The sequence below is a fragment of the Nicotiana tomentosiformis genome, chromosome 2 (assembly GCF_000390325.3).
Source record: "Nicotiana tomentosiformis chromosome 2, ASM39032v3, whole genome shotgun sequence".
Classification (NCBI taxonomy): domain Eukaryota; kingdom Viridiplantae; phylum Streptophyta; class Magnoliopsida; order Solanales; family Solanaceae; genus Nicotiana; species Nicotiana tomentosiformis.
The window spans coordinates 120,066,265-120,138,353 of NC_090813.1; the positions used below are offsets into that span (position 1 = coordinate 120,066,265).

Consider the following 72,089-nt stretch of genomic DNA (forward strand, 5'->3'; position numbering starts at 1 on the left):
TCTTTCTTCCGCACAAATAGTACCGGTGCACCCCAAGGTGAGGTACTGGGCCTAATGTAACCTTTCTCCAGCAAATCTTTTAACTGCTCCTTCAACTCCTTCAATTCGGCAGGTGCCATTCTATACGGAGGGACGGATATTGGTTGAGTTCCTGGAAGCAAATCGATGCTAAAATCAATCTCTCGCTCTGGAGGAATACCTGGAAGCTCATCTGGAAACACATCTGCATACTCTTTGACTATGGGAATAGACTGAAGTGTAGGTATCTCAGCATCTGCATCTCTAACTCGCACAATATGATAAATGCACCCTTTTGCGATCATTTTCCTCGCCTTCAGATAGGAAATAAACCTACCTCTGGGTGTTGGTGTATTACCTACCCATTCAAGGACTGGCTCACCCGGAAAATGAAATTTGGCTACCTTTGCTCGGCAATCAACTGTGGCATAGCAAGCTGCCAACCAGTCCATGCCCATGATAGCATCAAAGTCCATCATCTCTAGCTCAACTAGGTCAGCTGAGGTCTGACGACTACAAATTGTCACCGTACAACCTCGGTAAACCCGTCTAGCAATAATCGATTCTCCGACCGGTGTAGATACCGCAAAAGGATCACTTAGTATTTCAGGCACTATACCAAACTTCCTCGCGACAAATGGGGTAATATACGATAAAGTAGATCCTGGGTCTATCAAAGCATAAGCATCGTGAGAGAAAATGGTTAATATACCTGTCACAACGTCTGGTGAAGACTCCTGGTCCTGTCGACCCGCTAAAGCATAGATACGGTTCTGATTACCACTTGAACTGGAACCTCTACCTCTGCCTCGACCTCTACCAGCCAAAGACTGAGACTCACGCCTTGAAGGATGCACGGACATAGACGATCCTGTTGCTGAACTCGCTGGTTGTGCCATTCCCCCAGAATCTCTATTTGGGCAATCTCGCATCATATGCCCCGGACGCCCACATGTATAACAAGCGTCAGAACCTGCTCGGCATTGACCCAAGTGTCCTCTACCACAGATGTCACACCGCGGAGGAAATGACCATGTCTGCGCAGAACCTCGTTGTCGCTGCAAACCCGACGCCCGTGAGCTCTCACCTGGTCCTGACTTAGTATAGCGGTCAAACCCGTAACCCTGTAACTGAGGTGGCGGAGGCCTAGGTGGCCGTCCGAAGTACTGGGTCCTATAACTACCCTGAGATTGCTCCTGAGACCTGGGAAATCTCATCCTCTTACGTTGCCCTTGCTCAGCCCTCTCTGTACCCTGCTGCCGACGCCTACCCCTTTCTATATTCTGGGCGAATGCCTGAATCCGGGAGATATCCATACTATCCTGCAATGCAGCGGTGGCACATGCCTCGGTTAACTCTGGGGCTAACCCTGCTATAAACCTGTGAATCCTGTCCCGCATAGTAGAAACTATGGATGGTGCATATCTGGCCAATGAGTCAAAACGGAGACTATACTCTCGAACACTCATATTACCCTGCTTGAGGGCTAGAAACTGATCGACTCGAGCCTGTCGGATCTCCCGCGGTAAGTACTGGTCAAGGAAAGCATCTGAAAAATTCTCCCAAATAGCTGGAGGTGTATCACGTCCCCTGGACCTCTCCCATCCCTCATACCAAAGGATGGCTATATCTCGGAGTCGAAAAGCTGCTAGCTCAACTGCCTCTTTCTCCGTGGCATGCATAACACGAAAGATCCTGTGAAGCTGATCTATGAAATCCTGCGGGTCCTCCCTCTGATCTGTCCCCGTGAACTCTGGGGGACTCAAAGCAATAAACTCTCGGACCCTTGAACTCCCAGACCCCTCAGAAGTTCCTGCACTAGCTGATGCCCTAGCATGTTGCTGGGTAGCTACCAACTGTGTCAACAAATGCACCGCACTCCTTAAGTCCTGATCTGATGGAAGTGGAGGGGGAACTGGATGTGCGGTTTCCCTAGGAATCTCCGTAGTTGGTGGAGGAGCCGGTAATGGCTGAGTAGGGGTCTCCCCTTGAGCCTCAGACTGGGCCCCATCTACTGGGGGTACCCTGTTGGTCCCCTCACCTACTACTGTATCTCTCCTCTGGCTAGCCGTAGTCTTCCTAGTCACCGTCATCTGTGCATGCAAACACCAACACATAAGTTTAATTCAAATTTCCTATAACTCAGTTCTATAGCACGATTTAGATTTCAAAGAAGTGTAACCAACTCCTAAATGCCCTGTAGTTCCTTGCTTATATAATGTGGTGCACAACACATCTATAAACAAGACCCTACTAGACACGGCTTGTAGACTCCCTAGGACAGAACTGCTCTGATACCAAGTTTGTCACGCCCCGAACCTAGGAGCGAGACAAGCACCCCGTGCCTCACCTAACCTGGCGTACCAAATTGCGACTAAGGGACTCTGAACACATAATGTCATACTTTGGCCATGGGGCCACCTTGCAAGACAATTTGCGAAGCAAAATATAAAACTGAATGGAAACTAGCACTAACTAAATATCAATATAAAGCTAGGCCGACAAGGCCGTCATAGCTACTACAGCTGACAAACCACCAATTTATACAAACCCAACATACTACACTAACCAACAGGATATGCCTACAAGCCTCTACTGATAGATGTACTGTGATCGGAACAGGGCCCCGACCTACCCATAACATATATACAGATATACATAAGATGTACACAAAACTCTAGTCCTGGCAACTCCGAAAGACGTGGAGCTTACCGATCAGGCGGAACTCGGAAAACACCTACTGAGGAGGTCTACCCGTCTGTCTGTCTGAACCTGCACGCATGAAATGCAGCGCCCCCAAAAAGGGACGTCAGTACGAAATAATGTACCGAGTATGTAAGGCAATAAAATAACTGAAATCTGAAACTGAACTGATAATATGATAACTGAAATTAACTGGGAGTCAAAGATGATCTGGAGATATACTTACCTGCTGATACTGACTCAACTCCTTCAATATAGTAAGTAAAATAATTGTACGGCCTTATAAGGCTCGGTATATATAACTGCTCTGCCATAGTAGGCTCGCTTATAGGCGCTCGGCCATACTAGGCTATGTATCTCGACCATGCTGGGCTCGCTCATAGGCGCTCGGCCACAGTAGGCTCGGTATATAACTTTCCATCTGATCAGAGGTTGCCCAATAGGGGCCTGCCCATCGATTATAGCTCGATGGTAATGAAAATACTGTAATACTGTATATATAGGCTTGCTGCTCTCTTGACTGAAAGAAGACAATACTAAAATTGAATATAGAGTCTCGATAAGGAATAATATTGTAACTTATGAGACTAGAATAGTGTGAATAAATTCATGAATATGAACTTCTCTTTTTGTCTCATTACTAACACATGTAGCTACGAGATCATGCCAAAATGAAGGCTTAGCCTTAACATACCTTATCACAATCTTTTCAATCACCAAGTTGAACTCACCTCTTTGCACCTTAATCTACAAGAATGATAATAATACTATCGTTAAGTTACGAAAGGTACAACTATCGCACAACGAACGACAAACCTATTTTGTATTAAAACGGGCAGCATCTCCCCTATAATATGCCCTTCCTCCAACTTCAAGATAACACCAAAAATACAAGGACAGAACAATAACAACATATATACATCATTTTCCAGCCCTATATACACCATCAAATACTACAAAACAGCCCAACACACCCCAATCTCTTCGTACACAAAACGACCACCGTAGTAGTGTCAAACGACCCGAAAATGTTATGACGAACGACCAGCCAACCACCCTACATTTATATGGTGTTTATAAACCCCCTTCCTCCTCCAAAACTCCACAAAATAGTAATAAAACACGCAGCCCAACAGCAACACAAAACAGTCCACAAAACAGTCCGCTACAAGTGAATAACTCGAACTCACGGCTTCCGATCACCATCCCGTGAGTTCTTACAAGTATAGAACGACTTACCATGAATTTACAGCAGAAAAAATGGATGAAAGAGAGCAGTAAACTCACCTTATTTGTTGGATAACTCAGCTCCTATCTTGGTTCTTCAAACTCTAAGTTTTATCTCCAATTGGAACTTGAAAGGGAGAGAAAATCAATTAGGGTTTGTGGGAAATTTTTGGGAGGATTCTTTGCAGAGCTTATGTCTGGTTATTATGCTCTATTTTAAGTCTAATATATGAATAAAATAGGCCCTTAAAAGGCCTCTTTGGACGACCCGAAATGGCCCATTTTTGGGCTTTCATTTAAGCAAGTAGGTGACACACCTACTTGTCACCTAGCAGCTTGCGCAGTATCGCAAAAATGCACATATCTCTCTACTCCGATGTCGTATTGACAAATGGTTTAATGCGTTGGAAAATAGACTCATAGATCTTTAATTTGATGGGTGGAACACACCATAACTCTAAGTATATTGGGAGAAAATTGCAGTTACATTTGACCCAAAGTTTCAGTAAAACTTATGAATGTAACTTGTGATGACTTTCATCGACTTTTGTTCCACAACTCGCTTGACTTAAAAACATAACACACGGATGTAATACGACTAATATAAATCATAACATAATCTCTTTATCATGTTAATCACCCTAGTCTCACCCCAAAGGTACATGTTATAACATTCCCAACTTGTCGACTTTCGATGAAACATTGTTTTATTTAATTGCTTTAGCTTCTGAACTGTCCAACCCTCTTTGTACTTGTTGTTCATGATCTTCAATATTTGTAACCTCAGAGGTAACATGATTAACTTACTTTATATACTTTTAAATATTATCTCATTTTTTGTCCTACATTAGTTTGCTTACGACGCATTTTTACATACGAAAATATAGGGTGTAACAGAAGTAGATTCGTATACCTTGTTGACGAGTTCATACTCGGAAGGATTTAGCATTTGCATAGTGGTTGTGACCATGATAGGCGTAAGATGCAAGTTTGAGGCTAAGTATATGGGTTATCTCCTGCGGGATGTTAAGAGGTTATGTGATCTTTATGATGTTTATGTGAAGAGTCGTCTTTCTACCCGGTGGGAAGTGTGTGTGCTACACTTAGTGTTCGGATTGCTTGGGGGAGTTCGCACGACTGTCACAAGGATGTATATGTGCTTAGTAGATGATTTGGGGTACTTTATGATTAGTACTACATGAGTTTATGAAGGATTTAGTTGGATTACAATGTGAGATCATGGAGTCTATGGAGTAAGGGTATTGTGTGTTATTAGATGTTATGTTGTGTGGCTTCGAGCCAAGTGGGGGAGGCTTCTATCAATGATCAGATTGCATGGTCATGTGTTATATTAGTTTTGGACTAAGGCATACTTATGACTTGAAGAGGTTGATTTCGAGGATGAATCGGGTAAAAAATTCCTGGATGCATGATGTATTACACATTATGGGCATATGGAAATCTTAGAATGATTCGGATTTTTTATTCGTGATGGATGTAATGCGCAAGAAGAAGGGGTTCACTCAATTGCTTAAAGCTGGGGTTACCTTTTTAAGTGTTTTTATGCTAATCGAGCATAGGACGTTCGGCTCGTATTGGAGGTGCATTGGAGATTAGAGCAGAGTAGATGAATCTCGAGAAGGTTCTAATGAGTTCAAGATTCATATGTGGTATTTCAGGATTTCTCTGAATTACATATGGCTAAGATATGAGATTTTCATTGGATGGTGCCGAGACTTGAGGTATTTCTGTATCATTAGTGGTTTTACATTTTAGTATTAGAGAGGTTAGGGAAATAGCTTCAAAGTCACACAAGGTCTCTTCAGAGTAGGTATCTCGGTGGCGGTACTATTGGGAGTTTAAGAGGGAATGCAATGATTTATGGGCCTTAAGATAATGTGGTTTCATTCTAGGATTCTCTTATGGTAAGCTTTGGGTTAAGGATCATATTGTACTAGTAAGGAGAAGTGTTAAATTGAAGGCAAGTCGAGATGGACTCAAAGAAATAGGTCAGCTTGGTAGTGGTTTGGAGCAACATACTAATAGAAGTGATCGGTTCCTTTGGTGTGATGAAACTCTACAGGTGTTTTATGGAAATACTCTTGGGTTGGGCGATCTGTGTAACTTGGTTGAGTTAGAAAGATTCAGTTCTGATGGCTTGGTTAAGTGCAAATGGGTTTCAAAGAGTTCTCGATTGTGTCGACCATGACTAGAGGCGGATGTCTTCTACATATATAAAAGTATGTTGGGTGTTGTGATTTTTCTCCTAGATGGGGTCAAGTGGAAGGTTTATGGCTGATGAGTGTGTATCTTGCTTGTGATTCAGAATTGATAATGGGATCCTCATATTTCCATATGATGGCATGATAGAGTCGGTGCGACGTATGGGATTGAGAATTTGTATGTACAAGGTTGCGATTCAGTTTCGAAGAAAATGTCATGGGTTCTAGATGGCATTGATGGTTTCAGATGTTTAGAAGAATGCAACACTATCCGGTACCCCCCTAAGAATGGTGCGCATTTGAGAAGGTGCACTATATTTTGACTTGTAGATTCTTGACTTGTATTACAGTAATCGCCTGGTTTTTGACTGTTGATATTTCGATTTTTCTACGTGGTGCAGGTGATTTATGGGAGTACCTTCCATGAGATGATGGTGTATGATAGATAGTTAATTGAGTGGTGGAGTTGGGATCAGATATGGAGATTCTTGTATTTTAGGGATCTAGAGACTGGGAGTTCTCACAGGCAGAATTTTCCTTGGTTGCGGACTGTGAAGATATGGCCAGAGTTAGAAAACTGATAGTATGTGTTATGAATATGTTATTGCAAACTTTTGGAAGGATGGTATGTGAGCTCTATATCGGATCGAGTGTGTTTACTCTACACAGCTAGTGATGGGGGGTAGGGGTGGGCATTCGGTACTTCAGTTCGATTTTAAGAATTTTGGTTCGGTATTCAGTTTATCAATTGTGTATACCAAATAACGTGCCAAAATATTTTGGTACGGTTCAGTATTTATTACTTTGGTTCGGTACGGTTTCGATTTAAACCATTTTCTGCTTCATGGACCACAACAAAGGTTTGCTTAGCTGCAGAAGAGTAGTCAACTTTTAATTAGATTTTCATAGGAAAAAGAAGGAACTAGTCTATTGATTTAGTAAAACATAAAACATATTGATGACCGGGGAAAGAAAAAATTACGTACCTTGGTTAGTATGAGCAATTGAAACCTTTAAGGTTATGAAAATGAACAACAAACCAAGCATAAAAGTAGTTAAACTTAAGGACACCATTTTGACTCTTTCTTTTCGTTAAGGGTATATATGTTACTCTGCAATAAAGGAGAGGATGCACATGAAAGGAAAGTGGGACATTTATAGAAATCCCAAATTCCAAACCCAAGTCAAAGCTAGGGTTAGAACAACTAACTTTTTGTCATTGCTTAAAACAATGGTATACTGGGCAAAAAAAGTACCTGGGAAAACTCAACAGACTTACTACTAGAAAAGGAGCACTGAACAAAATAAAACAATTAAGAAGTGGAAGATGGTCTTTTCTTGGAAGATGGTCTTTTCTTCGTAAACTATTTTGGGATACCGAAATACCAAAATATCAAAAACCCAATACCGTATACCATACCGAATTATTGAAATACCGAAATTTTGGTACCGAAATACCAAAAAAACCGAAACCGAAATACCAAATTAATTTGATTCAGTTCGGAATTCGATTTTTTAGATTTTATGCCCTCCCCTAATTGGGGTGTCATCAGCTAGAGTTGATCTCATTTATGTTCTGATATGTCCCATGTTACTCTTCTATGCTACAATGGGTTATGAGGTTGTTGACTATTTACACATGTGTTGCAGTTCTGTTTGAGCCTAGTGGCAAAATTCGAGCGAGAAGGCTTCAGGGGTGCTGAATGTTTTATTGTGACTTGGTTATGATCTTCCTATCTGTGGATATGGTGTTATTAGTTTCTTCATGGTTATGGTTATGGTCATGCACTTCGCATGCTTGCTGTTGATATATTCGTGTTGGGAGAGTATGAGAATTTTGGCAATGGGTAATCCATGTGGACCGATATGTTTGGAACAGGTTACGCGCAACAGCGCAGTTAAGTTGGGGTACGATCCTTTGCTCTTATTTTGTGTGTTTTGTTTCTCCTTTGTGTGATGGGTTCATAACATTGCGCTTTGTGATGGCATATGTTGAGCTTGCGGGCGATTCTCTCATTTGAATCTCTTTCCATCATTAGGTACATTCGAGTTGCTGCTTGTTTGGTACACGAATTACATGATATGTGGATCGAGGTGGAGTTGGTGTGGAGTTTTGGTCGAGCAGTTTGTACTAGATGAGATGAGGTTATTGAACCTGTAATGAGTGCTATCGGGTTTAATTAAGGTATATTTGGAAGAATAACGTCACTAGTCAGTTTAGATTTTGTCTATGGTTCTTGTCGGGCCAGAGAGCTCCACTACTTATTGATCTGATTAGAGGTTATGAGTTTCTGCATATTTTTTTTATTATTGACAGTGTACGAAGGTTTAGAATAAGGTTTTATTTGATGGGGGATTTGTTACCGGTACCGAATTTGTTAGTGAGCGGTTATTGTGGTCGAAAGTCATTGCTATGAGTATCTATGTTATGCGGTATACATTTGATTATATCTTGGGATATAGTTATGGCTTGATACAACTTGTTTAGACTTATACAGTGTGTAGATGTAAGATTCAGGTCTTATGATGAATTTCAAATGTTGGGAATTGGGTTCTAAGGTTTATGGACTAAGGTTGAAGAAAGGATCTTTAGTTAGGTTATATTTTTAGGCTTATGTGGACTGGAGGTGACATGGGGTAACACGTGGGTATGTGTATGGTGAGGTTGTACAGTGATTTGATGGCTTTGGAATGACTCTTGGCACCTTCGAGGATGAACGTATATTTAAGTGGGGGAAAATATAATGACCCGATTGGTTGTTTTGAGAATTTGCCTTCCGTTCGGTGGTTTGAGGTCTTAGGATGCTTCATATGATGTATTATGACTTGCGTGTATGGTCAAGTTTGGTTTTCTAATGGTTCGGAATTGATTTGGATAGATGATTCTCAATTTGGAAGGTTTAAGTTGGAAGAGTTGATCAAGTTTGACTTTTTTGTATTGATATCAGATTGGAGTTTTGATGGTTCCAATAGGTTCTTATGGTGATTTTGGACTTGGGCGTATGTCCGGATTTGGATTTGGAGGTTCCTAGGTCGATACGGCTCTTTTTGGCGAAAGTTAGAAATTTGAAAGTTTGGAAAGTTCAAAGGTTTGACCGAGAGTTGACTTTGATGATATCGGGTTTGGATTATTGTTCCGAGAGTTGGAATATATTTTTTTATCATTTAGGGACTTTTTTGCAAAGTTTGGTCGGATTCCGGATTGGTTAGGCTTGAATCGGATGCTTTGTTCGACGTTTGAAGTTTATGAACTTAGGAGATTGATCGATGATTAGTGGTTTTGATGTTATTTTGTGTGATTTGAGGTCTCGAGTAGGTACATGTTATATTTTGGGACTTGTTGATATATTCGCACGGGGTCCCGAGGTGCTCGGGTGAGTTTCGAAGTTATTTCAGACCACTTTCTCTCATGTTTGATTGTCGATTTTTCTCTGATTTTCTGGTGTTGCCTACCTTCTTCGTGATCACAATAGGAAGACCACGATCTCGATGTGTAAGTTGGAGCTGGGTGATTTGTCCTCTTTGCGTTCCCGAATGGATGGTCGCGTTCGCGGAGGTTGAGGTGTTTGAGCATCGCGTTCAAAGAGATGGTTCGCGATCGCGCTTCAGTGTGGGAGCTGGGAAAGTTTGTCTTTGTGTTCGCATGGACAAGGAATTGTACGCGGAGTTCTGAGTCCAGTGGTCATCGTGTTCATAAGTGTACTAAGGCCAACGCATAGGGTATTTTCTCGCAATGTTCTTTTTGTGCTTCGTGATGGCAAAGTGGGTTCCACTACCACGAAGGGTTTACCTGGAGCAGTGGTATAAGTTATTATATTCGAGGGTTTTACTCATTTTACCATATTTTGAGATTGGGAGCTCGGATTTGGGCAATTTTGGAGGCGATTTTCACGATTTGGATTGGGGTAAGTACTTTTGACCCGGTTTTAATTATTATTCGTGATTCTATCATCGATTTTGGCATTTGATTGTTAAATCAAAAGGCTAAATTGGGGGTTTTAGTAAAAACAAAAATCTAAAGTGAATATTTGAGATTTGAACATCAATTCAGAGTCGGATTGATGTGAACTAGTATGGTTGGATTTGTATTCGAATAGGTTATCAGAATTTATGAGTTTTATCAGGTTTCGGGGGGCGAGCTCGGGTTGACTTTTTGGGTGACTTTGAGTATTTGATTAAAGATTCGACATTTATCATTTGGGTTCGATTTCCATGGCATTATTTGATATTTTGAGTTGCCTTTAGCTAGAGTCGAGTCGTTCGGAGGTCGATTCGTGCGGGATGGCGCTTCTAGAGCGTCGATTTGGCTTATTTGAGGTAAGTATCTTACCTAAACCTGGTTGAGGCACTAGTTTTCTAAGTTATTTGTGATAGCTACGTGCTATGGGTGGCGCACATGTGTGGGGTTGAGCTCATGTGTGTGCACCAGGGTATTATTCATGTTCGGGATAGTGTTTAGGCTATAATATGCCTTGGATTGATCGTTAAGCTTCATGTTGTGATGGTTCTTATATTTGTACTCATGTTGTGAGCTATTTGATCCATGTTGTTGCTTTTGTGATGTATTTGCCTGATTTGAGCTGTGATAGCACACTATGCACATGCATACACCTTAGCATGTCACTTATACCAGTCCAGGAGTATGAAATTTGATGTTCATTGATCATGTACATGTATTCTTGTATATCTTCTTTCTGTGTGAAATGGATTGGAATGGTAGCATGTGACCACACCATGCAGATTGTGACATTGAGCATGTGACCCACGCTGGGCGGATTATGTTATTGAGCATGGAATCTCGTCGGATGGATTGTGATATTGAGTCTGTGACCATGCCTGGCGGATTATGATATTGAGCATGTGACCACACCAGGTGGATTATGATATTGAGTCTGTGACCACGTCGGGCAGATTATGATATTGAGCATGTGACCATGCCGGGCGGATCCTGGTATTGAGTCTATGACAATGCCTGGCGGATAATGATATTGAGCCTGTGACCATGCCGGGTGGAATGTGATATTGAGCATGTGACCATGACGGATGGATCCTAATATTGAGCTTGTGACCACGTCGGGCGGATTATTATATTGAGCTTGTGATCACGTTGGGCAGATTGTGATATTAGTATGTGTGTTGTCCATACAGCGTGTGGATATGGATCCATCCCTTTAGGGTCACCCTCTCCTGTGCCTTCTTAATGGTGTATACACGGATTGTGAGAACCCGATGGGTTTCTGGTTGATTTGGACTTTGGAAAGCTAATCAGTGGTTTGGTTCGATTATGGTATCTCTGAGGAAGACTGGCCAGCGTTTGATTTGTTATTGCATTTCATCTTTATTTGCAATTTTCTTGGTTGTTTACCTGATTTATTTACATATCTTCTTTACTATGCTGGATTGTTGACTGAGAAGGGTACATTAAGTTATCTTGTGCACCAAGGTGGTTTTATTTGTGATTCACAAGTTGATCATATTATTGTTCTGTACTTGTTGAGATTATGAATTGTACCAATGATTAGCGAGTATCATTTATAATTCTTGCTTCTAATACCTCGCTGAGGTTAGTTATAATGCTTGTTGAGTACATGGGGTCGGTTACATCTTGCGTGCAAATCTTGGAGCTGAGTTGATGTGGATGGCGGAAGCCAGCATTGAAGATGTACCTGCTTTATGGATATAACTACCACGTGTCCTTGGTATCTTTAGATTTATAATGTGTTTATTATAATGTATTTATGTATATTCCAAACAGATGTTGTATTTATTTTTATACTAGCTTTGTAAATCTAAGTCTTAGTGGCTCGATCCTTTGTTTTTGGTTTCTATATATATAATAACTACTAAGTATCCTGCCTAGTAGTATATTTGCTACAAAAAAATCTTAGTGGCTCGTGACTTCTACTACCAATCCTTGGGTTATTGTATGAAAATTCATTTATTTCACTCATTGTTTCCTTATTATTTCATTAGGGTTGTGTTGACTGTTATTTGTCTTACCTAGAGGATTGGGTTAGGTGCTATCACGACATTTATTAGATTCGTGACATAGTCGCAAAAAAGCCCTTCCCTTCTAGGCTAGGAGTGAAATGCCCTCAATAGACTCGGGGCTAAAAGCCCTAATGAAGAAAACGAATTCTCCTAAGATTGCCTACTTAATCCGGTACTTTCTTCTCTCTCAAAAATAGGAAGGTTTTATCAGGATTTCTATCTTCAGTACTGCTTTTCATTTGATAAGAATGAATCTCAAGTTTCAAGGTTTGACCTGGGTTGTGGGCAATATAAGTCACATTGATTTTTGGCACTTCAAAAGGATCCCTCATACAAATTGCATTCTATCCATTATTTATGGTCCATTACACCATACAGAAACAATCTCAAAGTTGAGTTTATCTGCCAAAATAATAATTGAGATAGGTCGAAACTCTCTTACGGACTTTCTCAAGATATCAAAAATAATGTATACGGTCAAAATCGGTTAGTCTTTCGCACGAACTGGTCGAAATGGTAATACTTTGGATCGAAGAGCGTCTTCATAATATCATGTTGAGGTCCGAAGTCAGGTCATCGAGCTTCGAGCCCTAGGGACCGATCAATGTCGAGCTCATTATCATTATCGAGCTCGAATTCAAATCGAACTATGATGCAAAGTGGAGTTATCGAGCTTATGAGGCAGAGACCGACCAACACTGACCTCGAATCAATTTAAGGCTACGAGTCAGAATCGAGCTCGAGTCAAGATCGAGAGCTCGACTCGATATCAAGCTCGAGTCGATATCGAGCTCATAGACAAGAGTCGTTACAGCCGTACTAGAGGAGAGAATCATGGCAGGAATTATGGAAAAGCTGATTTATCATGGGTCTCCCACTATGTATTTTTAATTATATCTAAAGTAGGATCCCTCCACTATAAAGGGGATGGTTATTATTTTTGTAAAGGACCAAGTTTTGGCATACATTGTAACTGAGATATCATACACTCCTATATTGAAGAGTTATCCTTTTTTGGCTTCATAAATTGATTCATCTTGCTTAAATCCATAAATCATCTTCTTTTCAACTTTGCTTATTTTTCATTCTCTACAGATAACACTCAATACTTCTATTCATTCTTACGATTTGTGTCAAGTTATACCACATATCCTTAGAACTACTTGCAAATTTAACTCTATCTATTTTTCGGGTAAACAGTTTGGCGCCCACCGTGGGGCTAAGGATAACAGTGGTTATTTGATACGAATCCGCAAAACACACCATTTTACGCTTGTTTTCAGAAGTGTGTTTGATTTTAGATTAGCAACGATGAGCTATCAATTAAATGGCCTTACCTATCGACAACGAAGCTGGTCTTTAAGGTGAGAACAACAACTTGACGCCCAGGATCGAAAGGCAGCTTGTCGACGCCGTTGGAGCTCGAATCGAAGTGCCATTAGATGTTAATTCGCATGTGGCCATTGAGGCAAATCTACATTCTGGACCTGAAAATAGCATTCATGGTGACACTCGATCTTCAGCTCGAGATACTCATAACGTCGAGGAATACAGCATCAGCTTGCGTATGATTTTCGAAATGTTGCAAGCTCAACAAGCAGCAATAGCTCAGTTGCAGAGTCAAACCCAGATACCGAGCAGGCCAGAGCCCAGTCCACCCCAAGAAATCGCCCATAGAATGGAACCAGCTATAGTAAGGTCAAATGAACAAGAGTCGGGGACTAATCCCGAAATTGCTAAGATGTTCGAAGAACTGACCAAACAAATAGAATCAGGAGAAAGGAGGATCGAGCAAATGACAAAAAGGTGGAAACATATAACTCCAGGGTTGATCATGTCCTGGGGGCACCACCGATATTGAAGGGCTTAGATTCCAAAAAATTAGTACAAAAGCCTTCCCCCCCCCCCCAAGCGCGGCTCCCAAACCGATCCCAAAGAAATTTTGCATGCCCGAGATTCCTAAATATAATGGAACTACCGACCCCAACGAACATGTCACCTCTTACACATGTTCCATTAAAGGGAACAACCTAGAGGATGATGAAATCGAATCTATTTATTGAAGAAATTCGGCGAAATACTGTCAAAAGGAGCAATGATATGGTATCATAATTTACCATCTAATTCTATCAATTCTTTTTCTATGCTTGCAGATTCATTCGTAAAAGCACACGTCGGGGCCATAAAGGTCGAGACCAGGAAGTCGGGCATATTCAAAGTAAGACAAAGGGATAACGAGGTGCTAGGGGAGTTCATATCTCGTTTTCAAATGGAACGAATGGATCTTCCATCAGTCATAGATGATTGGGCTGTTCAGGCCTTCACTCAAGGTCTGAACGAACGAAGTTCGACGCTTTCATGGCAGTTGAAGCATAACTTGATCGAGTACCTAGCTATTATTTGGGCCAACGTGCACAATCGGTACCGGTCGAAAATTAGAGTCGAAGCAGACCAGTTGGGTTCTGAACCCGCTGCTAGAAGGGATGTCAATCCGATCAGGGACCGATACCGACCATATAGTAGAAACCACAGGATCAATGAATTGAGAGGTAACCCCGGACAAGGCAATAAAAGGAGTGATTGAGGTCAAGGGTCTCGGTGGCTGATGAACAGAAATAGGTTCGACAAGCCTACAGGACCTAAGGAAGCACCACGGTTATCAGAGTATAACTTCAGCATCGATGTATCCCCCATCGTGTCGACGATCGGACGCATCAAAGACAATAAATGGCCTCGACCCATGTAGACCGATCCTGCCTAGAGGAACCCCAGTCAAATGTGAGAATATCATGGCATCCATGGCCACAAAACGGAAGATTGTAGGCAACTAAGAGAGGAAGTAGCCCGGTTATTCAATAAAGGGCACCTTCGAGAATTTTTAAGCGACAGGGCCAAAAACCATTTCAGAAACAGGGATTTCGATAAACAAAACGAACAGGAAGAACCACAACACATTATCCACATGATCATCGATGGCGTCGAAACCCCTCAGGGCCGGTGCTTAAACGCACTAAGACGTCGGTTATGAGAGAAAAGTGACCTCGAACTCAGGATTACGCACCCATATGAACCTTGTCCTTTAATGATAAAGATGCAGAAGGAGTCATGCAACCTCACAACGATGCACTGGTAATATCCGTACTTATGAATAGAACTAAATTTAAGCGTGTGTTAATTGATCCAGGTAGCTCGGCCAACATTATTAGATCGAAGGTGGTAGAACAGCTCGGTCTGCAGGACCAGGTCGTACCCACGACCCTGGTTCTTAATGGATTCAATATGGCATGTGAAACCACCAAAGGCTAGATAATTTTGTCGATAAACGTGGCCGGGACCATCAAGGACACAAAGTTCCACGTAATCAAAGGCGACATGAGGTACAAAGCCCTTTTTGGAAGACCATGGATCCACAATATGAGAGCTATACCTTTGACCCTCCACCAGGTTCTTAAATTCCCAACATCGGAGGGAGTCAAAACAGTGTACGGAGAACAACCGGCCGCGAGAGAAATGTTTTCCGTCGAAGAAGCACTTCTGATATCCTCACTTTCGTCAACAAAGGGATCGAACTCAAAAGGGGAACGAGATTCCAAATAGCAATCACAGATGTCAGCTTCGACCCAACTAGAAAAGCAGAAGATTGATGAAGATGATGATCAAAGGATCCCTCGATCCTTCGTGGTCCTCGATGATTCCGATGCTACCCAATCAACGATTGAAGAGCTAGAGCAAGTCATACTAATCGAGCATTTGCCCGAACGAAAGGTATACCTGGGGACAGGATTAACCCTCGAACTCAGGAAAAGGCTTATTCAATCTCTTATCGATAACATAGATTGTTTTTCTTGGTCCCATTTAGATATAACAAGGATCCCAGTGGATATAACGATGCATCGGCTAAGCCTGGACCCTAGGTTCAAACCGGTGAAGCAAAAGAGAAGACCCCAGTCCGAGGTAAAGCACGCATTCATAAAGGACGAGGTAACTAAACTTCTTAAAATAGGGTCCATTCGGGAGGTGAAATACCCCGAATGGCTAGCCAATGTAGTTGTAGTCCCTAAAAAAGGGAACAAACTTAGAATGTGTGTAGATTACAAGGATCTAAAAAAGGTGTTCCCTAAAGATTCTTTTCCACTACCTAACATCGATCGCATGATCGATGCCACGGCCGGTCACGAGATCCTTACTTTTATCGATGCCTATTCTGGGTACAATCAAATCCAAATAAACCCGGAGGACCGAGAAAAGACTTTGTTTATCACCAAGTATGGAACCTATTGTTATAATGTAATGCCATTCGAGCTAAATAATGCTGGAGCTACTTACCAACGCCTAGTAAATAAAATGTTCGAGGAACAAATAGGTAAATCAATGGAAGTTTATATTGATGATATGCTAGTTAAGTCCCTGCGCGCAAAGGACCATTTGGCTCATTTGCAGGAAACATTCGAGATTTTAGAGAAATACAACATAAAGCTCAACCCCGAGAAATGTGCTTTCGGGTCGGTTCGGGAAAGTTTCTTGGCTTCATGGTATCGAATCGAGGGATCAAGATCAACTGCGATAAAATCAAGTTCATTGAAGACATCACCGTCGTGGACAGTGTAAAAGCCGTGCATAGGTTAACGGGACGGATTGCTGCCTTAGGCCGATTCATTTTAAGGTCATCGGATCGAAGTCATAGATTTTTCTCTCTGCTCAAAAAAAAGAATGATTTCACCTGGACCCCAGAATGCCAACAAGCATTAGAGGAATTGAAACGATACCTATCGAGCCCACTACTTCTACACACTCCAAAGGAAGACGAGAAACTTTGTTTGTACTTGGCAGTATCGGAAATCGCGGTAAGTAGTGTCCTAGTTCTAGAAGAGCAAGGTACGCAATTTCTCGTTTATTATGTAAGTCGAACCTTAGGGGAAGCAGAAACTAGATATCCACACTTATAGAAATTGGCACTAGAACCGATAAGCACCTCTAGAAATTTAAGACCATACTTTCAATGTCACCACATATGCGTATTAACCACTTACCACTTCGTAATATTTTACACAAGCCCGAACTATAAGGCCGATTGGCCAAATGGGCCGTCGAACTCAGTGGGCATGATATCGAATATCAACCCCGGACGGCCATCAAGTCTCAAAATTTAGCAGACTTTATGGCCGATTTCACGCCAACCCTTATACCCGAAGTCAAAAAAGAACTCTTGTTGAATCGGGTACATTATCGGGGGTATGGACCCTTTTCATTGACGGGGCTTCGAACCTAAAAGGGTCCGGGCTAGGCATCATTTTAAAGACGCCTATGGGTAGCACTATTAGGCAATCTATCAAAACTACTAGGTTGACTAACAACGAGGCCGAGTATGAGGCCATGATTGCAGGTCTCGAGTTAGCTAAAAGCTTGGGAGCAGTAGTCATTGAAGCCAATTGTGACTCTTTACTGGTGGTAAATCAAGTAAACAAAACCTTCAAAGTTCAAGAGGATAGAATGCAAAGGTATTTGGATAAACTACAGGTAACTTTGCACCGTTTCAAAGAATGGACTTTACATCATATACCTCGAGAATAAAACAGCGAGGCCGATGCACTTGCAAATTTGGGATCATCGGTCGAGGAAGATAAGATCAACTCAGGGACTGTCGTTCAAATCTCGAGGTCCGTGATCGAAGAAGGCCATGCTGAGATAAATTATACAAGCTTAACCTGGGATTGGAGGAATAACTATATTGAATACTTGGAGAACGGAAAACTCCCATCGGACCCTAAATATTCGAGGGCCTTGCGAACCAAATCTGCTCGATTCACATTGACTGTAGATGGAACATTATATCGAAGGACATTCGATGGACCATTGGCAGTATGTTTAGGTCCAGGAGACACCGACTACATCCTACGTGAGATTCACGAGGGTACTTGTGGAAATCATTCTGGTACCGATTTATTAGTCCGAAAAATAATCAGAGCAGGATATTATTGGATCGATATGGACAAAGATGCAAAGGAGTTTGTTCGAAAATATGATAAATGTCAAAGGTTTGCACCGATGATCTATCGGCCAGGAGAGCAACTTCACTTAGTCCTATCCCTATGGCCATCCATAAAATGGGGAATGGATATTGTCGGCCCTCTGCCATCGGCCCTAGTTAAAGCTAAGTTCATTTTATTTATGACTGACTATTTCTCTAAATAGGTTGAAGCACATGCGTTCGAGAAAGTAAGAGAGAAAGAGGTTATAGACTTCATCTGGGATCATATCATATGTCAATTTGGGATACCCACCGAAATAGTGTGTGACAATGGGAAACAATTTATCGACAGTAAAGTGACGAAATTCCTCGAAGACCACAAAAAAAAGGATATTATCGACACCGTATCACCCTACTGGGAATGGACAGGCCGAATCAACGAACAAGACTATCATTCAAAACCTAAAGAAAAGGTTGAACGATGCTAAGGGAAGATGGAGAGAAATCCTACCTGAAGTTCTTTGGGCATATCGAACAACATCAAAATCCAGTACGGGGGAAACCCCGTTCTCCTTAGTATATGGCTCTGAAGCCTTGATTCTAGTCGAAGTCGGGGAACCTAGTGCCAGGTATTGATATACAACAGAAGAGTCAAATCACGAGGCTATGAATACTAGCCTAGAATTGTTGGATAAAAAATGAGAAGCCGCTCTCGTCCAATTGGCCTCCCAAAAGCAGCGGATAAAAATATACTATAATCGAAGAACCAATCTTCGCCATTTTAAAATCGGGGACTTAGTGCTAAGGAAAGTCACCCTCAGCACCCAAAATCCAAACGAAGGAAAACTGGGTCCGAACTGGGAAGGACCGTATCAAGTACTCGAAAACGTCGGTAAAGGATCCTACAAACTCGGTATTATAAACAGCAAATAACTACCAAGCAATTAGAACATGTCACACCTAAAACGATACTACCTCTAAGGTATGACCCTCCCATTTTTGTTTATATTTCGAAACTAACCCTTGCAGGAGTTCAATCAAGAACAAGGATGGATCATTCAACACGAAGCCTTAGGTCTGAAAGCACGCGTTGCACTCTTTTTCCCTTAGACCGGTTTTATCCCAAATGGGTGTTTCGGCAAGGTTTTTAATGAGGCAACCATTGATCGTGCTAACTTAGAACAATTTAACAGTATCCGAGACCTCTTTACAATCAACCTCGAATACTGGTGGGGCATTACCCTCAAATATATCAAGTTCGATGCAAGAAAGTTACTTCATAACAATAGGGTTCCGATAGGAAAAATTGTAAGAGCCAAATGGTCAAAACGAACCATGCTCATGTAGATTGCTCGATCCCTGGTACAAAATATAAACACATGTATAGCGACATGAAAAGAAACTTCTTTGCCCATATCTCATGTCTTACAACCCATCCTCTATTTCATGATCTATTACGCAAACAGGCTCAAGGGCCGATGATTACCCCACAAATCAGGGACTGCCACTCGACCAATAAGCCTACGGGCTACATTACTTCGAGTTCGAATCAATCACCCGATCATTAAGCCTACGGGCTACATCACTTCGAGTTCAAGCAAGCACTCACTCGACTACTAAGCCTACGTGCTACTCTTATTTCAAGTTCGAGAAAATACTCACTCGACCATTAAGCCTACGGGCTACATTACTTCGAGTTCGAATCACTCACTCGATCATTAAGCCTACGGGCTACATTACTTTGAGTTCGAATCACTCACTCGACTAATAAAGCCTACGGGCTACATCACTTCAAGTTCGAGCAAGCACTCACTCGACTACTAAGCCTACGGGCTACTCTTATTTTGAGTTCGAGCAAATACTCACTCGACCATTAAGCCTACGGGCTACATTACTTCAAGTTCGAATCACTCACTCGATCATTAAGCCTATGAGCTATATTACTTCGAGTTCGAATCACTCACTCGGCTAATAAAGCCTACAGGCTACGTCACTTTGAGTTCGAGCAAGAACTCCGACTACTAAGCCTACAGGCTATATTACTTAGAGTTCGAATCACTCACTCGATCATTAAGCCTACGGGCTACATTACTTTGAGTTCGAATCACTCACTCGATCATTAAGCCTACATGCTACATTACTTCGAGTTCGAATCACTCACTCGACTAATAAAGCCTACGGGCTACATTACTTCGAGTTCGAGCAAGCATTCACTCGACTACTAAGCCTACGAGCTACTCTTATTTCGAGTTCGAGCAAATACTCACTCGACCATTAAGCCTATGGGCTACATTACTTCGAGTTCGAATCACTCACTCGATCATTAAGCCTATGGGCTATATTACTTCGAGTTCGAATCACTCACTCGGCTAATAAAGCCTACGGGCTACATCACTTTGAGTTCAAGTAAGCACTCACTTGACTACTAAGCCTACGGGCTACATTACTTCAAGTTTGAATAACTCACTCGATCATTAAGCCTACAGGCTATATTACTTCAAGTTCGAATCACTCACTCGACTAATTAGTCTACAGGCTATATTACTTCAAGTTCGAGTAATCACTCACTCGACTACTAAGCCTACGGTCTACCTTATTTTGAGTTCGAGAAAGCACTCACTCGGTTATAAAGGCTACAAGGTCCAAATACAATCAAATTGCCTAAATCCTTATGAAAATATTCATAAGGCATGAATAAAACAAAATCTTCACGAGGCAAAGAATAAAACAGAGGAAAGTCGGGAAAACAAAAGATCTTTATATATATATATATATATATATATATATATATATATATATATATATATATATATATTCATAAGGCATGAATAAAACAAAATCTTCATGAGGCAAAGAATAAAACAGAGGAAAGTCGGGAAAACAAAAGATCTTTATATATATATATATATATATACAAGAATGTTTACAATGTCCGAACAGGACCCTACACAAAAAACCAAAATGAAAAATAAGTGCTAAGTTCTTGGTTATCTACGGGGCAGTCTCTTCTCCATCGGTCTTCCCCCCCGGCTCCTCCCCGCTCTCGGACCCACTCTTGCTCCTATCATCACCATCATCATCAGCGTCACCATCATCATCATGGCAAGCCAAGGCTTCAGCATCAACTTCGAGCTCTTTTGCCCTTTTTATCTCTTCGGTGAGATTGAAACCTCGAGCATAGATCTCCTCGAGGGTCTCCCTCCGAGATCGGCACTTAGCAAGTTCAGCAACCCAATGTGCTCGAGTGTTGGCGGTCTTGGCTGCCTCTCTTGCTTGTACATGAGCAGCTTTAGCATCGGCCCGATAGATGGCCACGAATGCATCCGCATCGGCCTTTGCCTTTTCGGCGTTAGATTTGGCCTTGGCAAGTTCGGAGGCCAACCGAGCCTCGAGCTCCTCTATTCTTTTTGCCTGAACCGAGCTTTTCTCCTTCATGCTTTGAAGTTGGTTTTCGGCTAATGATAATTGGGCTCGAGCAGCCTCTTTCTCTGCAGCATAGCGGTCCATACTTTCTTTCCACTCAAGGACTCCGCCTTTATCACATCGACCTCCTCGCGGAGTTTCCCGATCATCTCAAGTTTCTGCTGCAGCTGTGAGACCAAAAAATTAGCCATTGTTTCGATATCGAACCCATAGCTTTTAATAGTATCATTACCTGCTCGGACAGATTGGTCTAATCTTGGTGAGCCTTGGCCAACTCAGCTTGGAGGTCTTTGATTTCCTCTCCCCTTTGCCCTAAGAGGAGTTTAAGGGCGTTCCTCTCCTCTATGACCCGTTGAAGGTCAGCCTCGTATCGACGCAGCTCGGTTCGAGACCGAGAACATGCTTCTCGATGAACTGTTGTGGTCTTAAAAGAAAGAAGAAATGAAGTTAGAAAAGAAAAACAATCATAAAGGCAATACCAATGGAGTAAGTTAAGGCTTACCCGATTCAAAGCCTGCTGCACTCCGAGGAAAAGATCAGATGCATCACTAGTGTCGGCAACGTCCTCGACACCAGTAAATAAATCACGAAAAGGGTCCTCTCCCTCATGAGATCCATCTACCTCGAGGGCCCCCAAAGCTTGGGCTTCCCGAATCGCCCCTTCAGAAAAATCAGGGAAAGTCGGCGAGTCTTCGATAACTACTACCCCAAGTGAGTCGCTTGGGGCATTCTCTTCGGTTCGAAGAGATTCAGGGATGGCCCCTTCAGACATATCCACCATCTGTTGACTTCGATGGGAGATATCCTCGATCTCTAATGGTTCGGGGACTTTGCCCGAATCTTTCTCCGATATACCTTCAGTTCGAGACGGAGCCTTGTAAACTTCCATTGATCCAGCTTCCTGTGGAGAATAAATGGTTTTCTTCACTCGGGCCACCAGTACGGACCCGTCGTCTTCTTCTTCTTCCTCGTCTTTATCCCTTAGACGTCGAACTGATTCTAAGGTTAAAGGGATGGTATTCTTCCTCGACTTACGAGCCTTTAGTTTTGGGTTTTCGGAAGTAGGGGCCCTTTTTCTCTTATTGTCCTTCACCGATTTAGAAACCGGTGCCAAAGTTTCCTCCTTGTCGGACAGGGGTCTCAAAATCACATCCTTGCCCAGACCTACACACAAGAAAATTGATTTGAGTGTATGAAAAACAGTTCGAACTATCAATGAGGCGGGAAAGGAGATTACCATGATTTTTGGCCTCCCATCGGCCCTTTGACAAATCACGCCATGAGCGTTCGGCGTACGTAGAAGTCGAAGTCAGGGCCCGTAACCAGTCCTTGAGGTAGGGAACCGCACCGGGCATCCATGGAACTGTTGCACCACAAAAAGGGATATTAGTAAGAAAGGAAACGAAAGGGCAAAACAATGGGAGATTACAACAGAGTTATACTTACGTTTCATGTTCCATTCTTCGGGAAATGGCATCTTCTCAACCGGTATAAGGTCCGACGTCTTCACTCGAACGAACCTTCCCATCTAGCCTCGATCCTTGTCCTCATCTATGCTTGAGAACAGAACCTTGGTGGCCCGGCGTTGTAGTTTTATTAAGCCTCGAAAGAGGCGGGGCAGTACAATCTAATGAGGTGGTCGAGGGTGAAAGACATCCCCTCGATTTTGTTCACAAAGAAACAGATCAGAATAACGATCCGCCAAAACAAAGGATGGATTTGACCTAAGGTTATTTGGTATTTACAGCAAAAATCAATGATAACAGGGTCGAGGGGGCCTAACGTGAAAGCGTACACACTTAAAAACCCTTTCATGTGAGTAGTAATATCCTCTTCGGGAGAGGGAACTACCACTTCTTTGTTCTCCCAGTTATAATCTTTTCTTATCTGTTCGAGATACCCCCCGGTTATCGAACACATATACCTCGATACTGGCTCACATCGATCGGGAACCGACGAGCCTTTGTCAACCTTAAAATCGGAGGTAAGAACACACGCCACGGGAACGCACTCCTCAAGCCATGGATCCACCGGTGTTTTGTCGGCGGTAGACTGGAAAGAAGAAGCTTTTTCTTTTTGGGGGACAGTTTTTTATGTTTTCACCATTTTTGGATTTGAAGAAGGAGATATCAAAGATATGGTATTTTAAAGAAAGATTTTGCAGTAGAAAACGCAGAAGGAAAATTATGTAGACTTACAGATGAATTCAGAAGGTGCGAGAAAGAAGTTAGAAAATTTAGAGTTTGGAGATGTAAAAGTGATTGAAATTGAAAAGGAGGGTTATTTATAGGTTGAGCAATGGCGGTTCAATTTCGATAATGGCCGACCATCGTCTGACATGCATTAAATACCTCGATAAACTGAACCGACGGGACAGCTATCACACACGTCATGATCGGACTTGATGCAAACGTCAGTATATATCTAATCGTACTGTTGAAAAATCATGTCGTTTCTCGCTACATCCTTCCCGAGAAATGAGGGGACTATCTGTATACGGTCAAAACCGGTTAGTCTTTCGCACGAACTGGTCGAAATGGTAATGCTTTGGATCGAAGAGCGTCTTCATAATATCAGGTTGAGGTCCAAAGTTAGGTCATCGAGCTTCGAACCCTAGGGACCGATCAATGTCGAGCTCGTTATCATTATCGAGCTCGAATCCAAATCGAACTATGATGCGAAGTAGAGTTATCGAGCTTATGAGGCAGAGACCGACCAACACTGACCCCGAACTTATATGAGTCAGAATCGAGCTCGAGTCAAGATCGAGAGCTCAAGTCGATATCAAGCTCGAGTCGATATCGAGCTCATAGAGAAGAGTCGTTACAACCGCACTAGAGGAGAGAATCATGGCAGTAATTATGGAAAAGCTGACTTATCATGGGTCTCCCACTATGTATTTTTAATTATATCTAAAGTAAGATTCCTCCACTATAAAGGGGATGGTTATTATTTCTGTAAAGGATCAAGTTTTAGCATACATTGTAACTGCGATATCATACATTCCTATAGTGAAAAGTTATCCTTTTTTGGCTTCATAAATTGATTCTGCCTAATCCATAAATCATCTTCTTTCCAACTTTGCTTATTTTTCATTCTTTACAGTCAACACTCGATACGTACAAATTTAACTCTATCTATTTTTCGGGTAAACAAATAAGATTGTATCCATCCATATTCCCACTACTCCTAACGTTATAGCTACCCCCGTTTGGTCCTTAAATACAAATGGCATTATCACAACAAAATCGGTGTTCAAATTACTCCAACCAGAAACACAAATTAGGGACACTTTCCGATGGATTTGGATCCCCATACTCTAAACAATTAAATCCTTCCTATGGCAATGTCTCTATGATTGATTCCCGCTCGTGCCTATTTACATATATTAGGGATTATTAATAATACCGTCTGCCCAGTTTGCAATATGGCAATGAGTCTACCGAACACAACTTTATTAGTTACCCCATTGCTTATAATATTTGGAATACTTTAGGCATAGATATGCACAACATTTCCTTCTCTGAGGATCACTGGCTTCTAACCATCAAAAACATTAACATTCAATTTCAAATTCCCCTACTAACTTGGACACAATTGCCCTTTGGCATTATTGGTTAAATCAAATCACAACATCTTTAATAATCTTACTAACCAAGTTCATGCACAGATAAATATGATGGGTGCTCAAGAATTTATTACTTATTGCCAAATTACTAGCTCAGTCCATCAACACTCCATTTATGTCAAGTGGTTTTTCCCAGCAACAACTCACTTTAAGCTTAACACAGATGGAGCATTCAAGAATAGTGCAGCACCAAGTGGCATAAGAGTAGTAATAAGAGATAACCAAGGCAATTGTGTAGTTGGTTTCAATAAATCAACCTTTGGATTCAATTACACCTACATGGAACTTTTAGCTCTGCAGACGGGACCTAAAATAACTTGTGAAAGAAATCTAGTTCCACGGGAAATGGAGACAAGACTCCACGGAAATCATACAACTTTTAGAAAATGATTATCCATCTTATAAAAATCTCATCTTTGGCTGCTGGTACTTATTGAAGAGATGAAAAATCCAGCAGTCTGGCATAGCTTTTGCGAAAGCAACAAAGTGGCGCATCCTTTGGCTCACAAAGGAATTAAGAATGTACTACCTAACCATCAAGATATGTTAACATTAGCGCCCAATTTTATTTCTTGAAGACTCCAAGATGACAAAGATGGACCAATAGTAACATGTTTCTACCACTGTTTGTAGTATCCTAGTATTAGTGCCACTAGCTCTATTTCTGATGTAATATCTATCTATTATTAATAATATTTCCCCCTTCACCAAAAAAAAAATTACATCAACCCCATGTTTTTAACAGTCACCAAACAACCCCACAATTCAGCCTAAAGAAATACCGAATTCACCTGACTATTTAATCACAAATATAAAATTACGCGATACCGAGGAAAAAATAAATTAGATTCTAAACTAACTATCTATGGCGAATTCTAAACTAATAACTAATTCATATAATTAAACTGTGAATTAAACCGTAATCTAAATTAAATAATCTAAACTAAATATTAGATAACAACAAAAACAGAATTGAAATTTAAAAAATGAAAATTGATAGCATTAAACCTTTTCAAAAAAAATTAAAATAACAAAAACATTTTTTTTTCTTAAAACTCTTAAACATATAGATATCATTAATATTTACTATAAAAATCTCTAGGTAGTAAAATCAAGGAGTTAGAAAAATACCTAGAATTGAAGTTTTTCCTCCTTTTCGATGTGGACTAAAGGCGCTTTTTCTCGAAAGTTGAGCAAGATTCTAGTTCTATGACTAGAATATACCTTAAAACTTGTGTTTTATTGGTAACTGATTGAAAATAGGTGGTAGGGACCTTGGGGTTACGCTCTAATGGTTGAAATTTTTTTAAAAGAAAAGGAGGGGGGAACCATTTCTCGAAGACTATCAAGGAAGGAGAGAGGGGGCGGGGGGGAGTGAGTTTATAACATGCGCTATACGCCTTTGGACTCGGCTAGCGATCGTTAGGCAGTCTATTAGTCTATAGCACATGCACATGTTGTAGGTACTTGCATTTTTTAATTTTTTTATTTTTGCACAGTAGTTTTGTTCTTCGAGTCTAATTATGCGTTTCTTTGGTTCCGGACTCCCTGGTAGCCAACCTGCATTTGCAGAAAGGCATTTGCCCCTTTTTCCTAATGGAACTTTATTTTGGTCACTCTCCTAGGGTTATTTATGGGTTTGGGGCCACCGGTAAAAAAAAAATGCACAGCAATCTTGTACAAAGATAATAGCTTCTGATTTGACGTAGTTGTTGCATTTGAAAAATGATCTTACCATGAATTCAGAATGTTACAGAGGTTTAGCTTCAGGGCACTGCTCAGGAACGTTATAGAGAACAGCTTCAGGGCACTGCCCTGGAAGCTGGTAAAATTTAGCCTGCAACGGCTAATAGCGTTTTGTTTCAAATGCAGTTTTGTCTTCTCATTACATTTAGAGCAAGAGCACAACAGAGGTAACAATAAACTTGAGTTTCTTATAGAAGTACTAAGGCTGGAAAAAATAGAATAGTCAAACTTGTGAAGGCACAGTTAGTACAGCTTAGTCTAGCTTAATGATAAATATCCCATATTCATGCTACATGCCATAACCAAACAAAGCTTAAGAACACTTGGTTGGTTACATGCATTCATCATCTGTAATGAATGAACCATTCCGACTTATGTTTCACATTACTTAAGAAAAAGAGAGAACTAACATAATTCCCCCAAAAAGATTAAACCAGCAAAACTGGATAAATGAGCACGGCAGTAAATGTGCACTAAACTCTGATTCCAGCACTAATGCTTCAAAGACATGCATATACATAAATGTAAACACATATAGGCTCAACTGATGTAGAAAAACCAAATGCATCAAAAGAACCATTCTTGAAGAATAGATAACTGAAATCATATCTTCTAGAGGGTGAAAAATGATTCTTCAATCCAGATCCAGCAACCACCAAAACACATGCCATAAGTTTCATTCATGGCAAAATAAATACCTTTTTTTCATCCTTCCCTTTTTTCTTCCAAAATGTGCCCTTTTTCTTTAAAAAAGAAAAAGCTTCCTTGCTTTCTTGCTTCTCGCTTCACCAACTGAAGTGAGCGCTTCACTAAAGCTGTCTCACCTCAGATCTCTGAAGCCTAACAGAGGTTGCCTCGCCTCAGTTCAAGCTTAAAGCGATGAAGCACACGCTTTTTACAACACTGCAGAAGCAGACACTTTGCGTGCACAACACATCTGTCCCCTACTAGAATGGTCCCATCTACTTCTCCTTGAAGATGCGAAAAAACTTTATCCAAGAAGCAATAGTCATGTCTACTGCTCCTCGTCCACGGGTGAAAATATCTAGGATAATAACTAGATCTAAGATGCAACCAAGGCTGAGCAGTTTGTAGGAACCACTGAAAGGATCCATTATCCCTTTCTTATTTATCTATGGAGGGTTTAAGCTCAATGCTACGCAAAGCTATGTCTCTACAGTAAATCAAAGCCTTCAGACCAGGTACATTGGAGAACATTGAAGTAGAAGTCTCTCACCTTCTCTATGCATATGATACTCTTTTATGTAGTGCAGAAGAATCACAATTAAGATACCTGAGGGCTATCTTAGTACTTTTTGAAGCAGTTTCGGGTCTAAAGATAAATTTGGGAAAGAGCTCCATGTATGCTATCAATGTTGTCCAGGATATCGAGAGGCTAGGAGAAGTCTTGGTTTGTCAAATTGGTGAGCTTCCTACTGATTATCTGGGTATGCCTTTAGGTGCGAGATACAAATCAGAACAGATATGGTTAAAAATTGATAGGTGCGAAATGAGATTAGCCATGTGGAAAAGTCAGTATCTTTCATTGGGAGGTGGGGTTATTCTCATTAATAGTGTTCTTGACTCTCTCCCCACTTATCTTATGTCTTTATTTCCGATGCCTATGAGTGTAAAAAAGAAACTAGACAGGATTAGAAGGGACTTTTTATGGGAGGGTAACAAGGATAGGAGGTCGTTTCATTTGGTGAAGTGGGACAAGGTTTTGCTGGAGATTAGTGAGGGTGGACACGGCATTAGGAACTTGAAATCACACAATGATAGTTTGCTTTTGAAGTGGCTGTGGAGATATGGAAAATAAAGAAGATGCTCTTGGAGAAGAGTAATTTCTAGCAAATATGGCCCTTGGCACACAGGCCTTGTCCTATCCTCTCATGAGGTAATCCTCTGGAAACACATCAGTTGTTCCTGGTCCACTTTTAAAGCTAATACAAAGATCCAGCTTGGAAATGGTATGGAAACTCGTCTCTGGCAGGACGCTTGGGTTGGTATACTCCACTTATGACTAAATACATGATCTCTATAACCTCACTGATACAGCTGATAATCTTGTCTCTCAGTGCTGGAGTGGTAACTCTTAGTCCATTTCATTTAGAAGAGATTGTTTTGACTGGGTAATCCCGAGAATTGCTCTCCTATTGAAAGATTTAGAGATGGACTCCACTAGATTTTTTGTTGTTGTTCTCAAAAAAACAAAAGGATCAAATCCGAAATAGAATTGAGGTAATAATTATTATGGCAGTGAAATGAGGGGAGTGGGAGCGTCATTGTTTGAAAAGTGCAGGAGTTGCAGAGAGTAAGGTCAAGAGCTTGGTATAGAAACAAAGGAGGCCATTGACAACTTCTTTGAATCCAATTTCTGCAGATTCATATTCACCATGAAACTGTTTGATAGAAGGAAGGATATTATTGTTTCCGAGATGAGCCTTGCTTGTAACAAGCAGCTTGACATTGAACAACCGAAATTGGAGATGGCGATGCCTAAGTTGCGAATGTGATGCAGATTATGATTTCTGAGATGATTGAGCACCAGGTCTTTGAGACACACCTGCATCTGTAGAGATACTTTATTTCGATGAATTAATCTGTAGAGATACTTCAAAGGCAGCCATCAATCATGGCTCCAGGTCATACCATTTCACCATCATTCACATGCCATTGATTAATTTAAAGAAAGAACTAGAAGTTTATCCCCAGAACATGGAAGAAGTCTAGATAAGTGAGCATGACCACATTGGTTAATTTATAAATAAATGTGCACTAAACTCTGATTCCTTCACAAAGGCTTCAAAGGCATACATATAATAAATAAATATACAGGCTCAACTGATGTCAAAAACTAAATGCACAAAATGAATCTTTTTTGAGGAATAGATAACTTGGTAAGGGCGAACTATGATTCGTTCATCCGGATCCAACAACTCCCAAAAACACATAGCATAAGTTCTGTTCATGGAAAAATAAATACGATCCACTAGAAAATAAAGCATAGACATAAATAACTAAAACATATTACTCCTACTAAATAGACTCACTTGTGGTTTCATACTCGTGTTCTTCTAACAATTTTTTTCTTATGGTTACCCCTCTAAAGTAATTAATTCTGCAAACATTTCTCTTTGTCTCCTAATTTTCTCCAAATATAGGAGAGCAGATATTGGGCATTTGCGCAATAAAGCTTCAAGGGAATGACTGTTGTTGTCTAATTCGACACAAGATATCTGAAAAGAGGATTTTTCACCAGCGGCAATCATAAAAGGTGGAAACTTGCCAACCACAAACCTCTGAAACTCTCTAGCGGAGTAATCATAAGAATAAATAGGGGTGAAATTAGAATCATCATAATCATTAGCTTTAGGATTAGCCAGCAATATCTCACCTGTTGGAAGGTTACCAACAGTGCACCAGCTCTCTCTATTACACCTTACCATTTCTCCAGGTAAGGTGATGGAATGTTTGAGCCAGCAACGCGAGCCATTCAATTCCCAGAGATTCAATTTCCTTAGCTTCCTTGAATGGGTAACTGCATCCGCCGTGACATTCCCCAGGCATCCCACCGCCAAACTTCCCCTGAAGTTCACTATCCTGGCTGTCAATAAATCTGTAAGATGTTTAGGGAGGGAGATACCATAGAAATGATGTACTGTAAGGTTAAATGCCAGTATTTTCCGGGTATTGTCCTTGGATTTAACCAACCAATACAGAAACTGGTTAATGCAAACACTTGGTGTGAACAACACATCTATCACTGGTAGAAAATCAACAGGGCACATCTTTATCCAAGAACCGATAGTGATGTCCTCGTCGTCGTTCACTCCTCCTAGGGTAAGAATCTCTCGGTAAATAACAACATCATGATCGCGAAGGCAACCAAGGCTAAGCAGCTTGTAGGAGCCACTCAACGGATCAAATCCTAAATAGAATTGACTTTTATGTGTCCAGCGGTAAAACTTTGGGAGCGGGAGCTTCCTTGTTTCAAAAGTGTAGTAATTGCAGAGAGTAAGATCACCAGCTGGGGCTGGAGTGTAGAAACAAAAGAGGCCATTGATTACTTCTGTGAATCCAATTTCTGCAGATTCATACTCACCACCACCCAACTGCTGCCTGATAAAATGAGGAGGAGGGATATTAAGACCGATCCTCGATTGGAAGAAGGAGCTCGAAGTTGAACAACCGAAATTGGAGATGACGATGCCTAAGTTGCGAACGCAATGCAGTTTTTTTATTTCAGAGATGATTGAGCACCAGGTCTTTGAGACACACTTGCATCTGCAGAGACACTTCAATGGCAGCCGCAACAGAACCTCCATTACCACGGCTTCAGGTAACTCCATTTCAACAGAATACGATTTGCTTTCGACGTCGCCGTCCCTTACTCTCTCTCTCTCTCCCCCTTTAAGGACTTCTTTGTTTTTTTTTTGGTTACAACTAGGGTTTTCTTTGCAGAATGTACAGGGAAAGGATCCCCTCCAGTGAAATTCTGTCCGTCAATAGCATTGCTGATTCTTGCCATGTGTTTACCCACGTTTTCTATGGTTGAGATTCAATCTTGTAATATACAATTTAAAATGATAAGACAACCTGAGGAAAAATTATGAAAAGAAGATAATGCTAACGATGGACGTTTCTTTTGGTTAACGCGCATGTTTCACCAAGTTTCTTAAATGTGATTATCTTTAGAAATGCTATTTAAAAAAGTATTTTTGGCGATAATCGATTTGTTTTTGGTTATTTAATTTGAAAAAAAAATTTGAACAATAATTAGTGTTTGGTCAAACTTTTGAAAACTGCTTCTAAGCGTACTTTTCTCAAAAGTGATTCTCATAAAATTGCTTTTGGAGAGAAGCTACATTTTTCTGTTTCTAAAAAACTGCTTCTGGTTCTCCTCAAAAGTATTTTTCTTCTAAAATCTTGGCCAAACACCTCAATTTTTGACCAAAAATACTTTTGACCCAAAAAAAAAAAATAGCTTGGCCAAACGGACTATAGAGCTTTAATCCAAAAAAAAAAAAGTTTAGAGCTTTAAACAATCCAGAATTCATTCATGTCTTTGGGAAAAGGAATTTAACATATAACAAGACAAGTATGAGTTTCTTTATCTTGACACAAGAGGTCTTGGATAATGAGATTCACACGAGGTTGTTTAAATGCAATAATATGTTTGAAAAGAATATTAGCTAAAAAATCAATTAAAAATAAAACTAACATATATTACACTAAATTTTATTTTGAAATATTTGTGCTCTTTGACTGCAGAAAAAGTTTACCTGCCATACATAAATAATTTTTTTGTATGTTAATAGATGAATATGTACATTAAAATGTAAAAATTAGGTGTGTCAATTTGAGCCCAAACATATTCAACCCGCTCAACCTACCCAGAATATAACGGGTTGGGCAAGTAATAAATTGTTGATGGGTCACACTCTGAGCTATGCCCAATTCAACCCGTGCTTGCTGATGGGTCAGTTTGGGCTACTATTAGTGGACCCATTGTAAATTCTTTTTCATAGGAAACAATATTAGTATCACAACAACAATCATAGGATAAATAGAAATACCATGAAATCTAGAAGAAAGATGCAAAGCAAAAACGAGTAAGGTCTGCGTACACACTACCCTCCCCAGACCCCATTAGTGAGATTTTACTGGGTTGTTGTTGTTGTTGTTTGTTGTTATTGTAAACTCTTTTTCATATATCCCCTACAGTTTCTAAATTCCATTCCCTCTTGTAGGTTCTAGACTCTTGACCATCTCCTGAAAGTAGTACTTTATTAAGATTTTCACCATTTTCTGATCATTGTTTTTTTGACAATTCGTTAAAATTTCTTTCCACTCCATCATAGATAAACAAGAAGACAAAATCATTTTATCTACAACAATGTGGCTTATTGTTACTGTAAATTTAATATTAATTATTTTAAGTAAAACTTTTGATTTTTATAAACTATCGGAGATCAAAAAAATATTAGCTTTAAATTAAAATATTAATATAAGTATTAATTTTATTTCATATTTAGTAATCTTTGAAAAAAAACAAGGAAATATTTAGAGTTCCTTCAGTAAATTACGTAAAGGAAAGTGGCAAAATGATACAAGCCTACTAACACCTGAGGTTTTTTATGTTTTATTACTAATGAGCAGTTTGGTATTATTAAAAAAATAAATTTGGGTTAATTTGGGCGGGTTGGGCTAGACCCATTATTTAGCCCATGAAATTTTTGGGATGGGTTGGATTATTACCCAACTATTAGTTTAACCCATTTTGACCCGTTTTATCCCTACCTAAAAAATAAAAGATCAAATTCCTCCCGTAATTGTCTTTAAAAGGCTCCGAGTTTTGGAAGCCAACTGGCACGCTTCAGCTGCACTTCACTGCCTAGAATGCTGGACTTCAAATCTTTTGGACGCCATGTGTATGCGACGCACTAAAGGAGGCGACAATCACTCGTATGTTTCTTCTGTTCCTTTCATTCTATGTTAATTTAATGCATTGGCTTACTTTCCTTTTCCCAACCAAATAGTCAGATCTAATTGGGTAATATTTTGATTTACTAATTTCAACAAGTTCCACCAACTTATCATTGAGAAAATGATTATCCACTTATTCCATAAAGTTCCAAACTTTCATTCTTTGTAACGTAGTACTCACTCTATTTCAATTTACGTGAACCCATTTGATTGGGCACGAAATTTAAAAAAGATAGAAGACTTTTGAATTTGTAATGTAGAATGAGACACATATATTTTGTGTGGCTATAAATCATTATATAAAGGTTAATTGTTTCTAAATAAGAAAATAGGTCATTATTTTTGACACGGATTAAAAAAAAATAGATTCACGTAAATTGAAAGGGAAAGGGATGAGTATGATATTTTTCCAGTGTACTTGATAACATGGTTTAGTCAACGAAAGTTCATTATTTCCATTCCCTTTTCGTTTCTTATTAAATTTCTATTGAGCCCATACTCAATTTATTTGTTAAAGTAATTATCCTCGAGCATTTTAGTAACTTTGTACCATTAAGTAATCATATGTGGCTCGGGTTTAATCAAATTACATCCTTAAATTCAAAATTAATTCGAGTTAATTATAAAAATTCATATGGCCTTACAATAAGTGACTTAACTTTTCAAAGATTCATCAACGGTAAAATCTAGCCAAGAGAATACAACAAGAGATGCAAAAATTTCAATAATGCATTGTGAAAAGATTCCGACTTTCCCATGTAAATCATGTATCTTATCATTCAAATAATAGGAGGAAATTCAAACTCCGGGCAGTTACCTCACGTGGATTATATTAAGCAAAGATCTTTGTCAGAATTAGAAAAATCCCAAATTTGATGCAAGACTCAAGGAACAATATAATCCATCACTGTAGGGGCACACACCGAAAGAATTGAGCCATTCACTTCAAAGGCAGACAACGCAAGATAGAAGGAAAGTTCAGTAGTTTAAAAATCTAAAAATGTTCCCGTCCTGTGCTACTAACAATCTGTTTGATTTGTTTCCTTGTTGGTAATGTAAATAGCTCATATAGCATAGTACACAAATGAATTGAAAAAGGCAATTTACTGTCTTTGAAAGCCAAATGCACTACAGGTTATATATCCCAGCTAAACCACACTGCCATTTCAAATTCCTTTCCAACTCGTGTAAAAATAAATGCTCTTGTCAATATGTTTTTTTTCACAAAGAATACAACATCTAAACCATCCTATGCATCGAGACGACGAAAGGCAAATCTTCTCAAATTAAAGCTTGTTTAAAGATAGAACATTTTCCTACAGGTGCACGAGCACCCATCCAACCATAGCAAAATGACCAGGTCTAAAAAGCCATGCGACCTGCAAGTCTGCTTTCTGATATTCTTCTGTCTATTGAAGTCATCTGAAAGAAGGAACCACCGACAGGAAATTTTAGGATAGAAACTCAAAGGTTATCAGCACGATGTATGAGTCAAAAAATATAGCCTGCTTTTTCTGAACTTGACAAAAGAATCTGACCTGGGCCAATTTGTTTGATTTGTTTCCTTGTTGGTAATGTAAATAGCTCATAGAGCAGAAAACAAATGCACATTTTAAAATCTGGATCAAGAAATAAGTGAAATGACATGAATTAGAAAACAGTCATTGAAACAAAGTAAATCTAATCAACACTGAAATCTCTAACAACTTGTTGGATGGTTGTTACATGTTGTATTATATTGTATTGTTACTTTAAATACAATATTTATTTTGATTATTACTTATCTTTTGTTGTATTGTATCGTTAAATTCATCGTTACGTAACAACGAAAAGTGTTACTTTATGGAACGACGAATTTGGTGTGGTTGTATCGTTACCTTATTTTTTTTCTCTCATCTTGCCCTTATTATTAAGATCCTATATATGTTATCTGATGAGGTCAATGTGTATTGGAATTTTCTGCTCATACTCTGTCAAATTCTAGTATAGTTTAAGATATCGTCCCACAAAGACTAGATAATCTATGCTATAAACTTGTAATATTTTAACTATTATTTGAGAGAATCAAATTGATGAAATAAAGAGTTGGGAATCATTGAATTCACTTGATAATATTACTATAATAAAATCTCAATTTCTACATTTATTTCTTTAAAAAATAATCGCTTATTTCTAATACAATTATATTTTGCTCACTAAGAAATAACCAATTAATAACACTCCATGAGAATTATATTAATTAATCAACTTAAGATTAGTGACATTTAAACCGAAATATTTTTCTTGCTTGAATTGTGCTAAAAGAAAGTAAAAACTTCGTGAGAATATTTTTACTAAGGATAAATAACCTTGCCTACAACAATTTCTCCATGAGAATTAAAACTGGGGCAAGCAAGATTACTGATTTGAAATAATAGTTTACTGAAAAATTACTTTCACTCTACTATTTCATTCATCAGCTATTATATATTAATTTTGCTCCGCGAAAATTTAAAAATTAAGATATGAATAATTTAGAGATAAATATATAGACGTGATAATAGAGTAATTAAAAACCATCATTTCAGCACAATATGAAATGTAAATAAAAAGTTTCAAGCCAAAAATATATAAAAGCTGAGATAGTATTATAAAATATATCAAACTTTATCAACTATCCCAACGAAAAGAGATTACTCCATTATGGAGTAAGAAAAGCTAAAAAAGATATTTAGAAGACTAGAAATATTTAAAAGACTAAGGACATACTTATACTACAAAGAAAGAAGACTAAGACTAGTTCTTATCTTACAAAGATTGGATATCTATACAAAGAGAGCTTGCTATTTATAGGAAAAGATTAGTAGTTTTTGTCATGTTTCACTTTTGCGAATGTAAAATCCATGTATGCAAAGTGACCTTTGTGTATGTAGATTCCATATATGCAACTATGACACTGGTGCTTCACTCTTGACTTCATGAGTTAGTCTTGCAAATGTATGTTTCATGTATGCAAAGTGACCTTTATGTACATAGATTTCATATACGCAACTATGGCACTTATGCTTCACTCTTGACTTCATGAGTTAATCTTGCAAATGTAGGTTCCATGTATGCAAATGTGACCTTTGCAAATATAGATTCCACACATGCATCTATGACCCTTTTGTTTCCATTCTTGACTTCATGAGTTAGACTTGCAAATGTAGATTCCATGTATGCAAATGTGACATTTGCGTATATAGATTTTAAATATGCATCTATGACTCTTTTGCTTTCATTCTTGACTTCATGGGTTAGACTTGCAAATGTAGGTTGCATGTATGCGAATGTGACCTTGCGTATATAGATTCCACATATGCAACTATGCTCCTTTTCATCTCTAATTATCTCTTTCCATAAGCCCATATGTATATTCCACATTTGAGAATATGAAGATTCTCTTGTCTTTTAGCCTCTTTTCTTCTTTTTCATAATTTCTTCTTCCTACAAGATTTGTTAGAAAATGTGCGAGAATAGGATATCATTATTCATATTTTATTTTTAAAACTTATTTTTTACATATGAAATTACATGAATAATTTATATCCATCATTATCCTTACCCTACCTTTTTATATAATAATTCTACCTTGTATCTTATTTTTTCTTTATAATATTGCAAGTTTATTCTTTATATTGTTAGTGCATAACATCATGAAACGGCGACAAATAATACATCTATCCAAACATTGTATAAATCAAAATGATATGGTACAATACAATATAATATTATACGATACATTATGAAACGATACATAATAACCATCCAAACAAGCTGTAAGGGAGAAAAAACACATCAAGCAACATGAGTGTTCCAAAGTCTACACAAAAGTTTTGAGTAAATATTCTTATAATTACAAAATGTTATTTTCATTGACTTCAAATTCAAAGTGGGTTCACTTTTAAGTGCAAATACGAAAATCTAGTACAGTAGTGTTTTCTAAATAAGAAAATATAACGGTTGAAGTAGGATTTACTTTTCGAGTTAACTAGTGTTAGAATCCGGGCAATGCGCTCTAATATAATTATTATTTAATAAATATTAATTATTTGCTTTGTTATTTAATGTAGTGTATATAAATATAACAATATTTATACAAAATCAAGAGATACATATCATATAATAATCAAATAAATTATTTGTTTATTATTTATTCTTTATTAAATTAGCAAGTACTTACTATACATTTACTAATGTGATTTTTTATTAACTTGTATTGGCTTAATATTTTGATACTATTTCTCTTTTAATATAACATAAGTATATGTTTTGCTTATTCTAGATTTTTGTTTTAAATTTATGTTATGCTGTTCATAATTCTTCAATTGTCTAAATTTATTAATAATTTTCTTGAGTGTTATTTATTTATATTTTATTTATTAATTAATTTAAAATAAAAATATCATAAAATTATCTTTATCCCCCTCTTTTTGTACATTTTTCTCTACTGTAATATTTGATTAGTTTTCTCATTTTGCATTTTACTGAAAATTTAAATATTATAATATTTTTTTACTAAATTATAATTTTGAATTCATCAAAAGTATAAGGAGATAAACTTTTTATTATTCTTATAAAAAACTTACTAATATTTTTAATAATTACTAATTTGGGTTTTATATATAATATACTTATATTATGTATAATATCCTAATAGTTTCTTTATATTTTTGTATTTTTTATTTTGAAATTATGAGTTCTAATAATTAACTAAAATTTTCTACATGAAATTTAATTAGTATATATATTTTTACGCTATCGCTTGAAATCTTTTTTTTATAGTATTCTTCCTTTATGACTATTTGTTTATTATGATTTTCGTTATGTGTATATGTACGACTTTTCTCGTCATAATTCTAATTATAAGTGTTATATTTTTATATTTTCTCATAAATTTATATCTTATTTTTTTTTCCTTGCTTATTAAATTGTAATATCCAATAATTAATATTATTAAATTGACATATAACTTTTTAATAAATTACCAGTTTGATATAATACAATGAGTATAATAGTTTTATCTATTATAATATTTTTAGTTACATGATCTATCCATATAGTGTGACCGTAAAATTATTATTCAAAAGCTTTCTCATCTCAAAAAATAAATTAGTCTTATAATTTTATATATCTCTACATTGAAATTATTTAATTATATTTTTTATAGTAGTTTCCTTAAAAAAAATATAAATATTTAATTATTTTTAATTTAAATTCAAAAAGTGTAACTAATTATTAACTAACCTAACTAATTTTGTCCTTAAATTTGACACTTGTTGGATTTTGTTACATGATCTTATCCATATAGTATGACCATATGAATTATTACTCAAAAACTTTCTCATCTCAAAAAACTAATTGGTCTTTTCATTTTATAATTTCTACATTGAAGTTATTTATTTATTTATATATATATATATATATATATATATATATATATATATATATATATATATAATAGTTTTCTCAAGAATATATAAATATTTAATTATCTTTAATTCAAGTTCAAAAAGAGTAACTAATTATTAACTAACTTAACTAATTTTGTCCTAAAATTTGACACATGTTGAATTTTTGTTGTGGCATTTGGCATAATTATATTGATTTACTTCTCATATTTTATATAGATGGATATGTATTAAAATGAGAAAGTAAGTAATTGATAGGGATACCTTTAGTTACAAAGAAAATGAAGATTAAGTGATTGATAACTTTAACCTAGTTAAGTCAGAGAATATGACCTGACTTGTTCTGAAACCAAAATGCATTCGATTAGTCTAACATCAACGATTATTCCCTTAAAATAGTTACAAATTTCCAACACATGAAAAGTAAAAAAGTGAAAAGAGGGAAGAAAGCCTGACAAAAATATACCTTACCGATTGACCGTAAAATTATTTCCAACAAAGCAAAACTCATGTTTAAGTTTAACATTTGCGTATTGACATTATATAACTTTTCTTGACAGAAAAAAAAGGAAAGAATATTCTACAACGTTTTGAGCAAATTACACGACACAACAAACATATATATTGTATGTACGATTGGTAGCTATACTTTCAGAAATTACCATTTATAGCCAGTGGCGGAGCCAAAATTTTCATCAAAAGGTGTCAAAATATAAATAATTAGATATATCAAAAAATCAAGGGGAGTCAACGTATAGTAAATATATATAAAATAAAAAAATGTATCTAGCAATATAGTGTAATTTTCCGGCGAAGAGGTGCCGCTTGACACCCCTTGGTTCAATGTGGCTCCGCCATTGTTTATAGCTATATTTGAATTTCATAGCAAATTCACATGTAATACTTAAACAAGAGATCAATTATTTTCAATTGAAATAAAAGAATAATAAGCTCTTATAGCTTAGTTGGTTAGAGTGTCCACTTAGTAAGCGGAGGTCTTAATTCAACTCTTACTAAGAGCATTTTATTTTTCTACCCTGGTTGTATTCCCATACTTACAAATGCTAATCATGCTCTAAACTATAGTTCTTGCTATAGTATATACTTGGGATTTGCGCAAGGTCCAAGTCCAGAGGATAATTTTCAAGAACAATGCTAACCAATTCCAAAATGAAGAGGCCTAAATATCTCCCCTGCAAACGGTATTTAAAAAAAGAATTAACCCAAACAATTATTGCTTGTCAAGGTTTCTCTATTGTATTAGTAGAGCTTATGTTATATTTGCTCTATCTATCTATTTTGTTCATTTAAGTCTATCAAATGGCATAATTTTTCTATGTTGTTTCAACAAAGTTTTCTTCGGATTTGCAACTTCAATTTCGATCAAACCAACCCAAATCGGCTCCAAATGATATCAAATTTGAAACAAAGCTTCCAAATACAAATACAAACAATCTCCAATCACCAATTTAGTCAAATAACATCAAATCAAATCAAAAAGACCCACTTTGTCTTCTTCAGCACTTTCTAAGGTCCAACAATGGAGTTTTGAGTTTTACAGTAAATCACTAAATCAATGTTTAAACTAAAAATTTAAGCATAAATTATCAACATTCAAATGATTTTAACAATAATGGATCATTAACCTTCTATTTTCCACCACCAAACAAGAATTTTAAACTTTAAATATTGAAGAACTATGGTGTTCAAGTGAAAAACGGGAATATTTTGCTAAGACCAGTTAAAAACGAGGACATTCTGGCTAGACCAATTCCGTTGGGGGACATGCCGGGCAAATTTTTGGGTGAAAGCTATGTGCAATACTGGCAATAAGTTCCTATAGAAGAGAGTCTCTGTCATTGGTGCTTTATTCCGAAGCTTATGCCTTTTCTTTTAGAAGCCATATTTCTCAGGAAATTCTAAAGCATTTGTCTTTTTTCTGTACAATATATATAAGAAGAAATTGTAGTAGATGTAGCTCATGTAAAAGGATCAAAAGGGAAGTTTGTCAGCTGGCCATGTAACCTATATACGATTTGCCAAGAACCTGTCATGACCATTATATACATTCACAAGTTATGTATCCAATCCGTAGAAAAAGCCAATAATTGGATTTTGGTAGACTTGGAAAATTACAGAGAAGAAAAAGCTAACTTGGAAAGGCCATACATGCAGGCTACAAGATGCTAAAGAAGGATTAAATGCTGAGCATCTCCAACACAAAATTAAGGGCTCTTAATATACCTTTGCTAAAACTAACTTACCCAACGGATGGACTGTTGCACAGAAATATAGGTAAAAGAATGTCTAAATCAAGCACCATTCTTTACCTTAGACTTGTAAGACAGAGGGCCAGACACAAAAGGGCAGAGAGAAGTTGTGCAGGGGACACATACATGTCCAGGTTAAACCGACATAACACCTTATAGGTGCAGAGACCATCTCCAAAAGCATATAGGTTTTCATCAATTAATCAGCAGCTGTAACTGGAGCAGTTAGGCAAGTAACATGTATATTGAAAATAAATTGAAAGCTTAGCAATTAAGACAGTACGAGTATCATCACTGTATCAAGAATCCTTCTGTACAAGTATACTAGTAAGTTGTTTGGCTACCCAGAAGTGGAGATGCATATATCCCAAATACATCTTTAGGGAGACAGCAATTCAGCCGAGGTCCATACCCTGATTTTTATTCTTCAATCAGGAACTTTAATTGCCTGTACCGCAGGAAGGTTTTAAAGAAGGTTAGTGCTTCACCATTCTCATATGGGGTGATAAAATTTTTCCCATCCGCCTGTATTTTAGCCCGAACAGTATATTTATCAACCAAAAAAAGGAAAAAGAAAAAAAGAAGCTCAAACCAGTTATTACAACCTTCAGATCTCATCTTCTGCAGCCCCACATCCTTTTCCCAATCCTCAAGTGTCAATCTACAAAATCAGGCGAATACAACATTTTCAATATTTGCTCATAAGCTTCAAGAACTTTTCAACCAGCTCTGCGAGCCTCGGCTCATCAATCTGATTAGACCAGTCCGCAATACTGTCATTGCTCACCATTGCCTCACTTGTAAATTCAAATAGTGCACCAAAAAGTTGACGACCTGTTGCAACCTCACCCAGGAGCCACGTTTCTTCTATCAATTTAAGCAGTGCACTACTAAATACTTTGTCATCTAGTAACAAACACTTGAAATATTGAAGACGCTTTGATACTGCTTCTTTCATGTCGCCCGCTCCTTCGACAACAGCACAAAACAAGGGACGAACTAGGTCTGCATTGTGTGCTCCTAGTGTCCCCGATAGTAATAGAAGTGCTATCTTATCCGCTGAGGTGATGTCGAGCTGTAGGTGAGCATGAATAACTTGATAGATCAGCCTCTCGTCATACCTAGACGACTTAATAGTACGCACCCTTAACATTTTCGTTACAGCTTTGCAGCACTCCTCTGCTGTTGCTCGTCTTTTTTCCTTGAAATTCCAGATCTTAAATACTCCATAATCTCCACTTGAATTGTACTCTTGTAATTCTGTCTTGACAGTTTTAACCGCTTCAATAACCGCATCCCCTTTGTCACCAAGTGCTTTAAGCTTTCCCAGTTCTTTATCGTCATCAATAAACACTCGCTTCGGTTCTCCATTAATGTCAGAAACTTTAAAAGGGTGCCAGGAACTACATATCAACTCCTGAAATTTAGCATGCATTTCTTTAGCCTCATCCTTGGGCTCAATACAATACAAAAAAGGCTCTTCTGGAAGATAACCAACAAGCTTTAAAGCTATCCCCTCTCTAGGTTGGTCTACAAGAAGCTGCAAGAACAAAGAACTTTAAAGTGAGGAAGCACAATGTTGGGAAGACAATAGCTGGAATATAAAATTCAGAACATTTTGGGAATTAAATGGGTGATGCCAAGCACTACCAAAGCAAATGAAGAAGGATTGGATTTACAATACTAGCAGCCTTTTTTTTTTTTTTTTGGCTTTAGTGTTCTCATAAATTTTAACCAAAGAAGTTATGCATTATGAGTTTTCTGAAATCTATCGAGATGGCAAATTAAGCAAGGAATCTTGCACCAATTACAGACATGTCAGAACTCAGAACCATTTTAGGAATGCCATGTTTGACTAGAATTGTCTGCATTTAATGGTTCTAACAGGTTGAATGGTCTAATCGAAGAAGGGGTTAAGGTGCTTACTTCCTCGAAGAGTTCTTCATACTCTTTAATTGTAGCGATCTCTTCTAGATTGGATATTGTATACTCGTTAATCTTTCTAATTTGTAACTGTTGGTACTCCAGAAGATCCTTTATCCGCTTTGCCTGTTCCAGATTTTGGCTTTTCAGTTCCTCCATTGGACAAATTTGAGACTCAGTGATCCAGATATCTGTACATAAAAGCAAAATTGAAAAGAGACTAAACTACATAAGATTATTCCACCATGTGAAATTTCAGATCTAAAGGAACAAACTAAGCTAAAGCAAAATTGAAAAGTGAAATAAGGTTCATGTCACGACTAGTGTTTTAAAAGGTGGGAGCATGAGGCGGGGCGTTTTATTTAGTACGGGCAAGACGTAGGCCCTGAGACATGTGGCGTAAAAATAGTATAATAACAAAAAAATATAGAAAATAAATTAAAAGCTCAATCAAAAATGAAAGGGATGAGAGAAGCTCATAGAAAACAAAAAACCTAGCACGCTAATAATGCACACTAAAAAACCTAGCACACTAATACAAGTACAAATAATGCAAGTGCTAGGGGTCATTTGGTAGGATGCATTAGATAAAATAATGCATGCATTAGCTTTGTGTATTAATAATACCTTGTTTGGTACACTATTTGAACCTATGCATTAGTTATGCAAGCATTAATTATACACTATATTTGGTATTATCTTATGCATAACTAATACATAGGAAACCATGGTATTAATAATGCAATGGGTTTAAATGCATGCATTAGTTTAGTAAAAGACAAATTTGCCCTTCAAAATATATGCTTGATTAAAATATGCTATTATAATGCAAGTTTGATGTAAAGTTTGATACTGAAATTGCTCCCACTATTTATATCTATACTCCGCCAATTTATTCATTGTAAATTTATAAATTTGTACTCTACTACTAAATATCGTAATGCACTTGTAATCAACTCATTTTCCTTTTATTTTTTTAATTCAAACTTTCTTTGCCTAATAATCCAATAAAGTGGGAAATTAAATTATATCCCTAGTAGATTAAGAAATACTTAGCATATTTCCTTTTTTAAAAATAAATATTTAGTTATATAGTACAATATAGGTAGACAAATCAAATAAATTTTTTTAAACCTTTTTCATATAAAAACATTCCTCAACATATGTTTCTTTCAAAAAGATAAAGTGATAGACTGGTTATGAGGGTATTTTTGTAAACAAACAATTCTTTTAGAAATTATGCAATGCTTTAATACATCAAATCAAATAATGAATAAAAAATATATCAGCATAATGCCTGCATAACTAATACCAGAATTACTAATACACCATATTCAGCATTATTCTTATGCACCCTACCAAACAACCCCTTAAAGTTATCATGACATAAAAGTCAACTACAATGTCTTAACTTTCAAACAACGGAAAATAACAATCTCTTAAAAATGGTTATTGAACTACATATTTTATCTCCCTAAAATTGAATATCATTATCTTTATCAGTACTACAATTAGACCTCTCTATAACAGCCCAATAACAACATTTCACTATAACAACCAAGTTTTCTTTGGAACCGATTTTTTATGTTATATTTTACCTCTATAACACTAATGAGGGTCAATGGTTCTTACTACGGAATTTGACATATGATTTGTATAGAAACTATTGGGCGAGCCGTGATTGTTGAGCGCTAGACATGCTTAGGGCCCACAGTCAGATGCTTGGAGCATAAGCCTCATAGAACAAAACCATACACGTGTGCCTCAGGGCGTTTGCAAGTGCCCCACTCAGGGACGAGCCCCAAGCGAGTCCCAAAATTGAGCTATGCATTTTCACTATCTAGATGCAAAGCCAAAAAAAGATCTCAACAGTAGTGTTCTATGCATTTTCACAAGTCTTCTTACATGTTACAAACAAATAACTACCAAAATAGTGTAATATCCATACTTCAATTATAAGAACCTATAACATGAAAAATTATCCCTATCAAGCTACTGAATATTTGCTCGGTAATAGAAACAAGCAATGCCGAAAAGTTGCACCCATGGAAGATACAACCGGCCTTAAGTAAGTGCAAAACAAGATTAATAAACAGTAGTCCCGATAAAAGTAAAACAACAAAAGAGGAATTACATTTCAAACAACATAGCAAAAGCAGCTATGGTATTCAAATTATCATCCCCTTTCCCTATTACCCCACAAAACATTATGTAAATCGCAACAACTTGCACTAATAATAATCAAAAGTCAACAACTATTACAAAATATAATACCAAACTGAAATAGTTTAAAAAATATCTACAAAATAAGATTATAATGAATATTTTTATGTATAAGAGAAATTATTTAAAAAAGTATGTCGATTGGTTTGGTGTTGGTTTGACCTTTTTTGGTTAATAACCAAACCTAATATTATTGGTTTTTTTTTATTTCAACGCCAACACAAACAAAACCAAACAACTAGTTGATTTTTTATTTCGGTTTGTCGGTTAGGTGTGGTTTCCCAGTTTCACTTGAGCACCTCTACCTAGGATCTTGACCTTATAACAGAAACAAATATTCCATAAGCATAAAGAAGGAACTGGTGTCTCAAGTATAGAGCATAAATGCTTACAAAAAGCAAGAAAGAATGATTTGAGTTAGCCAACCCAAGGGTACGCTAGGCTCATCATGTATTCGACACTCATTTCCTTTGAACGACAATCAAGGCAAAATGGCCAGAGACTATCTGACCTCACTCAGGAGTCAGGACACATCAAGATCATCTATGTCTAACAAGTAACGTACTTGCCTATAGGACCTCTGCCGGCTTGAGCAATGCCTTAGGCCTCGAAAAGTAACTCCATTATAGAATTCCACTACCTGCATTATATTGCCTTACCTTACTCTTTGGAGGTTTGCTTTACTATCTCTCTCGCTCCCTTCTACAATCATGGTAACATCAGGTGACTATAAGTCAACTAATGAATTGAGGCACTCAGGATATCCCTTACCATCGCCTTAGCCCAACGAGGGTCATAGCCTTGCTACTGTAATTGAGGTAGACCAAACATTCTACTCAAACCATCATGATTGATGTCTTCCCTAGTCCTTCAAACTTAATTCCTGCTTGTTGTCAAGGAGGTTCCGCTCCATAAGAGCTCCAATAACCTCCTCTTAGATACGTAGAGGTAAAATTAGTCTCACTTGCATCAGAGAGTTATACCCTATCTATGTCACTTTATTCAACTTGTAAACAGTTATCTTAACTCATCTCATACGAGAGCACTCAAGGGTCTAAGTACCTCGTTTAGGACTTTTTCTGGTTTTCTTGGTCTCGACCCCCCAAAAGCATAGGCGGCCTCAGATCTTAAACTTTAACAACAAGACATTGACACTACCACCGTCTATAAAAGCTCATGTTTTAGGTCCCTTTTTGATTGGTAATGAAAGATTACCACTAGTAAAGAAGGTTGAAAACAGAGACTCCAACAATCCATTTATTTGAAACAGCAATTACCACTATTAGTGTAAAACATTAGGAGTACAATAAATTGATATCATTGTTTTAAACTTTTAATCCAAACAGTAATATAACCCAAGATTAGAGTATTATTTGAAACAACAATTCCTCTACGGACGTCTGAACAGAGAAGAAACTACACGTTTATAAAGTCTCAACAACTAGAATATTTTACTACTTACTAGTACCACATTGTAGCACTTCCCCGGGGTTCTCGTATTATCTGCATTTCTTCATATATATTTTTCAACGATACCTTGTAGTATGTGTTGTGTTCATTACGATCCTATATCTCGTACATGAGTGTAAGAAGAAACCCCGTTCTTGGAATTACAAAAGCCCTAAACCCTAAAACAGATAATCTTGAAAAATTTAGAAAGGTGAAACAAAACATAGAGAAATGTAAACGATATGGATGATGAGAATTCAATAATTCTATTCACCTGCAGACGATATAGAGGATGAGAACAGATCAATTCACTGCAGACGATCGACGATATGGAGGGTGTGAAGTGGTGAACCTTGGAGGGAAAGTGTTACCAATTGAAATGATCACTGTACTTTAGGACGAATGAGAGGGACTTAACGGTGGCAGTTCGATTGATTTTTTATTTAGTAAAAATGATACTTTATAGCCGCTATAAAATAATAATCGAAAAAATATATAATATTTATATATTTTATATATATATATATATTATGTATATTATATATAAAAATTATACAAATTTTATATAATTTTTTCGCTACCAGATGTAAATAGTTTCTAGCACGGGCTAAAAGTGATAATACACTTTTATTTACACTTACGACATGTTTGTCCATATATTTTTTTTTTCTTTTTTCCGATTTTTTTTTCAAAAACGTATTTGTCCATGAAATTTTGCAAGTTTTTAGAAATTTTTCGATAAAAGAGTTTTTCAAAAACAAAGAAATTTTTGTTTTCCCGCTCATAAAATTGCAACATTTTTTCAAATGAAATACATATCCAAACATAATTTAAAATTTCAAATATTATTTTTCAACCTAACTCCAAATACTACTTTTTTTCAAAAATTATAATTAACGCTTACTTAACCTATATACTTTCAAGTACATATATTAAGTTAATTACATACTACTCCTAGTCGTATTTACTATTTACCAATAAGGATTGTGGCGGAGTTGTACTACTAATAAAAAATTTTGGGTTCGAGCTTTAGATATGACGTTGTCTTTATTAGGTAGCCTTTACCCCCAATATGGAACTATTCGGATAAATCCGAATTTAGCCGGGTCCCATTACGGTATCGGACACCGGATGAGAAACCAAAAAAATAACATACTATTTGGCATTATAATTAGAAGAAAGACATTAAGAAACTCTTTTACAACTTTATGACAAAAATACCCCTATTTTAAAAAAATGATAGCATAAATAAATATGTTACTAGTATTTTAGCACAAATAAAATAAATATTTATTTTAGAATAAACAAATAAATATGCTCCTTTTGAAGATTTTAGGGACCTTTTCATATATAAATGTTACTAGTATTGTTAAGTCCATGCTGAGCTCGGGCCCAAGCCTAATACTAAATATTAAATGGATAATTATCAGATTTACTATTTATAGTTCTAGTCGGTATAAATAGATTATACACAAATTATATACGACTCTAAACATATAAAGTATATATTATACATTCGCCAGTTATTTTAGTTTAAGCGATTGGGTTAACGGCTATTTGAGTTAATTCTTTTAATTATTTATAGACATATTTTCAAAAACATTTCTCTTGGTTTGCTTTGGTAATACTAATTACCTCTCATATGGTTTAAATACTATAATTACCAATTTTGTTTCTATTTTCTTGTTAAGAAACTGGTTTCAAGTGATATATTTGCTATAATATTTCGTAATTACCTTCCTCAACCTTACTTATTAGTTTTAAAGTTTTGTTACATAAATCACTCATTTATAAAACAGAAAAGGATACTATATTGTATTATTTGACTAATCCTTCAAATCTTTAAAAGATATAAAAACTGATTATTTATGAGATTAATTTGATAAGAAAGAAAAATAAAAGAAAGCTTCACAGCTTTGCATTTGATTTTTCTTTATAGCAAAAGTCTATGTAGATTCAAGATGTAAATTTATAAGGAGGCATATGTGTCACGACCCAAACCGATGGGCCGCGACGGGCACTCAGTGCCTTACCTAACCGAGCACTAATGTAACGTATCTTTATTATCATACCATCATGGGTAAATGGGTCAGAAGTGACGTTATGACATAACCAGAATAAAACATAAGGGAATACTAGACATAGAACGACGCAACATGATAGAGAAACTTATACATGTGACATACGGGCCTGTAAGGCCGACATGATCATTTGTACACTCAAAACATAGGCCGACAAGGCCATACAATTATCCATAAATATGACATCTGTCTACAAGTCTCTAAGAGTACATAAACATCATAAAGGTCAGGACAAGGTCCCGCAATACCAATTAATACATGTCCAAATCATACTGACCAAATAGGCAACTCTGAAGCAAGTGGAGTACACCAACACCTTCCGCTGAGCTGATAGCCTACTAGGAGGACTCTCAACCTGTCTATCGGAACCTGCGGGTATAAAATGCAGCGTCCCCAAGCAAAAGGGACGTCAGTACAAATAAAGTACTGATAATGTAAGGCATGAAAGCAGTATATAAAAGACATGAAAGAAACATGGAGTAAAGAACTCAACATGTAAGTCTGAATAGCTCTGTGAATCATGAAACATTTATAATGTTATGCATATGCGTATAAATATCACATCATGCATAGAAATGTGCGTACATAATATTATTAAGCCTCTGAGGGCATCCCATCATATCACCTCGGCCTCTATGGGCGAAATCATCAAGGTAGACCAGCAGATCAGGTGGTGGTACGAATATAACGCCATAATCTTTTCTCATACCCCATATACATATACTATACGCGTATATAATGCCATATGGTGGGTCAATATACATGTATAAATGAATGCAATGCATAATGAAATAAGTCAATAAGATCTCTCGGAATGTCATGAGATCAATATGCCTTCGGTTAATATCATGAAATAAAATTTATTAACTTACGTATTTTCTTAGACCAATGAACAGACGATAGAATAATAGGACACATGGGAAATCAAGAACATAGGCACCCCTAGTACTTCTAAGAATAGAATCATTTGTGAAAGTTGTGTGCTTGCTCGTTTCGTTGCATCATATGGATCATGCCAAAAAGAAATAAGGGATAGCCCTAACATACCTTAACTGCATTGAGTCCTTAATACCTTCCAAGCAATGCTTCAAACAACTCAACTCAATCTACCATAGCATAAAGAGATTCAAAATCAGTGTTAAGTAAAGGCTAACTCCGCAACTTAAACTAGTAGCTCGCTTATATAAATTTGGGCAGCATCTCCGATGTAACAAGAGCCTCCTCCAATACCATATACCAACAACAATGACTAGAGCAATCCATCAATACATAGTTATCAATAACAAGACACCATATAACAACAACAAGTCACAACTACTTCACGACGAGCGGCAAGCTCCGATTGAAACCTGTATACCCCACACTTCTTAATTTAACTTAACCATATCATTAACATGATAATGAAATTATTCATCAATGATTCCAGCCTTATACCATATATTTATAACAAAGAAAATAATTCATAACTCTAATTATCCTCAATTAGCAACTTTATTCACTAGTTCATGTCTAGCCCATCTATTTAACTTAATCAATATCAATATAACCTTAATCATATGCAAGAACACAATATAATTACCTCCTATAGTGGATTCAAGTCGAAATCCATGTTATATTTAGGTTACAATAGCCCAACACACCCCAATCACTTCATACCCAAAACGACAACTATAGTAGTGTCAAACACCCCAAAAATATTACAAAAAATGACTAATCTACCATTTCGCCAGTATATGATATTTATCCACACCATTTCTCCTCCAAAACTTCATTAAACAGTAGCAAAATAGACAGCCCAAAAATAACACGAAACAACCCACAAAATAATCCACTACAAGTCGAATAACTCGAACTCACGGTTTTTGATTACCGTCCCCTGAGTTCTAACTATTAGAAAATAAATTTATCAACCTTCCTTGAAATTTAAAATCTTAAATACAGAAAGTAGGTATTTTCTTAACTATTAAATACCTTCCAAAACTCAAACTACAAAGAAAACGAGAGGCGATATAGCGATACTTATGTCGTAGGGATCGTTCTAATGTTATCACTTCTTGATTTCTTACTCGAGATGTTAATATTCTTTGGAACCCTTGTAGATAGCTTAAGGGTAAGTTTATGGGTCTTATTTGGTCGTGGTTTATGGAAAAATGAAGAAAGAGATGACATAAGGGATATAAATATCCATTTTGTTGAAAAGTCAAAAAGGTGCTACTTGGCACCCTAGCATTGACCCTTTTTCCAACGCTTATATCTTTTTGTACATATGTCGTATGAATGAACGGTTAAAAGCGTTAAAAACTAACTTCCAAGAACTTCAATTGGGTATATAATATGTCCCAAAAAGACCTCATATAACACATTAAATGTATTACTCAAAAAGCTTTAGTGACCCACCTACTTGTCACTTATATAGTCTGCGTAGTATCGCAAAACTGCAAATATCTTTCTACTCCGATGTCGTATTGACGAACGGTTTAATGAGTTAGAAACTAGACTTGTAGATATTCAATTTTATATGTGGATCATCCTGTAATTCCAAGTATATTAGGAGAAAAGCTCTGCTACATTTGACCTAATATTCAGCACATTATGAATGTAACTTGGGATGACTTTTGCCAACTTTTGTTCCAAAACTCGCTTGACTTCAAAATGTAACACACGACTATTATACAACTAAAATAACTCATAACATGAACTCCTTATCATGTTAAGAACCCTAGTATAACCCCAAAAGTACATGTTATAATATTTCCAACTTGTCGACATTCGACGAAACTTATTTTCTTCTATTTGCTTAGCTCTTAAGCATATCAACCCTCTTGGTAGTTGTTATCTATGATCTTAAAGATTTGTAAACTACAAGGTAACATGATTAGCTTACTTTATGTACTTTCAAAGACGATCTCATTTCTGAGCTTACATCAATTGACTTATGATGTACTCTCACGTGCGAAAATATGGTGTGTAATATCATTCCCCCCTTTGGAACATTCGTCCTCGAATGTTTACTGATTTGCCTATCAGTATCATAACCTATCCTTGCCATCTAGGCAACTATCTTGTGAATAAATTCAAAGGTCAGGGCATTCCCCCCTTTAGGCCTCTTTCTCACACCATGACTTGTGGTTGGAATCTTTTCAATCTCGTAACTGTTGTTACCTTCTATCATGTAGCATGTACGACACTGAACTTGTAAGTTACTATGCGACTTTTATCTCATTTTTCCTCCATACTATACCATAACTCTTACTTCGATTTATTGTTACCAAGGTCTGCTACCTAACTCAAGGTTACTCTCTTGCTGCTTATCGTATATGTATAAATCTAAGTCCTTTAATGCTTCCTAATTATCGTTCATCTTAATAATGACGACCTAATCTCATCTCATACTTTGGAACCACTACCCCTCTATTGTCGATTCACCTTAATATTGATCTATAATCTACGACTGATAACTTGAAACCTCTTACGTAATACCTTGTCACTAGGGATCACGTCTCATCGGGGAATATTTGAAGTGATTTGCCTGATCCACCTAGGGAAAATACTATACTTCAATAACCGTATTTCATAGCATCCCAACGTGATTCATCATATGGGTTCTAATCCAGTGCAATTCATGAAATCCTTTTTTCTCAAAATCATTACTCAATCAAAGGCCTAAACGTCATCCTTTTATCTATCACAATTACACCCTTATTCTACTACCGGGGCAGCATTTCATCTCTTCTAATTTCTCATAGTCTTAGACTCCTCCGAGTCAATTCAAGTTATACTGAGCTTTATATAACTTACAGAAACCATCAGCTCTCTTATTTTGATGGGCTTACTCCCGAGGCCTTACCTATTCTTATCACCTTCTCACTCATCTTTACTTATCCTTACTCCTATCTACCTAAACCCTTTTCTCTCTACGATACTTTAGCTTGCGACCTACACATATCTATTCATACTACTCGCAATCTTACTTTAACTTGCTAGCACCATAGATTTCCATTCGTGCCTTCTGAGTTGCCTTTAAACATAAGCAATTATTTTTCCTGGTCATTCTACCACTTGTTGCATGAATACATTGCATATCTCATTGCCCACGAATACTGAAATTTCCTATAACTCATATGATCTCAAATATCACATTTTGATTTTTTTTTCTTCTTCCCGTTCATTAGCCATGATAGGTGCCACTTTCTTATGGAGTAGATACAATGTTGTAGCGAGATTGTTGTTACCATTTCTTCTTTATGTTACTATGCTTAAGTTGAAGCCTTCTTCCTTATTTCCTCAGTTAGTCTTTCTTTGTAGTACTTAAGGGAGACCCTTTGACTCCTGTAAAGTTGTGAGCTTATTGCATCGTATACCCGAAAGAATATTTTATGTTCTTACTCGCCTATAAGTATCCTTAGTTACTTACCTTTGCGCCCTTGTACTTGTAGGGTTGCTTCTGAACTGAAATTTTTTACTGTCTTCTCAGTGACACTGCCTTTTATTTCTGTAAAACTTATACGGTACCTTTAACAACCCCAAGTCCTATCTGAATATTTCTCAAGGATCATGATGTCATCATATTTGCGAGACTGAATTCCCTATGTTGGGTTTCACTGTATTTATCTTGCATAATCTATTGATTTATATGTATCCTCTTGTCTAGCCATAACTAAACTCTTCGTGAATAAACTACTAACTACTCGTTGGTCTATTCTCATATCTATATTCCGCGTAATCTCCCTTGGGATATGTCCTTTGTTTGAACTTACCTCTCGCATTGGCTCATTATGTATCTAGTGTTTATTCGCACTTATTTATCAATAACATCCCAGGCAGGAATCTTTACTTCCTCTCCCCGGTGTCGTTCTTGCATAATGTTCTAGGGTCGTAGCATATCCGTGGGATCTGAATAAATGCAATCTCATTCCTTTCGCCTCATCATCTTTGGCGTCTTTTCAGATCTTCATTGACATCTTACTCATCTTGCGGTAACCCTTCTGTACCAAGGATAACTGAATTTTTGTTTCACGCACGAGGGTGACACCTAGTGTAACTGGCACACTTAGTCCCTTAAGATTAACCCTTCTCACAGTGCTTGCTTTGGGGAAGTGTCTTCCTGAATGACCTTTTAAGGTTATTCTTCTGTTGTCTATTCTATTATCGTCGGAACGCGATCTGTGAAATTCTCACGATGTCGACTATTATCAAATCCTTTGGTCCCGAATTCATGTTCAGTTTATCTTATTCACTAGCTCATACTAATTTCTATTATTCTGGGGGTCTAACTTTTCCTTATGGTGATTACGTACGAGTCACCAACTCATTTCTCGAAATGGGGACATGATTTTATGGCTTATACTCTTTTATTGTCTCAAGACCTGTCACCTCTTGTCTTTTCCTTCCCTTGACTATAGACTCTGTCATCCTGTCATATTTTGATTTACCGTTATCACTAATTTTTCACATCTTACTCATAATGCTTTATTTATTCTCTTCTTATTCTCCTGCTAATATTTCTATATATCACCTTATTCTAAAAACTTCAACAAAACATTCTTTCACTTATAGCTCCCCTTGCTTCATCTAACTGGCTCTTTGGGACGCCTAACATTCTCTTTTTTCCTAGGGACGAGAGTCATAATAAAGTAAATATTTATCCATTCTATGATTTAAGTGCCTATCTTCTGAATTTTCTGTACATTCTAGTATTCATATCCGACCGTTTTATTCTAGAGTGCACCATCCGGGTGTCTCACAAGGAGAACTATTACCACGTTTGCAATATCCTTCGGAAATGTGAGCTAATGATAACAATCCATCCACAATTTTGGGTTACTCTAACCCCAGTTGGATCCTGATATCCCATCATTCTCTTAAACTATATCTGTTAGCCCTCGTAGGGCATAACTGAGATGGGTGTGGTCAAGTGTATATACTATGTTACTGTTAAAAGTAACTCAAAATGAATGCTTATATTTCTTTGTCTGAATTATAAATACTGATAATCTTCACTAACTAGGTACCTCGTATCCTTCTTCACCTTGCTTCTTTTACTTGTTGAAACTTGTATCTACCTTTTGATTCTCTCGTTCCTTTTTACCATATGGATGGATCGATATTCATGCCTTAGGGTTCCTTATCAAGAAGATTACACATCTTAGTATACACATGATCTGCTGAAGACCTTACATTTACTCATCATAAGCATGATGCAAAATCGAGTTCCTCTTACTCAACTCTTCCACAGTCATATTCAATCTATTACCAACTGTCTTGCTGGATATAGATATCGTTGTATTAAAAATAAAATAGAATTTAGGAGTGTGAACATTTATAACTGAGCTCTACCACACGATCTAGAGTAAGAAGAAAGAGTGATAGTCCTAAATTCCCTGTAGCCTCCTGCTTATAAGTGTGGTGCACAACACACCCATAAACAAGACTCTACTAGACACGGCTTGTAGACTCCCTAGGATAGAACTGCTCTGATACCATATTTGTCATGACCCAAATCGATGGGTCGTGACGGGAACCCAGTGCCTTACCTAACCGAGCATCAATGTAATATATCTTTATTATCGTACCATCATGGGTAAATGGGTCAGAAGTGACGTTATGAGATAAGCAGAATAAAAAATAAGGTAGTACTAGACATAGGACGACCCAACATGATAGAGAAACTTATACATGTGACATACGGGCCTGTAAGGCCGACATGATTATTTGTACAGTCAAAATATAGGCCGACAAGGCCATACAAGTATCCATAAATATGACATCTGTCTACAAGCCTCTAAGAGTACATAAACATCATAAAGATCGGGACACGGTCCCGCCATACCAATTAATACATGTCCAAATCATACTGACCAAATAGGCAACTCCGGAGCAAGTGGAGTGCACCAACACCTTCCGCTAAGCTGATAGCCTACTAGGAGGACTCTCAACCTGCCTATCGGAACCTGCGGGCATGAACAAAAGGGACGTCAGTACAAATAAAGTACTGAGAATGTAAGGCATGAAAGCAGTATATAAAAGAATTGAAAGAAACATAGAGTAAAGAACTCAACCTGTAAGTCTGAATAGCTCTGTGAATCATGAAACATTTATAATGTCATGCATATGCATATAAATGTCACATCATGCATAGGAATGTGCGTACATAATATCATTAAGCCTCTGAGGGCATCCCATCATATCACCTCGGCCTCTGTGGGCGAAATCATCAACGTAGACCAGCAGATTATGTGGTGGTGCGAATATAACGCCATAACCTTTCCCCATACCACATATACATATACTATACGCGTATATAATGTCATATGGTTATGGATCAATATACATGTATAAATGAATGCAATGCATAATGAAATAAGTCAATAAGATTTCTCGGAATGTCATGAGATCAATATGCCTTCGGTTAATATCATGAAATAAAATTTATCAACTTACGTATTTTCTGAGACCAATGAACAGACGATAGAATAATAGGACACATGGGGAATCAAGAACATAGGCACCCCTAGTACTTCTAAGAATAGAATCATTTGTGAAAGGTGCGTTCTTGCTCTTTTAGTTGCATCATATGGATCATGCAAACAACTCAACTCAATCTACCATAGCATAAAGAGATTCAAAATCAGTGTTGAGTAAAGGCTAACTCCGCAACTTAAACTAGTAGCTCGCTTATATAAATTTGGGCAGCATCTCCGATGTAACAAGAGCCTCCTCCAATACCATATACCAACAACAATGACTAGAGCAATCCATCAATACATAATTATCAATAACAAGACACCATGTAACAACAACAAGTCACAACTACTTCACGACGAGCAGCAAGCTCCGATTGAAAACTGTATACCCCATATCACCCCTTATAGACTTCTTAATTTAACTTAACGGTATCATTAATATGATAATGAAGTCATTCATCAATGATTCCAGCCTTATACCATATATTTATAATAAAGAACACAATCCACTACTCCAACTATCCTCAATTAGCAATTTTATTCACTAGTTCATGTCTAGCCCATCCATTTAACTTAATCAACATCAAGATAAACTTAATCACATGCAAGAACATAATATAATTACCTCCTACCGTGGATTCAAGTCGAAATCCATGTTATATTTAGGTTACAATAGCCCAACACACCCTAATCACTTCATACCCAAAACGACAACTATAATAGTGTCAAACACCCCGAAAATGTTACAAAGAATGACTAATCCACCATTTCTCCATTATGTGGTGTTCTCCGCATAATTTCTCCTCCAAAACTCCATTAAACAATAGCAAAATAGACTGCCCAAAAACAACACGAAATAACCCACAAAACAGTCCACTACAAGTTGAATAACTCGAACTCACGACTTCCGATCACCGTCCCGTGAGTGCTAACTATTAAGAAACGAATTTATCAACCTTCCTTGATATTTAAAATCTTAAATACAGAAAGTAGGTATTTGTTAACTACTAGATACCTTCCAAAACTCAAACTACAAAGAAAAAGAGAGGCGGTATAGCGATACTTACATCGTAGGGATCGTTCTAATATTATCGCTTCTTGATTTCGTATCCGTGATGTTAATATTCTTTGAAACCCTTGTAGAGAACTTAAGGGTAAGTTTATAGGTCTTATTTGGTCGTGATTTCTGGAAAAATGAAGAAAGAGACGACATAAGGGATATAAATATCCATTTTGTTGAAACGTCAAAAAGGTGCTACTTGGCACCCTAGCATTGGACCTTCTTCCAATACTTATATCTTTTTATCCGTATGTGGTATGAACAAACGGTTAAAAGTCTTAGAAACTACCTTCCAAGACCTTTAATTGGGTATATAATATTTCCCCAAAAGACCTCATAGAACACACGAAAGGTATTGCTCAAAAAGCTTTAGTGACCCACCTACTTGTCACCTATGCAGTCTGCGCAGTCTCGTAAAACTATAAATATCTCTCTACTCCGATGTCGTATCGACAAACGATTTAATGCGTTAGAAACTAGACTCGTAAATATTCAATTTGATATGTAGATCATCCTGTAATTCCAAGTATATTAGGAGAAAAGTTCTGCTATATTTGACCTAATATTCAGCACATTATGAATGTAACTTGTGATGACCTTTGCCAACTTTTGTTCCAAACCTCACTTGACTTCAAAATGTAACACACGACTACCATACGACTAAAATAACTCATAACATAACCTCCTTATTACGTTAAGAACCCTAGTATCACCCCAAAAGTATATGTTATAATATTCTCAACTTGTCGACATTCGACGAAACTTATTTTCTTCAATTTGCTTAGCTCCTAAGCCTTACAACCCTCTTGGTAGTTGTTATCCATGATCTTAAATATTTGTAACCTCCAAGGTAACATGATTAACTTACTTTATGTACTTTAAAAGACGATCTCATTTCTGAGCTTACATCAATTGACTTATGATGTACTCCCACGTACGAAAATAAGGGGTGTAACAATATGCTTATCTTTAATTTTACTTCAGCGTTAGCCGATTTCAGTTACGTTTTTGAAGCCATTTTTTAATTAAATAAGTAATCAAAACTAACATCGAAACAAATATAAAAAAAATACAACCTCCCAAGACTGGTAGTACTGAGTCTCGAACTCTAACTGAATACATGGAATGATCACGATGACCGAATATGCAATACTGTTTGATTACAAATTAACAGTGCAATGAAATGAAAAGACCCCAAGGGACTGCGACGACCAAGCAGCTCTACTTTGAATCCTTACGATCTCGCTTTAACTCTGCTCAAGTCCGATATTTTCAATACCTGGCTCTGTACAAAAATATGCAGAAGTGCAGTATGAGTACACCACGGTCGGTACCCAGTAAGTATCAAGATGTTTTCAATGGAGTAGAGACGAGGTATAGTCAAGACACTCACTAGTCTAATAACCTGTGCAATATAATATACAAAATAATAGGAAACAAATAACATCAAGGTAACATAAAACAACCAATGATATGCACAGTAAGACAATAAAATCACCATTTATTATCGCTCAACAATTAATAAATACAAATACACCCAGTTAAATCAAGTTCTTCAATTAAATATCTTTCACATATAATTCTTACGAATAAAACTCTTTTTCAAATATAATTTCGTCGAATAAATATCTTTCAAATAAAGATCTTTCATATAATTCTTCTTGAATAAAAATCCTTTCAAATAAATATTTTGAATATAATTCTTTCGATTAAAGAGTTACCATGCGACACCTCGTTTTAAAATCATAAAAATACGGGTATGAGCCCATTTTATATTTTTCATAAACACGGGTCTCAGCCCATTTTTCATATTTCCACGGCACCTCGTGCCCATAATTAAATCATCATATTTCTCTGGCATCTCGTGCCCTCATTTCATATCACAACTGGATGGACAATTCACGTGCCAAATATTATTATCATTTCATCACAGTGCCACGTGCCAACATTTCATAACACAACTGCACGGGCAATTCAAGTGCCAAATATCCTCATTATTTACTCACGGCACCTCGTGCCCACATTTTATTTTATAATCCGCCTGTCAATAACCACATGCTCTCAATTTCAACATAAATCAGATTGTTATCAATTTACCAACAACAATACAAATTGCACAAGGTATAAAAATAAACAAAATAAAATCACAACATCACATGTAAATCATCAACACCACAACCCCACATCATCACATATCGTCCCTGACAATAGCCACCCTTATCGCTCCTATTGCCACCCTTATCACTCCTATAGCTACCCTTATCGCTCCGCCCAGACAATATCAATAGCCACCCTTATCGCTCCTATTGCCACCCTTATCGCTCCTATAGCCACCCTTATTGCTCCGCCCATACAATATTCCAACAAACACAACAACAGTGAAATGCCACCCTTATACCCACATAATATCAACGGTGAAATGCCACCCTTATCTCCCCAAAATAATAACTCACACAATACAACAATTTACACGTAAAATTATCACGGCAACATAATAAAATCAATTCATATCACAATTTGCCCAATGGCCACAACAAAATTCCAAAGATATAACAAAATCAATTAATTTCACAACAAATAGCCCAAGGCTCCACACAATGTATATAACACCCAAAAACAATCAATAGAGATAGAAATTACTCAGCATAAAGCAAAGCCTTCATTAATGCAAATTTAGATAATTATATTAATATTTCTTCTTAACCTTGCTTAATTAATTATTTGCAGAGAAAAAATCCATAATAAAATTAAATTCCAAGAAATATTAACCATCAAACTCACGGAATTCACATAAATATACAAGTAATAATTTTATCAAATTGTCATATAAAAACAAATTCAACCACAAGGATTTAGGCATGGCAAATAGATAATTTAATAATTATCCACGATTATCCAAATTACTACACAATAATGCCTAAGACTTTAATCCAATAAAAATTTGCACATATAAGCCCGAGTACGTACTCGTTACCTCGCGTACACGGCTTTTTACATTTCACAAATGGCACATAAGACTCGATTCCTAAGGGGTAATTCCCCCAATCGAGGTTAAGCAAGACACTTACCTTTTTGAAGCTATGCCGATATTCCAAAATCGTCTTCTTGCTTGAATTGACCTCCGGACCGCTCAAATCTAACCAAATTAATTATATAACTTCATTAAAATTCATCGAAATTAATTCCGGATAATAATGCGTCGACTTAAAAATTTATTCCAAAAAAGTCAACAAAAGTCAAGACGGGGCCCGCCCCTCGGAATCCGATAAATATTTTATGAAATCCGAACACCCATTCCGATACGAGTTCAACCATACCATTTTTATCGAATTCTAATAATAACTCGACCTCCAAATCTTAAATTTTTGTTTTCACATCCCTAAGTTCAAACCCCCGATTTACACCTCAAAAACATGTAATCTAATCGGATTATTCGCTGATAATTCAATATTATGGAGTAGAAATAATCATAAGGGACTTACCTCAAGTTTTCCCGTGAAAACCTTGCTCAGAAATCGCCCAACCCGAGCTTGAAATGCCCAAAAATGACAAAAGCTCGGAACCCCTCTGATTCTGTATTGTCCAGGGCTTTTCGCACCCGCGGTGATTTCTTCGCACCCGCGGTAAAATTCTTCGCACTCGTGGTTTCGCACCTGTGATGGATTTCTTTGCGCCTGCGATGGATTTCTTCACGCCTGCGATGGATTTCTTCACGCCTGCGGCTTCGCACCCGCGATAAAATTTTTTGCACTCGCGGTGCCTGGCCAGCCCATGCATTTTCCGCTTCTGTGACTAGTTCCTCGCATCCGCGAGCTCGCACCTGCAACCCTTTTTTGTGCAGGTGTGATCATATCAGATGCCCAGCTGCTTCAGCTCTTCCTCCGAATCCAAATTCGATCCATTAGGCATCCGAACTCCCCCGAGGCCTCCCGGGACATCAACCAAATATACCATAAAGTCCTAAAATAACATACGAACTTAGTCAAATTCTTAAATCACATCAAACATTATCAAAACGACGAATCGCACCTCAAATCAAAATCTATGAACTTCGAACTTTTAAATTCTATATCTTGTGCCGAAACACATCAAATCATTCGGAATGATTTTAAATTTTGCACACAAGTCATAATTGACATAACAAAGCTATTCATGTTTCCAGAATCGGATTCCGGACCCGATATCAAAAAGTCAACCCCCCGGTCAAACTTTCCAAAAATTCAACTTTCGGCATTTCAAGCTTAATTCCACTACAGACCTCCAAATAATTTTCCGGACACGCTCCTAAGTCCAAAATCACCATACTGAGCTATTGACATCATCAAATTCTATTCCGAAATCATTTGCTCAAAAGTCAACTCTCCGGTCAACTCTTTCCATTTAAGCTTCAAATTAAGAATTGTTCTTTTAATTTAATTCCGAATCTTCAGTAAATCAAACTCGACCACACCCGCGGGTCATAATACATATTGCAAAGCTGCTCGAAACCTTAAGCCACTGAACGGGGCATTAATTCTTAAAATGACAAGTCGGGTCATTACATTCTCCACCTCTTAAACAAACGTTCATCCTCGAACATTCTAAGAATTATTCTGAGGTTACCAAATTGATGATTTTACTTTTACACATATACTCACAATTGATTCCACGCTACCGCATTTGAGATAAGCCTGACAACATCATCTTATTTGAGTTTATTTCTTTTATCCATATTTGTAAACTTTAAGACCAATTTCTTACACTCCAAACATTTTCAAAGGCCTGATTTTTCACAACAACGCACGGTATTAGTCTCAACTGGCTATAGCAACTCGTGCCTACGCACACATCAATTTTCTTGATAGTGTTGAAGTACTTCAAAACTTTCTCTGGGGTGTTACATTCTTCCCCGCTTAGGATCATTCACCCTTGAACACATAACATAACTTTTCTCTTCTTTCGCACATATCAATCTCCCAAAATTTCTAACTCCCAAATTTTTCAGAAATTTCGGCAGAGTCTCCCCTGTAATTGGGCCTATCCACCTGCCAGAGTAATACCAAAACAACTCCTAAAAATACATTCACAACCCAACAAAATATCACAAGGTATATATCAATAACACTAATCTCGGCATCACAAGCATTGCATTATCATAATGATATCAGGACATGAAACACATCATATGTATGCTCATCACCACATCTCTGGTCTTAAAAGTTGTTCATAATTGATTTCAGCATCATCAATTAATCTCATATTAACTACCACCTCATTTCGAATTTTCACAATACTGACAACAGAATGTGAGGCATGAAGACCTCATGATTACTTACTCGGATTACTGAGTCACATTTAACTCCACCTGGGCACTTATCTCATAGGCTAAAACTCAATGTTTACAGCATGAAAATGGCTGAATATGCACAGAAAATATACAAGAATTTCAATTAAGCCTAACATGCATGACTCCCTATTAATATTATTGTACAACTAAATTTTACAAAGGAAAAAATTTAAACTCATAAATATTTCACCACAAGGACCTCGTCCTTACATAACTTCCACCGCGGCTTGCAGCCCGGTTTAAATATTTCACATCATGTAAAAATACTAGGATCTCATCCTCAACTCCGAATCACAAGTATGTTGCACATTGTGCTAACTGAAATTTTTAATTTCCTTTCTTTCTTCTTTTCAATATATTTCATAAACAGTATTCACAACATATAATGAACCCTCATACCGGTAGGGCGTATAATTCATAAAAATTGGAATCAATTATTCCGTAACACATTAAACCCACTGTAATGAATAATAAAAATTACTTTTGGACTTATAGACCTCAATGGTGTACAAAAATAAATGACAAACACATGCTCACATCTTCAAATCTCCCAACAGGGATAAACATATAAGTGGGTCACAAATTTACGAAGCTCACCCATAAGTGGAGCACAATAGGAGGACTCACCTCAATATTCAGAACCGAATCTAATTAAGGAAAAATATCCTTTTATAAAAAAAAAGAATCAGGATCGTACCTGTAACAAAACCATCCGGTGTATTGACCTCAGCCAAATCATAATGATTATATCAACGGGTCGGGTCTCTATCTCTTAGGAGTCCTCTACCCGCCCGTCCTCCACCTCTAGCTGACTATGCACGGGGAGTATCAACTAGAATAAAGCTTGTAGTTAGAGTGTTCTGATGAAATCCACCCCTCCCAAGTCTGGGACAATCTCTCATGATGTTCCTAGTATCACCACACTCATAACCCCTTTGAGGTCGCGGCTGCTCGTACTGAGTCTGTGCCGGATAACTGGAATAACCATTGTAAAAATCTCGTGTCAGTGGTGCACTGTAAACTGGAGCACCCCGAGTAATCTGATGTGCGGACTGAGCTGGCTGACTGCTCGAGCCTCCGCTATAATGGGTCCTAGCTGAAGAGTAAAATCCACTGAACCCTCCAGATCTTCGAGACCTTTTGGCCTCCTTAGACTCCATTTCCTCGCCTAAAACACCCTGAATCTTCCTTGCAATCTCCACTACTTGTTGAAATGGAGTATCAGTTTGCAACTCTTGATCCATGCATATTTTAATATCATAATCGAGCCCCTCAATGAATCTGCAGACCCGTTCTCTGATTGTAGGAACTAGGATAGGTGCATGACGGGCTAACTCACTGAACCTGATAGCATATTCTGACACTGTAGTGCCCTAACGCAACAGTTCAAACTCTGTGCGCCACGCATCTCTGAGAGTCTAGGGAACAAACTCTTTCAAGAACATTTCCGAAAATTGAGCCCAAGTTGGTGGTATGGCATCGGCTGGTCTACCTTCTTCATAGATTTGCCACCACCGATACGCTGCGCCTGGCAGTTGAAATGTAGTAAAGGCAACTCTGCTCACCTCCACAATACTCATGGTTGCGGAGAATACGGTGATAATTTTCTGGAAATCCTTGGGCATCCTCTGTAGCTGTGCCACTGAAAGTAGGTGGACTATACCTCTTAAATCTTTCAAGTCTCTTTTGTTCTTCTTCTGATGCCTCGGGCCTGACCTCAGGCAGAATCGGAATAACAGGTTGTACCGGTACTACACCCAGAACCTGACCAACGTGAACCCACTGCTCTGGAGTTGTGATAGGAGTCTGAGCTACTCCCCCAATCTGCGGAATGTTTGGTGCAACATAGATCAATCCTACTAAGTTAATGTACCAAACATACTCAGGAACTGTGCTAAAGTCTCCTGAAGTCCGGGGGTAACAACAAGTGTTTCTGGTACCTGTCCCCCAACTGGAGCTACTGACGGCTTCTCAACTATTGTTCTGACAGGTTCTCTAGTCTCAACACGTGCCCTTCCTAGACCTCTACCTCGGCCCCGGCCTCTTGCAGCCCTAGCAGTATGTGCGGATGCCTGCTCAGCTAACCCAGTAGCACGTGTCCTCACCATCTGTGAGAGAATGGAGATACAAAGATTCAAATTCCAAATTCAACAAATTCTGCAAGACAAGAATGAAAGAAATGGAAATTTCCTAACAGTTCTGTAGCCTCTCGAAGATAAGTACAGACATCTCCGTACCGATCCGCAAGACTCTACTAGACTCGTTCATGACTCGTAGAACCTGTGAACCTAGAGCTCTGATACCAATTTATCACGACCCAAAAATCCCACCACAAGCGTCGTGATGGCACCTAGTCTCTAAGGCAAGATAAGCCGATTTCAGTTACGTTTTTGAAGCTATTTTTTTAATTAAATAAGTAATCATAACTAACAGCGGAATAAATATAAAAAAAATACAACCTCCCAAGACTGGTAGTACTGAGTCTCGAACTCTAACTGAATACATGGAATGATCACGATGACCGAATACGCAATACTGTTTGATTACAAATTAACAGTGCAATGAAATGAAAAGACCCCAAGGGACTGCGACGACCAAGCAGCTCTACCTTGAATCTCTACGATATCGCTTTAACTCTGCTCAAGTCCGATATTTCCAATACCTGGCTCTGTACAAAAATGTGCATAAGTGCAGTATGAGTACACCACGGTTGGTACCCAATAAGTATCAAGACGTTTTCAATGGAGTAGAGACGAGGTATAGTCAAGACACTCACTAGTCTAATAACCTGTGCAATATAATATACAAAATAATAGGAAACAAATAACATCAAGGCAACAAAAAACAACAAATGATATGCACAGTAAGACAATAAAATCACCATTTAATATCACTCAATAATTAATAAATATAATTACACCCAGTTAAATCAAGTTCTTCAATTAAATATCTTTCACATATAATTCTTACGAATAAAACTCTTTTTCAAATATAATTTCGTCGAATAAATATCTTTCAAATAAAAATCTTTCATATAATTCTTCTTGAATAAAAATCCTTTCAAATAAATATTTTGAATATAATTCTTTCGATTAAAGAGTCACATTTCAAAATCATAAAAATACGAGTCTCAACCCATTTTTATATTTTTCTTAAACACGGGTCTCAGCCCATTTTTCATATTTTCACGACACCTCGTGCCCATAATTAAATCATTATATTTTTCTGGCACCTCGTGCCCTCATTTCATATCACAACTAGACGGACAATTCACGTGCCAAATATCATTATCATTTCATCACAACACCTCGTGCCCACATTTTATATCACAACTGCACGGGCAATTCACGTGCCAAATATTCTCATTATTTACTCACGTCACCTCGCGCTCATATTTTATTTTATAATCCGCCTGGTAATAACCACACGCTCTCAATTTCAACATAAATCAGATTGTTATCAATTTACCAACAACAAGATAAATTGCACAAGGTATAAAAATATACACAAGAAAATCACAACATCACATGTAAATCATCAATACCACAACCCCACATCATCACATATCGTCCCTGACAATAGCCACCCTTATCGCTCTTATTGCCACCCTTATCACTCCTATAGCCACCCTTATCGCTCCTATTTCCACCCTTATCACTCCTATAGCCACCCTTATCGCTCTGCCCAGACAATATCAATAGCCACCCTTATCGCTCCTATTGCCACCCTTATCGCTCCTATTGCCACCCTTATACCCACATAATATCAACGGTGAAATGTCACCCTTATCTCCCCAAAATAATAAATCACACAACACAACAGTTTACACGAAAAATTATCACGTCAATATAATAAAATCAATTCATATTACAATTTGCCCAATGGCCACAACCAAATTACAAAGATATAACAAAATTAATTAATTTCACAATAAATAGTCCAAGGCTCCACGCAATATATATAACACCCAAAAATAATCAATAGAGATAGAAATTACTGAGCATAAAGCAAAGCCTTCATTAATGTAAATTTAGATAATTATATTAACACTTCTTCTTAACCTTGCTTAATTAATTATTTGCAGAGAAAAAATCCATAATAAAATTAAATTCCAAGAAATATTAACCATCAAACTCACGGAATTCACATAAATATACAAGTAATAATTTCATCAAATTGTCATATAAAAATAAATTCAACCACAAGGATTTAGGCATGGCAAACAGATGATTTAATAATTATCCACGATTATCCAATTTTCTACACAATAATGCCTAAGACTTTAATCCAATAAATATTTGCACATATAAGCCCGAGTACGTACTCGTCACCTCGCGTACACGGCTTTTCGCATTTCACAAATGGCACATAAGATTCGATGCCTAAGGGGTAATTCTCCCATTCGAGATTAAGCAAGACACTTACTTTTTTGAAGTTATGCCGATATTCCAAAATCGTCTTCTTGATTCAATTGACCTCCAGACCACTCAAATCTAACCAATTAATTGTATAACTTCATTAAAATTCATCGAAAATAATTCCGGATAATAATATGCCGACTTAAAAATTTATTCTAAAAAAGTCAACAAAAGTCAACGTGGGGCCCCGCTCTCGAAACCCGATAAAAGTTTTATAAAATTCGAATACCCATTCCGATACGAGTTCCACCATACCAATTTTATCGAATTCCAATAACAACTCGACCTCCAAATCTTAAATTTTCGTTTTCACATCCCTAAGTTCAAACCCCCGATTTACACCTCAAAAATATGTAATCTAATCGGATTATTCGCTGATAATTCAATATTATGGAGTAGAAATAATCACAAGGGACTTACCACAAGTTTTTCCGTGAAAATCTTGCTCAAAAATCGCCCAACCCGAGCTTGAAATGCCCAAAAATGACAAAAGCTCGGAACCCCTCTGTTTTTATATTGTCCAGGGGGGTTTCGCACCCGCGGTGATTTCTTCGCACCTGCGGCTTCGCACCCATGGTAAAATTCTTCGCACTCGCGGCTTCGCACCTGTGATGAATTTCTTCGCACCTGCGATGGATTTCTTCGCGCCTGCGGCTTCGCACCCGCGACAAAATTTTTCGCACCCGCGGTGCCTGGCCAGCCAATGCATTTTCCGCTTCTGTGACTAGTTCCTCACATCCGCGACACCTGCGGCCCTTTTTTGCGCAGGTGCGATCATACCAGATGCCGAGCTGCTTCAGCTCGTCCTCCAAATCCAAATTCGATCCGTTAGGCATCCAAACTCCTCCGAGGCCCCAGGGACCTCAACCAAATATACCATCAAGTCCTAAAACATCATACGAGCTTAGTCAAATTCTTAAATGACATAAAACAACATCAAAACGACGAATCGCACCTCATATCAAGATCTATAAACTTTGAACTTTCAAATTTTATATCTTGTGCCGAAACACATCAAATCAATTCGGAATGACTTCAAATTTTACACACAAGTGATAATTGACATAACGAAGCTATTCAAGTTTCTAGAATCGGATTCCGGACCCGATATCAAAAAGTCAACCCATCGGTCAAACTTCCCAAAAATTTAACTTTCGGTATTTCAAGCTTAATTCTACTACGGACCTCCAAATAATTTTCCAGACACGCTCCTAAGTTCAAAATCACCATACGGAGCTATTGATATCATCCAAATTCCACTCCGGAATCGTTTGCTCAAAAGTCAACTCTCCGATCAACTCTTTCCATTTAAGCTTCAAATTAAGGATTGTTTTTTATTTAATTCTGAATCTTCAGTAAATCAAACTCGACCACACCCGCGGGTCATAATACATATTGCAAAGCTGCTCGAAACCTTAAGCCACTGAACGAGGCGTTAATTGTTAAAACGACAAGTCGGGTCGTTACAAGTTTATCGATAACTTTTCTTCTTGTTGGACAGTTTTTTTTTACTTTATACAGATAATTTTATGTTCTTGTGAATGCTTTCAAGTATTTTTATCTTTTATTATATATTTTTAATTATTCGTCATTATTTCGCAGTAAGAAAGTTTTATATTTATGTTGGATGTTTATTACACATGGCTTGTAAATTATAGATTTTGTTTTTTCGTTCTTGATTTTTTGCTTCTAATGCTCTTACATAATGTAGATCTGTAACTCTAGCCAAGTAGTGTAATATAGCAACATTATCTTCTTCTTTTTTTAAAGAGCTGCAGAACCTTGAAAATAACAATGAAATTACAAAAGGGTAAAACTTAAAAATATTGAAATTAATATTGTTGCCAAAAATCATAATATGGAAGGTAAATCTATCAAAGAAGTCGAAGCTCTTCACCAAGAGAATGAATCTCTCCTGCTTGCTAATGCCAATTTGGATCGACGCCTCTGCCTCCTCATGCAGTCCACTATCCAGAACTGCCTTCTCTTCCATTTGAATCAGTTTGGTCTGGAAGCCAACCATGACAGTCAAATCTGTGATCCCAGGCTTCCGAACATTAGGCCCAGAAATGTCATTGATAGAAAAAATCGCCGGCCACGAGACGAAGCTATTTTGAGCTTGCTTTACCTAGAATGTAGAAAACTGGAAGTATTGAAATAACCAAACCTTTTGATTTATCCATTCATCATCTTCCCCTCTTTAGTTTCTTTTTTCTTTTTCTTCTGTATTTCCTTAGTCATACCACAGGAAATATCACCTGCATTTTGTGGTGAAACTTTAATCTTACTGTATACAATTTATTTACACCTGTCATATAATATTCATGCAAATTTAATACAATTATAACAACATACGACTTAAATATAATTTTCATACAACTATAATACAACTTTAATACAATTTTGATACATCTTCAAACGAGTCATCAGTTAACTTCCATACAATTTGCATACAAGAGTGATTGAGCCTACAATGAGCAAAGTAAAAACAATACAGTTTGCTACAGAAGCAGCTACTACTGTAAAGACCGTATTTATAACTTTAATACAAATTTCATATATCGTGTCATACAATATATAACTTATTTACAACAATCATATGATATTCATATAAAAATACAACTGCAACACAATACAACTGAATACAGTTTTCACATAAATTTTATACAACTATGATACAACTTAATACATTCTTCATCGTCGAATTTCAATTTGAAAATTCATTCAAAATCAACTTTAATCTTCACCAAACACCATCAAAATTGAAATATAAAACTTCAAAGAATATTCTCAATCGTTTACAACAACACCACATCCAAACAAATAATAAACTTAAAAAATCTAAATTCAAAATTAAAGCTTCAAAACTTTTTGATATCTTTCAATGGCTAACGGGGTATCACAACTACTGGCTTGCTGGTGACAAGCAACAACGTCAACTCCATTATTGAATTATCCAAAAAAGAAAAGAAAAATGGAGACTAGAAGAAAGAATATGATATCCAAAAAAAGAAAAAATGGAGAGAGAGAAAGAAGGGAGATTACTAACTAAATGTGTGAAATTCGGTTTTCACATTAAAAGGCTACAATCAAGGATATTCATTTAATATTTATTTGTATATAATTGATAAATTATATATCAACTTATAATTAAATTAAAACGTCAATAGTGAGGACAAATAAGCTTAAAACTAGTGCAGCTAAGTAAAAAATTACATGATTTTATTATTTGGATGCCTCCTCCCTTCCTCTGCTCAAGCTTCACCTAAGGTCCATGGGCCCCCCCCCCCCCCTTTTCTTTTATTTTCTTTTGTTTTTTCATTTTTTTTTGTCTTTTATACTTTTTTGTTCATTTTTTCCTCATTTTGTTGTTATTTTTCACATATTTTTTTCTTTTTCAAAAATTTTGCACTCTTTTTCAGTTTCTTTTTCTTTTCTTATACTATCTCCATCCCAAAAAGGAAGATACTTTTTGGATATCGAGGGTAGAACGAGTTATTTTTTGATAATAACTTTTTAGTTTACCTTTAAATATTTGGAATTATTAATTATTGTAACTTATATTACTTTTTGTGTAATTTTCATATACATAAATTTTATTTAAAGAAACGTAAAGAGTATCATCATTTTTGGCACAAAGTGAATAGTTAATATTTTTTTTGTTAGTTATTTATATTACCTTAATTTTTTTATGATTTTTCTCTCTCTCTATATATATTTTTTTTAAAGTTTTTCTTCTTTCTAGTAAAATCTCTTCGTCCAAAATATTTGTTACTTTTTTTACTTTTCTTTTTTGTTTTTTCTATTTTGTTGAAGTGTTATTTTTTCTATACTCTTTGTTTTTGTAGTTATTTTTTCTTTATTTATTTATTTTTAGTAATAATCCCTTACTTTTTAAAAAAAAAATTCTTAATTTTTTAGTTATTTTTTATTGTATTTTTTTAATTTTATTATTTCAGTTAAGTCACTTCGGCTAAAACATCTGTCACTTTTTTATTTTCTCTTATTTTTCTCATTTTATTGAAGTTTTTTCACTTTGTTATTTTCTTTGTATTAAAATCATGCACTCTTTTTTAGTTTCTTTTTTGATTTTCTTCCTTTTTCATATTTTTTTGTTCTTTCTAGTTAAATCGATGAATTCTAATGGTATATTATACTAATCATGATATACCAATATCTAGTATGCTAAGAATATTGAGAATGTCATGATTTAAGAGTAATCATGGTATATCAATTTGTACTATACCAAAAATATTAGGTATATCATTTAACATACTAAAACAAAGTATATCATGATTCAACACTAATCATGGAGTATAAATATATAGTATACTAAGAATATAGGTATACAACTTAATATACTCAAATAAAGTATATCATATTTCAATACTAATCACGTTATACCAATGCGTAGTATATCAATTGTAACAACCCGACCGGTCGTTTTGAGCTCTAGCGCATTATTCGGCGGTTTGAGGCTTTGAGTAGCTTCACTTCATATATTATAACTTGTACGCGTAGTCGGAATTGAATTTTGGGAAGTTCGGAGTTGATTCGGATGGAAAGTTCTCATTTCGGAAGCTTTAAGTTGGAAGAGTTGACTAAGATTTGACTTTTGAGTAAAAGACCTCAAAATCCAGATTTGAAGGTTCGAATAGGTTCTATGATAATTTTGTACTTAGGCGTATGTTCGGTTCGAGTATCGGGTGGCCCGGGAGCATTTCGGCGCTTATTATGGAAGGTTGGCATTTTTAAAGTTCAAGGATTTCTTAAGTTTGATTTGAAGTGAGTTTTGATATTTTCGATGTCCGTTTGGGATTCCAATCCTTGGAATAGATTCGTATCGTGATTTATGACTTGTACGTAAAGTTTGGTGTCATTCCGGAATGTTTTGATATGGTTCGGACACGTTCGTCGAAGTTTGGAACTTTGAAAGTTTAAAGAAGGTTTCGATTGTCGATTCGTAGTTTTGATATTGTTCGGTGTGATTTGAGGCCTCGAGTAAGTTTGTATAAGGTTTTGGGACTTTTTG

The 72,089-nt window shown here is 37.1% G+C and overlaps 2 protein-coding genes and 1 long non-coding RNA gene across 5 annotated transcripts; 1 reads left to right on the forward strand and 2 right to left on the reverse strand.

Moving 5' to 3' along the window:
• Positions 1–30,024: 30,024 nt before the first annotated feature.
• On the reverse strand, positions 30,025–31,278 carry LOC104090635 (putative F-box protein At1g70960). The gene has a single exon (XM_009595782.1). It carries the CDS (start codon positions 31,276–31,278, stop codon positions 30,025–30,027), a length of 1,254 nt encoding a protein of 417 aa, XP_009594077.1.
• Positions 31,279–33,262: 1,984 nt separating this feature from the next.
• LOC138905283 (uncharacterized) lies at positions 33,263–34,571 on the forward strand. The gene is made up of 2 exons (XR_011413532.1): positions 33,263–33,394; positions 34,206–34,571. It is a non-coding gene; the product is annotated as an uncharacterized lncRNA (long non-coding RNA).
• A 6,768-nt stretch (positions 34,572–41,339) lies between these two features.
• On the reverse strand, positions 41,340–47,118 carry LOC104090633 (factor of DNA methylation 5-like). Of its 3 annotated transcripts, XR_684970.4 has the most exons (5): positions 46,984–47,112; positions 46,723–46,888; positions 43,041–43,228; positions 41,720–42,654; positions 41,340–41,562 (listed from the first exon to the last, which is right to left on the reverse strand). XR_684970.4 is itself a non-coding variant. In XM_009595778.4 (4 exons), the coding sequence occupies exons 3-4, from the start codon at positions 43,194–43,196 to the stop codon at positions 41,803–41,805; spliced, it is 1,008 nt and encodes a 335-aa protein (XP_009594073.1). In that variant the 5' UTR covers positions 43,197–43,228; positions 46,723–46,888; positions 46,984–47,112; the 3' UTR covers positions 41,340–41,802. The 3 variants fall into 3 exon arrangements, 2 of the variants coding, with proteins under 2 accessions (XP_009594073.1, XP_009594074.1); XM_009595778.4 differs by having other exon boundaries at positions 41,340–42,654; XM_009595779.4 differs by lacking the exon at positions 46,723–46,888 and having other exon boundaries at positions 41,340–42,654; positions 46,984–47,118.
• Between the last annotated feature and the right edge of the window lie 24,971 nt (positions 47,119–72,089).

Excerpts from the sequence above, each read along its gene's own strand:
- LOC104090635 (XM_009595782.1), bottom strand. The coding sequence starts at position 31,278 with ATGGAGTTACCTGAAGCCGTGGTAATGGAGGTTCTGTTGCGGCTGCCA.
- LOC104090633 (XM_009595779.4), bottom strand. The coding sequence starts at position 43,196 with ATGGAGGAACTGAAAAGCCAAAATCTGGAACAGGCAAAGCGGATAAAG. Across the intron at positions 42,655-43,040 it reads ATGAAGAACTCTTCGAGGAA|CTTCTTGTAGACCAACCTAG; the intron begins GTAAGCACCTTA and ends TTGTTCTTGCAG.